The sequence below is a fragment of the Onychomys torridus genome, chromosome 17 (genome assembly GCF_903995425.1).
Source record: "Onychomys torridus chromosome 17, mOncTor1.1, whole genome shotgun sequence".
Classification (NCBI taxonomy): domain Eukaryota; kingdom Metazoa; phylum Chordata; class Mammalia; order Rodentia; family Cricetidae; genus Onychomys; species Onychomys torridus.
This window is the reverse complement of record NC_050459.1, coordinates 6,309,654-6,381,742: the sequence shown is the minus strand read 5'-3', so window position 1 is coordinate 6,381,742 and position 72,089 is coordinate 6,309,654. Positions and strand designations below refer to the sequence as shown.

The 72,089-nt window shown below is 42.9% G+C and overlaps 1 protein-coding gene across 2 annotated transcripts; it reads left to right on the top strand.

Moving 5' to 3' along the window:
* Positions 1–38,754: 38,754 nt before the first annotated feature.
* On the top strand, positions 38,755–67,228 carry LOC118568930 (transmembrane protein FAM155A-like). 2 transcript variants are annotated; one of them, XM_036166496.1, is made up of 3 exons: positions 38,756–38,948; positions 65,047–65,092; positions 66,625–67,228. In XM_036166496.1, the coding sequence occupies exons 1-3, from the start codon at positions 38,904–38,906 to the stop codon at positions 66,912–66,914; spliced, it is 381 nt and encodes a 126-aa protein (XP_036022389.1). In that variant the 5' UTR covers positions 38,756–38,903; the 3' UTR covers positions 66,915–67,228. The 2 variants fall into 2 exon arrangements, 1 of the variants encoding a protein (XP_036022389.1); XR_004943003.1 differs by lacking the exon at positions 65,047–65,092 and having other exon boundaries at positions 38,755–38,948.
* Positions 67,229–72,089: the final 4,861 nt, after the last annotated feature.

Genomic DNA, 72,089 nt, shown 5'->3' with positions numbered 1-72,089 from the left:
CTGAGCCCAGTACAGACTACTGATTATCGGTGTTGTTCAATAAGTGTAATTTGGCTGGAAAGAAAAAACATACTGTCAAATACTGTTAGTTTTCATGGCTTGTACAGACATCAGGTCTCTCTAACTTTCTGACATTGTTTCTATGTTCTGAGGTGCTGGCCAGTGGAAAAAACTCCACCCCTTTGTTGAGGGCAGTGAAGAAAAGTGGTTAGAGAGAAGCTTCCGTGAAAACAAAGCTGGAAAGCCCCAGCTCTGTCGTTTATTAGGTGTGTTGAAACACGGGAGTGCTCCCAATGGTTTCAAATTATAGATTGTGATAGCATCAGATGGCGCTGTAAGCATTAAATGAGGCACTGTGTGGAGATGTTTGTGTCTGCCTCAGCTGAGGACTTGATGAATGCTAAAATTTGTAAATTTTTGATGAATCTTCTCCACATGCTCATAGATCCATTGAGTTTTCTGTGTATGAACTGGAAGGAACGGGCTGCATGTCAACTTGGCTCTGCTTCCTCTACTGCACCCCCCATTCTACAGTAGAATCTGCAGTCTTCAAGACCTCTGCCCTTTTTCTTCTTCAACATAAGGATTTTAGGTCTGTGAACAAAATGGCTATACACTTCTCAGGAACTACCTACTATTTCTTCCCATGAGGCAGAGCATAGGAAAAAGTGTTATGGATGTTTCTATGATTAAGAAAATGAAGATAAGCTGGGTGGTGGTAGCACATGCCTTTAATCCCAGCACCTTGGAGGTAGAGACAGATGGATCTCTGTGAGTTTGAGGCCAGCATGGGCTACAGAGTGAGTTCCAGGAAAGGCTCAAAGCTACACAGAGAAACCCTATCTCGAAAAACAAAACAAAACAAAACAAAAAAAAAAAAAAATGAAGATAAAATACACTGAATACATTTTGAGTTCAATCTTACATTATTTCAATAATTTTGAAAAGGAATCATGATAAAATTGTGACTTTCTGTATGTCAAATAATATTTATCACCCACCATGGTGAGTCAAGATAATGAGACTGAACATTTTTTTGCTATAAGCCAATAAGCTAATAATGATTGTAATTACAGTATCAGCTTGGGTTACAATGTTTCTCTCAACTCTAGGTTCATTGACAGGATAAAATCAGGAATAATGGAGGTGCTGGGAGGGTGCCAACCGGAAACAGCAGGTGAAGTCCTCTTATGTAGGTTGTGCTGACACCTCTTTAGTATTTTCTCTGTGTTGGCTCAGGTTAGCACACAGGAGGTCACCTCTCTGTAAGCAGCAGTGAGCCTTGCCATTGTATGAGTAACCATAGAAGTCACTACTCCCAACTGTTAATAATAAATTTTATGCTCTGGTGCTGCATATTTTCATTGTGCCTTTTGCATATTTTTCTGCACCGTGTCCATCCACCCCTTTCTCCATCTTATAATGTGGAAAGTTTCTATGACTTCTCATTCTAACATTCAAGAGCCAGTTTGAGTGTTCGACCAAACCAGATGTTTTCCAGTACACTATAGAGAAGCCCATGTGAATCCAGATGTTGGTTCTGTTCCATCTATCTGTGCCACCTCGATAGCTTCATGTTTTCTATCTCTGGCCCACAAAATAAGGATGGCAGTGACATCCTGCGTGCAAGACCACTGTGAACTTGAAGTGGGATGACTAGTAGTTCCTATCGGTAGAGTTGACCCTTGGTAGTTATTAGTTTGTTTGACCATCATCATGCCTTTGTGTGTTACTTGTTGCTTGAACACTTGGCACAAGTGGAGCCCAATGGCCTTTCTAATCCTGTCACTCACATTTGCAGCCGGAGACACTTGTAGGAGTAAAGACATGGATGTGGTGATCTGTCTGTCTGAGAGAGATCCTGTGTGGCTCTGAGGGAAAACCCCTCTGAACGATGCCCTTTAGCCAAGTTCAATGAAATCACAAGCTCTGAGAAATGGGGGGGGAGGGTCTGTGCAAAAATGGGGGGTGGTCCTTGCAGAAGCTTTGAATCAAGAAGGAGCTGGATCTGTTCAAAACCATTCCAGTGCCCCCCCATGCCTGCAGAGGACTATCCATAAAGAAAGCATCGGGGGACTGAGGCAGAGCAAGGGCTGGAGGCAAGCTGACATGCCTGTGTCTAAGCATGTGCAGGCCCACTGGAGAGAGAGCTGCTGTTGTAGGATGAAATAACCTAGATTACCACAGATGCCAGCGTGCCTCAGAAATGCTGAGCAGCTGAGCAGAAAGGGACTGAGGAGGTTGTACTGGTCCTGGGGGCTCTTTGGGACCTTACTAGAGAGAGCAGGGTGAGAATCTGGGGGAATAGCCCCAGGACACAAAGGCATCTAAAAACCACTCCAGTGTTGCCTGCAAGCAAGAACTATGGTCCGTCACACAGTGTCACTTTTGATTTATGGGCAGATCGATTTGGAAAGAGCCTGCTGGTTGTCTGACTAAGTAGCTGTGCTTCAGTGCCCCCAAACTGAAGCTGCCCCTGGGTAAAGGGAAGTCAGAAAACTCAAGTTCTGAGGGGAAAAATGAATAAGGAGAGAAGGGGCAGGAAAAGAAAAACAAGACTTGTTTTGAAGGTTTTTATAGGTATAAACCAACTCAACTAATTTTAAAAGTTGAGGGAGTTTAAGTTTGCAGTTCATGATGCCCTTCCAAAGAATATTTCTGTTCATAAATATAAAACTAAAAAGAAGTTTAAAAAAAATCAAGGTAGTCTATTGAGGTCACTAGAGATAATGAATGGAGCAAAAAAATTCCCCATGTATAGCTGCAAGGAAGGGAAGATCTGATGATGTCATTCTTCCTTGCATGGCAGGTGGCCAATGTGCTTCCAGCTGCAAACATAGGCTTGAGGACTCAGATTAGTATGAACCGATGTGTCCTCTCTAAGAAGCGCATGCCTGCACTACTGATGCTAGGTCACACTATTCCCGACGGTGGCCATCCTGGCACTCATGGCCCCCGGAATGTGAGCCATCCTTACAGGACACACAATGCCACTGTGGAGACTGGCTGACAAAGCACCGGATTCCACCTTCCTCCATCTCCCCACTTCCTGCTTCCCCTCTTCTCACTCTTCCATCCTACCCTCTCTCTGTTATCCCTCTTTCTGCTATCACCATCGCCGGGAGAAGCCCACCAGGCTGTGGGCTGCTGCATGAGGAAGCCCTGTGACAAGTCAATAGCTCACAGGAACTGAAGCCCTTTCTCTACCCAGCTCTTGTGAGGAACTGACCCCTGCCACAACCACATTATGTGACCAGTGTGGGGAGACCGTGTGTCTCACACCCTCATCAGTTCCCAATACCCAGAGGGGCAGATGGCAGCTTCACTCCTCCCTGGACCCCTCCAGGAGCAAGATGCCTTTCCTCCACCCAGCCAAGTTCTTCTCCAGCTTAGGCCTTGCTCAGGGCTCTTAATGCATCAGCAGAGGAGATCAAACTGTAACATCCAAAGCACCATTCTTTGGGGGAGCATACGTAGTCTCTTTTCTCTCAAAGTCTGTATGTGAAGCTCCCAAACAAACATGGATGAAAGCTTTCCTCTTGTGTCTCCCTACAAGTGACTCAAACTGCACTAGTGCTCTGTCCACTTGCCTCTCTTTTTTCTTTCTTTCTTTTTTCTTTCTTTCTTTTTTTTTGTTTTTGAGACAGGGTTTCTTTGTGTAGCTTTGCGCCTCTCCTGGATCTTGCTCTGTAGACCAGGCTGGCCTCGAACTCACAAAGATCCACCTGCTTCTGCTTCCCGAGTGCTGGGATTAAAGGCGTGTGCCACCACCGCCTGGCCCACATGCCTCTTACATCTCTGTGATACTGTGTGATAAACTTGATGTTCCTTTCCCTTCCAGCTGAAGATCTCTTTACAGCCTCATTAAAGTTTCTCACTTTTTATTCCAGGTCAGGTCCCTTGGCAGCCATCTGCTAGAAGTAGTTTTAGGTAGAAACTGATGTCATTAGTTTCTACCTTTGGTGAAGGTTTTAGTCCTCCTGTAGTTCACAGAAGCAAAATCTGTTAACTTGACTAAAGTCATTGCCGAAGTAGCAGGGAAGACTGGGTCTGATCCCAACCCTCATGGCACATCCTACTCACTAATACACCTGGAACAAAAGGCCAGTGTCCCAATCCAACCTTCAGTGAATCTTCCCAGTTGTACTCATTGGGAGGCATTGCATCATCTTGAACATCTGCTCAAGGAATTCTCACAAACATGTAGGGTTAAGAAAAGGCCATTAGGGGCTGGAGAGATGGCTCAGAGTTTAAGAGCACTGACTGCTCTTTCAGAGGTCCTGAGTTCAATTCCCAGCAACCACATGGTGGCCCACAACCATCTGTAATGAGATCTGGTGCCCTCTTCTGTGTACATAATAAATAAATAAATAAATAAATCTTTAAAAAAAAAAAAAGAAAAAGAAAAAGAAAGGGCGATTAACATCAACTGACCTGGTGTCTTTGAAAAGAACCATGTTTATAGCACGATTGATTGTCTGTCCACATGAAAATGAAACGTGCTATGAGTAATTAGCAAACATAATTTAGTTAGACTCTGAATGTCTTTGACTCCACAAAGCTGTTCTGTTCATTAACAGCAAATTCCCCACTGTCTTATTACGCATTTGGGTTGGCCAGAGTTGAGAGGCCATTTGGAGCATGACTTCTAAGATAACAGTTTTTTTCCTCTAGATCAGTTCTTTCATAAAAGAATCAGATTCTTGATAAACCCTATCTAATATATATTTTCTTAGCATGGGTCTCACATAACTACTTCCTACAAGCCTGTGACAGAATGGAACGACCTCTGTTATATCTTTGTCCTTATGACCTCTCTGTTATACCTTTGTTCTTAAAATAAAAACTGAAGAAAACAGAGGTCATGAGTTACATGAGGAGTTGGAGAACATAGGAGGAACTTTATGGGGAAGAGGATGGGTGGAAATGTAAAAACATGACTCATATGAAATTCTCAAAAAAGCAAACAAAACATTTAAATGGAAAGCATTTAAAAATTGCTTTGGTAACAACTTGAATAAAAATTTTTGCCACCTTAACTGACAGTTTTAAACAGCACAGAAATACTGTCATCTCTGTATAGGCAGTAAATAAAAGTCTTGGGCTAGGAAGTGTTCTGAAGTCTCTGCTCGCAACCTGTAGTGCTATATAAATAAACATGCATTAGTGTGAAATAAATATATGCCTATGCATTATCATTGGCATCCTAACTTAGCCTTTCAGAACTTTAAATTGTGTGCAGAATCCCCGTTATACCAGGCTCTTTCATTAAACTGGGCCAGCAAAGTCTTTGGAATGCTCTAGGGGTTGGTAACCTTGCACACCTGTGTTGACCAATTGGTAATAGAGAACTTGCAGCAGGGCTGGTATAACTGAGGACTTAGATTCTCACTCTACAGCAGTCTAAGTTTGCACATGGGTAGGTACCATCTGGGATGGGAGGCAGCTCCAGAAAAAAAAAAAGGAAGGAAGGAAGCAAGAGAGGGAGGGAGAAGGAAGGGAGGGAGGGAGGGAGGAAGGAAGGAAGGAAGGAAGGAAGGAAGGAAGGAAGGAAGGAAGGAAGGAAGGAAGGAAAAGGAAAAGTTAGGAAAGACAGAACTTTTATTAACTAAGAAGTTCTCTGGTTCACACATCCTGAGACCACATGGAGTTTTGAGTCTTGACTTGCTTGTGAATATGTAACTTTCAGGAGCTGCCTGCAATCCCTGAGTAAGCCCTAATCATTTGAACAACTAAGCCAGTGAGTGCTCCATGGAAATGATGGCTTGTGGCCTGAATTTGGTGCCTGCTATTCTCGCCTCAGACAGCGCCTGGGTATTACACAGTAAAAGCACCCATGAAACATTTTCATCCTATTTTCCCTGAACACTTGGGTCGTTTCCCACTCTGTAGTTAGAGATTTTTTGGTCCTGCCTGGCACACAGCTGGGACAAATCTCTGACCCTCCAGTCCCATAGTCACTCAGACCCAACCAAGTAAACATCCAGAGACTTATATTACTTATAAACTGTATGGCCGTGGCAGGCTTCTTGTTAACTCTTTTTATATCTTAAATTAACCCATTTTTATTAATCTGTAAGTTGTCACGTGGCTCGTGACTTACCGGTATCTTAACATGTTGTTTCTCATCATGGCAGCTGGCAGTGTCTCTCTATCTTAGCCTTTTACTTTTTAGAATTCTCCTCTCTCCTGGTCCCGCCTGTACTTTCTGCCTGGCTACTGGCCAATCAGTGTTTTATTTATCAATGAATCAGAGCCGCACATTTGACACACAGAACATCCCACAGCACCACTCTTCTGTTCTCTGACAGTCCCGCCACCCCTTTGAAGAGTGGCATTTTCCTTCCTCCTGCCTCTTTTCACTTTACCTGTGTCCCACTCACGGCGGCTGCAAAAGGTTGGCAAGGGCAGCCGCCATCTCAAATTATGCATACAGGAAGCACGTGTGCCCCAGGGGTGTGCACAGCCCTCCTGTCAAGGGATCCTCAAGATGCTTGATACCAGTGGTCCTCTGTTACCCTTTCCTCTCGAAGCCTGTCTCACGCACAGATGAGAAGCCAGCAGTCCTTACATGATGCATCTCTCGTCTCACAAAATGCAGCTCAGCATTTGTCTAGACTTCAGAGAGACAGAGGTAGGGGGCGGGGGTGGAATCTGTTGTTTCTTGCTCCTGCCTCTGTGCATCCAAAGCCCCAACGTCGTTTCTTAATATCTGTGCCCCCTTACTCTATTCTAATCTCATTCCATGATCATTACCTTTTGTTTCCTACATTGAATTAATTAAATTCCCTCTCAGTCCAGATAACAGATATCCCCCAAGTACCCCCAGAGACCAGAAAGCTCCCTCACATGTGTGTGAGCCCAGTGCGCATTTAACTCATGTATAACAGTCTTTTCCCTAGTATTTGAGACAGCGTTTTCATTTTTTTTTCTTATGTTAAACATCATTTTATCAAGGATTTTCCGAAGGTGTGCTTTCTATATTATAGCTCTGTGTGTGTGTGTGTGTGTGTGTGTGTGTGTGTGTGTGTGTGTGTGTGTGTGTGTGTGTGTGTGTGTGTATGTGTGTGTGTGTGTGTGTGTATGTGTAAGGAGAGAGGGTTCGGGGGGGGGGGGGGGGTGAACCAGGGGCCCAACACACAAGGAGCAAAAGCTCCACCGAGCCACACTGCTGGTCCCTCAGGTTTGGGTTTAAGTCATTTTCTTATGTTATAGTGCTGCTGGCTTCCATGCAGATTAATCTCACATGGGGGTATTTCATCAAGACCGCAGATTATCCATAGTGAACAAGATAAAGCACTAAACAGATTTTGTCTCATTCTGTTCCAGGAATTATATATATATCACACACACACACACACACACACACACACACACACACTCACTGGTGTTTTGCCTACATGTGTGACTGGGCAAAGTGTCAAGTGCTGGAACTGGAGTTAAACACAGGTGTGAGCTGCCGTGTGGGTGCTAGGAATTGAAATATTTTTAAGGTAAATAGAATTTACCATTTTGTCCTTAAAATTTGTCTCTGTTGATATCAAATAAGAGAGGACAGCCATGTTTCTAATGACTCATATACTATTTTACCATCACTGTCAACCAATAGATGATGAATTAGTCAATTAACTGATTACTTGGTCATGCCATCTTGGGAATTGAACCCAGGGCATCTTGTATTCAATGCAAGTGCTCTACCCATGAACTGCATTCTGAGTAATAAACAGATTTTTTTTTCTGCTAGCATTTCCAGTTATTTCCCTTTTTCCCTCTTTTATGTTAATCCAAGCAGATAAAAAGGCCAAACTAATTAAAAATTAAATTAAGTGAGGAGATGTTATTCCCCTGGCTAGAAAATATTCAGTTGTAACTCTGAGTAAATTATTAGAAATGAGAAATAAACCCTTTGCCAATGGCTGTAGAATACTGGAGTTTCTGGAGTTAGAGTTCTCTTCTGGAGACTCCTCAGTGCATGAAAGGATGTGTTTCTAAGGCTGTTTGGTACCATTTAATTAAAGTTTCATTATACTGGGGACAAAGTTCATGGGAAGGAGAAATCCTCATTTCAATTTCTGCATCCAAATATGACTTCATGTCATTTATCATCTCGAATAGTGTCTAGTGTGACAACTTTCTTTGTAAGCAGATATAAACTATGTATTTTTAGTTAACTAGTCACATATCCTTCTGTGTCATCAGCAGCAAAAGACTCTGGGGAAATCACCTGGATGCCTTTAGATTGATTAGTCATGGTCTTCAGCTGGCCCATGAGGAGGGCTTGGACTCTAACCAGAAGCTGGACAAGCCATTGAGAGGCACAGTTTTCATTTGGGGTCAGTTCCATGTAACTTTACACCCTGCTCTCAAAAAGGGGGGGGCAGTCTTAATTATTTTGATCTTCAAATTGAATAGTAAAAAAAAAAAAAAAAAAAAAGATGGAGTAGAAATGCTTGCATTCCTCCATCTGCCTTGATATCACTTAATAATAAGAAATCTTATGTGTAATAAAACCAGAGCCTAGGACATAGTTTTATGGCACTGTCCAGGTAAAGCAGGGTATCTATTGCACTGTAAGGAAGATTTGCAAGATGGTAGTTTATATCACTCACTAGACATATAAGAACTATGTAAAAAGCTCCCAGCATGCTCTTGGTTCCAGACACACTCTATACTGCCTCTGCAGGAGAATGGTATAACCAGGGCGAGATGGTTTGAAGAGGAGGTGGTCCATCTGCCTTTGCTTTGTTGAGTTTAAGTTCCAGGCCATGCTTGCTCAGCCAGGAAGATCTGTGTATCCAGATGGGTAGGCGGAGCAGACCTCAAGGGACAGATGTGGGATGGAGGGTGTTGTCCACACAGGAGGGACATATCTCCAAACGGCAGAGGTGGTTTCAAATGTGCTCCACGTCAAAGACAGAAATCTCCTATCTGAAAACTGGTGAGGGGGGTTATTTTCCGAGAAGTTATTTTCTAGAAAGACTTCTTCCTGCAGGAGTGATTGCCAGGCAGCACTCACCACCACCTATTAGATATGTTTGACTTCAAAATAAAGACACAATGGAAAAAAAGAAAAAGAAACAGCATGTGAATACCAGCACAGTTTGTAAAACAACATTTTTAGAACTTACTTTATGGAAAGAATATATTTTATACAAAATCATTATTAAAATGAAACGCTGTGGAAATCAGTTACTCATGGTGTAAACCGTGTCTAAATGTAGACAAAATGATAATGTATGGGCACTAGAACTTCTTTTATATTTATTTTTTACAATGTAATGAAATAAAACTTTAATCTGTATTTTTTTTACTGTCAACTAAAATCACAGTGAAAAGGAATCTTTAAGATGTTGGTGGTTTGTATTTTGCCCCTGCTCCACATGAAAACCCTGTTTTGCTTTACATAACCCACTTAGGTGAAAATATGTTTTGTTTTGTTTTTTTTAATTTAACAAGTGCTTTCTAAAAGCATGCTAAACTTTAGAAATAGAGTCTTCAAGTTTCAAAGCTATATCATGGAGAAAAATGACTACACATTGGCATTCCAATGCAGATTTTTTTTTTATTTTGGTACCTCAAAATTAATTAGCCTACCTCTAGCTGTTATAGAGTATACTTCATAAATAAAAATAGTGTTAAATTGAAAAATGGCAATGTTTCGCATAAAAAAAACATTAACCGCTGTTTTTTAGGTAAGACATTATATCTTATTAAATAAGGAATGGGAAAAACATACCTATGTGTCTGCTACCTGCTGTTTGCAAATTAAAACCAGATGTAACTCCTAGTACATACTGAAACTAAATAAAACTAGTAGGCAAATTTTGAAGATGCCCTTATTTTTTTATTAACTTCTGGGGGAAAGCTGGCAGGCATCATCTGTGATCAACACGTTGGTTCTTCTACGGAATTGGGATTTGTCAGACTAAAGGAGGATAGGCAGGGTTGGCGGGGGTCAACAGTGGAAACCAGACCATGCAACTTCAAAAGCCATGGCTCTGGCTGCCATGGAAAATCCTTGTTAGAGGAATAAAGACATTGTAGCAATTTGAATGAGATTGTCCTCTACAGGCTCAGAGAGCTGAGCACCTGGTCCCCACTAGGTGGTGCTGTTTGGAGAGTTTGGAGACCGTGGTCTTTATAGAGAAGTATGTCATTGGTACTGAGTTTGGAAAAAAGGAAAATGCCTCACCTACTTCCAGCTTGCTCACTCCATTTCATGCCTGTGGTAAAGTCTGTGAACTCTCAGCACCCTGTCCTATGGCCACGCCTGCTTCTTGCTACCATCCTTTCCGAACCATAAGTCTTATCCCTCTGGAACAGTAAGCTCAAATAAACTGTTTCTTCCATAAGTTGCCTTGGTCATGGTGTTTTGTCAGAGCAACAGAAAAGTAATTAACATTTAGCTTACATACAGAAAACTAACATCTACTAACATACAGAAAACGAATCGCTTACCTTAAGACTGAAATTCATTTCCTGTATTTCAAATGAAAATCAAGCCTCTGGTAATGTGCTTGGTCGTTGTGATAAAGCCCGTGCTGCACTGGATTGAGAAATAAATAGATCTGGCATATCTGACAACCCTAAAATCCTACTGTGTCAATTGTATGCATCTTTGATTGTAGGACAGTCATAACTTGCAAAGAAAATACTCCTTTTTCAGCAAATTACCAGATGATTAATACTTCTTTTCTAAGTCTCTTAACTGTGTTCAGGGCCAGGGTTTTTGCAATGCCACTGAATAGTCACTAAGAGTAGTGGAAAAATTTATTCCAGAATTTGAAATCCTTTCCAGTTGTGGGGAAATTACATAGCTAATTTTGACAGATAACGCCAAACAGATGGTTTTAAGGGCCTTGATATGCCTTTTGGTTGATAAGTTCAATCGAAAAGGCAACTTTCATATGGACCCTGAGACTGAGCTCGTTTTGTTACTTTGGAAGCATTAACACTGCTTCATTCATGGTTTTCCTTCAGGAATTCTTGAAGGGAGACACAGGAGGAAAGGTACAAGTAAGAAATGCTCTCTCCAGCCACAAAGCAGCTCTTTAGCAAAAATGGAGGCGGGGCTCTGAACACAAGTCATGGGATCCAGTGAGGCCCTCAGTTCTCCGCTTTCTGCCTCCTTCATATTATAATCCCCGATCATCTTCCACAACTTATCCATAGCACACTTCCCATGTCTCCCGGTTATAGACAAGACAAAAACTAATAAGAACTAGAGGAGGAGATAGGACGGGGGTATCTAAAAGCTCCCATCCACCTCTAGGCTCCTGTAGGAATGTCTGTTTCATTCCTTTTAAGCTTGTTTCCTTTATCCAGTGTTTGTTGAGTTTCTACCAAGTGCCACCACTGGGATTCAGTGTTGAGCCGTAGACAAGAGAGATAGAGCCTTGACTTAGACGTGGGTCTTATATATTTAGAGTTGCAGTAGAAATCATGAGGAGTCAAACACAAGACCTCAATGGCACCTAGTACGGTTAGTTCCACTAAGCAAAGCAAGGGGGCCTATGGTGGGGACAAGGAGACTATGCACAGGCTGAAGCCAACTTTCCAGTCTAGGAACAGTGGGCTCTCTCTGAGGTGTTGACCTTTATGTAAATGTATGAATAAGGAGATGCATGGGAGGGGGATGGGCTGCTGGTGTTCTAACATACACAATGTGTATGATGAAGAAAAGTATCTGCCTGTTTAAAGCATGGACCACAGAGAGAAGGAGACACTAGGGAGGAAGATCACATGGGAATACAGAGGGCAGCCATTGGACAAAAGTCTGCACCAGCGAGGGAAGAGGCAGTGAGGGGTTTGACAGAGACGGTGATGCCATTTGGGCCATACTATCGTCTGCTGTAAAATTGGCTGCTTGGGGTCCAGAAAGAGAGAAAAGTGGCTGAGAGCACCCACGAACTGACCTACATCTACATGTGGTGGTCCATGGAAGGACCCTGGTGGTGTGTTTTATGTCTTCTGAGATATGATTGCCAGGTAGCCGTGTTGGTCCATTTGCTCAAGAGACCACACATGTAGCACATTGTGGTAGAAAAACCCAGACAATTCACACGACCTTGGTACTGTCCTGCCAAAAGAGAGGCAGGGGCTGTAAACAAATTCTTCCTACCATGATCTTGTTTCTACTTACCAGGCCACCCTGCAGAATAGATCTTTGGGTAAACAGGGAGCCACAGATAATGTGCCCACAGTTATCACTGTGCATTGGTTATGAATTCTGTGTTAATTAATGTTACTCAGCTAATTAAAATAGATTTAAATTAATTCAAAACATATCATTCATGATTTGTTCAAATATTATGTAAGTAAAGAAATTTACCACAAGAATGCGTCAATGGGTTTCTTCATTCTCTAACATGAGAAAATTAAAACCCTGTCCCCAAATGCCTCACTGTTCTGCCCTGCCTCTGGTTTGTTCCTCCAGGTTGTCACAATCTGATGGCACCTGCTGGTGCTCACCTGGTGTAGGGCACAGATGAGGGTGAGGGAGTGACCTTCCCAGCAAGGGGTCACCCCTCTGCTGTGCCTGTGTGGCCCTGCTGAGGACACTGGCCGCTTACAGGAGAAAGTGGAGGTGGAGAGGAGGCTGGAGGAAGAGGTAAGGGAGAGACTTGCAGGCACTCATGGCTCAGAATCACAGAAGATGTCTTGGAAGGAATGTTTATGTGCTTTTCTGCACAGCAAACCAAAGATAGGAGATGGGCTCTGAACTGTTTTGAGTGATTGTTAAAAGTAAGGGTGAGTGGACACACCATTTTCATGGTTTGTTCACCTGAAGGTATAAAAATTTGGAGGCTTCTTGTTGTTGCCTTTCACAGTGGGAAAGAGCTAACAGGAAAGTAATTCTCACCTTCTTCTAACGTCAGCGGGCCCTTCCCTCCCTGAGCCAAATGCTCCTCTCCCCATGGGCTTTGCTGCTCTCCAGGATGGGAAGCCTTCCATGTCTGATGTGTCTCCCAGGAGGAAGGGAACCTCTCCACCAAATCCCTGTCGGCCACTCACCATGATCTCACAGAGGGGAAAAGGACAATGTGCCTTGATAGGCGCTTTCAGAGCCACAACGATACAGACAGCTAACGTGTTTCGGGTACTGTTGTGAGGACCTGGCCTGTATTAACAAGTAGATCTTCACAACCACAATGGGCATCACACCACAAGTTGCCTGTTTTTATATGTTGGATAAACTGAGGCACAGAAGGCTAACCACGCAGCACATCTGCAGTTACTCAGCTCACAGTGGCTGTGTGGGAGTCAAGATACTCCAGATTATTATTGTTATGGCTTTACAAAAGCTTCCAAAGAATCGCCTAGAATCAAGATAAAGTCTTCCAGAGTCTTCTCTATGTACTGCACTCTACCGAAGAACTGAATGGTGATTGGTGAGGATAGTGTGGGCTTTTGCAATCTTTTCAAAGATGTTGACTACTGTGGGTTTTATCATGTATTTGCCTGAGGCACCCTTCAGAAATCCATAGAGAGAGTAGGAAGGCTGCCTGGGCAGTAGGAGAAATACTGAGTTTATGTTTGGAGCAGCAGAGTCTAAGCGGATGAGGTAATGCCTTTAGTCTTGAAGGGAGAATAAAATAAAGGTCAGAGACCACAACCTGTGGATAGAAACCCAGATTCCTGACCTGGCTCTTGTGTAATGGCACATCCCTCCCAGCTCTAGTTGCTTGTGAGTCTGTGCCCCACACAGGAAAAAGCCAACAATGAAATCAGATTTAGAAAAATAACCATGATCAAATGGAGGAAAAATGACTTGAAGTAGAGTTAGAATCTAATTCAACTGAGGAAGTCAGGTTGGCATCATCAGAATACACTGAAATCTCTTTAACTATGTATGTTGACTTTTTTAGCCTCAAGGTAAAGGCATATTTCTATCCTTTTTTTTCTCTGCAACGACTAAATTCTTCTATGTGGTTTGTGTCTTTTCTTCCTCGGTTCCTAACAAACCTATCACTCAGGAACAAATCTTCAAGCTAGGTCTGTTAGAAATGTCTCTATTCCTTGCCTAGACCATGAAAACCCACAGCTCCATCCTGAGTTTATAATAGATTATACTAATTGAATACATTTAAATAGTGGTTTTAATAGCTGGTAATATAAAGGTCCCACTGCAAAACTTCGTGTACTAAAGAGAAGTGATGAACAGGGCAATGTGGGCAGGTGGGGAAGGAAAAGGGAGCATGAGACACAAGAGTCCAGAGCCCACAGAAATGTTTCACTTGGGGGGAAAAACAGACCCCTGCCAGTCATAAGCAGAAAGGTCTAAGAAAGTTAGGAAATCTGTTGTGGTTTAAATGCAAAATGCCCCACAGGGACTTGCATGTCTGGACATGTGGTCCTCAGCTGGAATCACAATTGGGTGCCTTCTCATTCCAAGCTGCAATATTTTCTTATAATAAATGACACTAACCTATTTAAATTAGGAATCTGTTGAAGTGTATTTCCCCAAAGATGTGCCACAGCCCACGACGGCCTTGGAGTCTGTGATGCAATCTTATTTAGACATAGGATCTTTGAACTTGTAATCAAATTAGGGTGATGGCCCCCAGGGTGGACCTAATTCTGCTGACAGGTGTGTTTACAGGAAGAAGAGCCCATGAAGACAAAGACACACAGAGAAAGCCATCAGTGACATGGCACAGAGGCCGACAGGAGCCAGAGCTACAGCCTGAGAGTCACAGAGGCTTGCCCTTCAGGGCTAAGGAGAAGGCCAGGGCAGTCTCTCCTACTCTGCAAGAGTGTGTCCACACTTGGCATTTTGGCTTTGGATCTCTGGCTTCAGGAACCCAGAGAATGAACCCCTTTTCTTTTAAGGCACCCAGTTTTTAGAAATTTGCTCTGCCAGCCCTACAAAGGGGATTACAGTGTTCTAGGCAATAGCCTCTATTTTGTCTTCTGCATCCTATCAGCCCCCCTTTCTGTGTTTGTTTACCTTATGTAAATATTCAGGCCCCTCATCCCTCCCCATCTCCAATGCTTCCAGCCTCATACAGGCCTTCATCTCTCTCTGTAGGAACACTGAGTGTTATTTCTCTCTCTCTCTTTCTCCATAATCGTGCAACATTAAAATCCATCCCCCACACAGCTGTTCAAGTCATCTAACTAAAATATCTCTGAATAAGGTCCCCCCTTCGCAGCATGCTGTATCTTTCTGTGATTCCTATTTAAATATGGAAGAAAGTCTGTGTTTCTTAGGGGGAATCATTAGGCCATTTCCACCAAACAATAGGTGCTATTAGCAAACCTGATTTTCACCCTGGTTCTCTCCAAGATGGCTGTACAAAGTGCCTGTGTCCGAGATGCTTTTCTGTTGCTCTTTTACTGTCTGGCTAAAAGGTTCCTTCTCTCCCAGTTCCCGGGTCAAACCCTTGGTTGTCCTTAGTTTGGTCCTAGAGCTGAACTACATGAGGCACTCTGAACGAATCCACCATTAGCCACACAAGCTGCAGACAGACACTGTTCCTTGTCTTGCACTGAAGTCATTTTTTCCTTGTCTCTCTCCCTGGTGCCTGAGAGCTCCTTAAGGCAGGGGCCACCCTTCACAGCTGAGCCTGGCAAAGTCTATGCTGCTCAAGGCACTCTGTATTTCTGAACTGACTGGCACCTGAGCAGTTTCAAGCCCCCTGCCTTAGAAAGCAGCCATGCATTACCATTTTTTTCTGTCCTGTGCAAGTCCATAGTGCTGAGCAACGTGCTCTCCCTGGGAGGAAGAGGGGGCACTCAGGAGTTAAGTGACTGTCATATGGCAGCCAGTAGTGACTTCACACCCTGACTCTATTACAATCGAACTATGTTGACTTCGTGTTTCTTAACTTTGACCTTAACAACAGGAATATCTACCTAATGTATAGAAACTCTCTTGAACATAATCCAGAACATTCTGGAAAAGGAGCCTTTTCTTGTGCCATTAACCCACACATTCCACAATCCTCTTGATTAGAGATAACAAATCTGTGCATCACAGTTTATAGTTGAGGGCAGGAATTTACACACACACATAATCACCTACTATATACATCTAGTGCATAGCTTTACAGATCCCAGATTATCTTAAACCTGAACCTATAGTTTATATTGTTCATGAGTTTCCCTCTTGTGTGTGTGTCTCTTCAGGATGTAATTTAAGTAATTATAATACAGTTGAGAATTTAGGGTGTTGAGCACTTTTAAGACGTTTCTATTTTCCTTCAGGCTTAGTTGGTTAACATAGTTTAGACTCACTAGTCACAGAGCTAAGCTTTCTTATCCAGTTCTATCCAGTTCTGCCTCCAGCCACCTAATCAAATGCTCACACTTCTATCATTGCAAAGAGTTAACCTGACAATTAATGTTCCTTATAATTTCTATATTTAGAATTTTGATTGTTTATAATAACAACCTGCATAAAAACAAAAAGTAGAAAAATAACAGAGAAGAGAAATATAAGGTGTATATGAATATTGTTTTTATCACAGAAATAGAACTGATTATCTGGTCAGACATGGCTAAACTGAGTGGAGAGAGGGTTTTTCAGTTGGCCTGCTCCTTTGATGTGTATTGATGAGAAACATGTCCCTTTAAGCCTGGCTTCTAACTTTCAAAATGCAGGTATCTTTCCAGAATTTTGGCTATTTCTGCCAAGGAAGGGAAGCATATTGCTGTCGACCTTTTACCCTCAAGGGCCTTCAAAGGTGTCAAAAAGACTGGCTTTTGGCCAAGGCATCTCCCTGGGGCATTTTAAGGTTAACCCTCAGCAGAGCAAAGGCCTCACAGTTCGTAGTCTAGGAAAGACTGCATGGCATCTATCCCCCAGCCCCACCAACATCCCTTCTCCACATGACAGGGTACTGTGACCTACACAGATGGAGAGTGGCCTTCATCAGGCCATGGGGACGTCTGTCTGCTCACACTAACCTTCCTTGCTATCCTGGCCAGACAGGAAAGGGACAATCAGAGAACTAGCAGATGGGTACCTAGCCACTACAAACCGTACCCAGCCAACTTGATCAGGGGTAGGCCGTCTGGGCCCTGTGTTGTTCTTTTGTGTGTTTTCTTTGGAAGGTGACTTCATCTTCCATAACAGTATAGGAAGTTCCTGAACATGGCTACAAAACACAGAAGCAGAAAGACAAGAAGACAAGAAGGAGCCCTTGTCTTTTGTGAACCAAATCTGCACCCGGTAATCGAACAGCTCGGTGCATCGTTCTAAGCCACTCTGAGTGTATGTAATTGTCAGGGCTTTGTGAAACCACTTGATTGGAAGTACTCAAGCAAATGTTTTTCTGCATCACAAAAGCAAGCGTTACACGACGTGGTAGGCATTCAGTCTTGAAACAGAAGTTGGTGTTTGCAAATCTGAATTATTTTATTCGGGCTCAGGAGATTCCAATTGGGTGAACTTGTTAACAAAATAATTAACAAAGTGCTTTGAGGAAACATTTGACTAACAGGAAGAGTGCATCCTGACCACAGATGTTACTTGTTTTACTGATTTCTTCAGAGAGTTCTAATAAGTTATGTATTAACTAGTGGCTTAGTCCATTGGTCAATTAAACTATTCAGCAAAGCTATACAGAAAGATTATAAGAACCAAATGGCAGATGCAGTGGATATTCTCAGGCTGCACAGTAAGAGGAAGGGCTCAGTGGGGATTAACTTGCAATGGGGATCATTGGCAAGGAAGTGGAGAGGAAGAGGGTATAGAAGCCTTACCGTAGCTTGTTAGCATTCAAGCAAGCAGAGCACACGGATTTTCTTGTCAGCTTGCCTGTCTGAAATGCAAGGACTGGATTCTGACTGTCAGTCAGTCAAACTGTAATTACCAAAAATAGCGAAGTCAGAGGCCAGTTCTCTGGAAACACCTCGTCAGGAACTGAGGAGCTCAACATGGCCTTACCTGTTCAGCTTATGGCCAAACACTGTGCAAAGGTCCAGGGGAGACCACTTACAGTGGCTGTTTGCAGAGTCTTGTGACTCTTAGTCAAGGACAGAGACATCTTGGGGACATTGATTATTCTACTTTGCACCTGACCCTGTGTGTGTCTCAGCACAGGACCAGCGGGGATGGTTGGGCTGTGCAGAACCTTGAGGCCTGCCTACTGGGGCTGGCTGTCCAGCTTGTCTTTGATGTTTATAAAAACAGCATCCTCATTAACACAGAGAACACAGAATCCTGCCACCTCAAGGACACGTGCCACCTTGTGAAAGGATAATCAGGTCACTGTTTCTCACAGACTCCCTGGACTTGCTCTTCGCCCCGACCATGCAGACCGTCTAGGGCCCTTCCTTGGAAAGGGGACTTGCCAAAGCTCTTGCTCCAACTCTGAGCTCAGCACAGTGGACATTGGGCCACTTTTAAAGGGGAAGAGGAAAGAAAGAGACAGTAGCTGGAAGAAAATGTCGATCTCTCACTCTCAAAAACAGAAGGACAGATAGAACCCTCCCTGCCCCGTCCCTGTTCTGGCTCCATTTAAGACACAGTAGTGGCTTCTACTTTAAATTTCTCATTTGAACCTCGAAATGCCGAAAAGCATAGTAACGACTTTTCAGCATTGTATCCCCTTCCTATGGCTTTTCCATTTCTTGTATAATTTGTATAATAATGTGATTATTCCTGTAATAACGTAATAAGAGCTAGGCGGTAACAGAATAAGTCCATGTGGTAAAAACCAGTAATAAGATTATATAATCTGCATGCTCTCTGTTCCAATTTCTGCAAAGACTGGGGAATTAATGATTGCCCACTTTTTCATTCTATCTGAAGACTAATAATGAGTTTTAACTGGTGTAAACTAGTTAAGTTTTATACATCTGTTTTGCAGTTTTACAATGTACTCATAATTGAACACGGCTCAATGCTGCGTTTTAAATTTCCTGTCTCCTGAATTTCCTTTAAGAATGATGTGTATTCTTAAATGTCAATTTTTAGACAAAGAATTTTAGAGAAGAAAGTGTACAAGGGACTCAGGGTCTGCACTGGGTAGAAGATGTGACAGAAAAATAGTTCTTAAAATTAAGTCTGATTCCGTATTTCCATTTCAATGGTAGTATACGGGTTTTTAATATAAAGGGATAAAGTTATTGCTGATTTTGTTATTTGGTAATTAAAGTAGGAAGTAATGAGCCTTCTGTCTGTTTTTAACCCCACCCCCCCCCCCTCCTACTTCATGGCCTTGGGTGATAGCTGTAGCTGTAGCTGCTCTGAATTCAATTTAGCTGCTATCGATCCTGCCCTGTTCTTCCTGCCTAAGATCTGCTTATGTAACGGGCGGCACAGCCAGACAGAAATAAACCTTTGGAACTCTGTAAGCAAACTGCTTACACATATTTTTGTCTTTTCTCGTTTCCCCCAAATCTTAGCGGTAATGATCTGTGAGGGTGTTTCCACCTCAGAGTTCTATTTTAGTACCCGAAGAGTATTTGGCTCAAGATTTTGTGGAGATTAAAAGACTGGGGATCAGTGGGCCCACACTTTGGAATGTGATACCTACATACTTTTTGTTAAAGGAGCTAGTTCATCATTTCCCACGGAGCAAATCACAAATTTCTTTTCTTCTAACTTACAGTCTTCCGTGGCTATCTGCTAGTGACTGAACCATGCACAGGTGGCATCTCAGTTGGGCTCTGTTGCTCAAAGTGTGTTCTCCCTTCCTCTGTGTCTAGATTCCCATATTCTTGCTGGTTTGTGCAACCTTCATGATAGAGAAATGACGATCTAGGAAACAGCACTGCTCTCACATAGGTACTTGTTCAAAAATCAGGATACAAGTAAATCCCTGTTAGCTTAACTACTTTAGTTGTTTTCTGCCGATTCCTTAATGCATGGATCAAAAAATAAAGTTTCCCTTTGGAGTTAGCGAAAAGAAACAGTGTGAAAAGTATAGAGTCACAGGGGACTTGAAGACAGCCTCTGTGCTTCAATCTTGCTCTAAGGTTCCCAGCCTGCATGCTTAAGGATCTGAGGGAGGATGTGTGAGGGGACAAAGATATACTGGAGGAATTAGCCCAGAAGCTTAGAACCAGCCAACACCTCTGGGGTCACATTTTCACTCCCCTGCTCTCCGTCACTGAGATCTCTAGTACTTTCTGTGGCCTCCGAGATAGGCTCTGGTGACCGGGCTCGCTGCTCCCAGAAACAAGCTGGCTAGGTAGCCTCACCGATTAGTTCCATATGCCCCTGGCTTCGAGCTGCCTGGCCAAGTACTCTAATGCCATGCCAGGACCCCTGGCAGGAGAGATCAGCATGCCCTTCATTACCTTGGCTTTGTTTCCCCCATGCTTACGTCATGGTGACCACAGAGGAGGAAATTGCTGTGATTTTGCAGGGTTGACACAGTTCAGGTCTCCACTCTCCCCAGACTTTCTTTGCAAGAGTTTCAATTTAGAGTTCATCGGGGTTTGCTTATTATGTGAGACCTAACTTTTCTAATAGTTTTAACACATTTCTTTGACATCCAGCCATCCTGACATCTATTAGAAAATGAAAATTAAGAAGTACTTAAAAAATCTTAGAGTGTTTCATGAGATAAAACATGGAAGCCCATGGGGGCTGGTGAGGACTGCTGCTCAGCCACCCCTGGGGTGGGATCTGACAGATCCTGAAGGCCATCTGGACCTTTCATGTTCCACCCTTGGACCTCATGTTTTCAGGTCCTTAGTCTCCAATACACTAATCAGATTCCAGAAAAACCATCGAGGCTCCCTCTAGAGTAGAGATAGCATCCTTTGCTTGCCTTTTGTATATTACAGTCAGAAGGCCTTCAGAAGGGGCCTCGGTGCACACCGGGTGTGGGCTTAGAGACAAGAAGAAGCAGGACCTGGAGAACATGGAACACGGCTTTGTCTAGTGACATTCTCCATATTGTGACATGTTTTATTTGTTCTAGGAGGGAGAAAGCATCACTGACATGACATTAACAGTGACAACCACCTGGTGGTTTGACTTTGCTATGTGTTTCCCATGTAATATTTAAATACAAAATAAAAAGAAATCAGAAATGAAACAAATACAAAAACAACTGAGAAATGTGCAGCTTTTTATGGGAAGATGCATGTATCTTGACATGCAGGCAGACGGTTTTAGACCACGTGTTCTCTCTTCCGTTCCCTCGATTAGCCCAAACAGAGTCAAATCATTTATAAAATTTGCCTTGTCAATGTTTCTTGTCAAAATCAATGCTCTTTAAGTTTCCCTGCGAGGCCTGGACCCAGTCCTCCACAGCTCCTGCTGCATGCCCAGTGTCTGCATTAGAAGAAGCAGGGAGACTTCTCTCTCTCTCTCTTTGGTACTCTGCCAATTTTCTTGGTTGTATCTTCTTTGTGTTCCTCCCAGTCTTTCCTAGGCAAGCAATAAATATTTATTATCTTGAATTTTGTAATTTTCCTGAATAATTCTGCTGCTTTATATATGTTGAAAGTAAAAAAAGGATGAAGATGCATATGGACAAATAGAATGTGGGTATGTACGGTGTATTCACATACACAAAAGACTTGCACATTTTTGCTCTATCAGCTTCACAGAGATAAAACTGGTGAACTTATGTTACACTTCTTGCTCCCGGGCATGTGGAATTGCTTTTTGGAGTTTGAGGGACTGCGGAAAGAAGGAGAGAAGAAAAAAGATTCCCCGTATTTTCTAAGGAGATTATATTTTTATTTTGCATTTTAAAATGAGAATTTCTTGAGTTTATTATATTGAATCATATGAACTCCCCATTTGTTTAGCCAAAAAGGGTTGAATATCAGAAACATCATTGGATTCCATCTAATAAGATTAATAGACACCAATGTTACCTCAGAAGTGCCCCATGTGTGACGTAGATGGCGGTGCCTCCGACAGAGGCGACTGCAGAACTTGACAGGAGCTCACACATTGTTTCTCCACAGTTCTGTCATCTCTCTTCTCAAGGGCAAACACAGATGAGAAAGGACAGCTTTCCTTTCACTTGCCAAGACTTCCATTCGGGCACAAAGAGTTCCTTTACCGTTGGTCCTCATAGTCGTTGGAAGCTTCCTTTGGAATCTGCTCAAAAACAAATGCAAAAAAAAAAAAAAAAAAAAAAAAAAAGCCATAGTTTTACAGAGACAGCGATGGGGAGAGATGTGAACCCAGAAACCCTACCTGGTGGATGTGCTTTCTTGTACCCAGAGAGACCTTAATTAATGTTAATGGAGAAACCTCCTTCAGAACCCAATTAAGCACTTATCCAGCTTCTTAATGACCCCTGCTCTGAGCCAGGGTGTGGAGAGGGATTGATTTAACACCAGGGATGAGACTATGAAGGTTCCATGGGCACGGTGTGCAGCCTTCTCTCAGTAAACAAGCTTTCCTTCACATTCCTCATCCACTTGGCATCGCCTGTGGACACCTCGCTCACACTCTTGAACTCTGCTATGAGAAGGTTAGCAGCTGAGCCAAAGGCGTCCCCCAGTGCACAATAACAGTTATATAAAGCATTTTAAAGTATACACAGATTTTGAGTACCTAATTATACTGCAGGTGTTGCACAACCCCCAGTGTGAGAAAGGTTCTAGAATTTTCTCTTTATCACAGACTGACATAATGAAAACTCCCCAGTGCTCAGGAGACGGTGTCTGCCCCAGAACACTTCTCCCTAGGCATGGGACCCCCATCATCATGATTGGTGTTGATTTTACATCAGCATACAAAGTATTCCCTCATTTAAATGTTTTAAATGAAACTCAAAATAAACAGGCTCACTTACGCCTCTTATTATTTCAAAATTTTTGGTTGTGTGTGTCTAAAGTACAGCTTGTATTTTATCTGAGCTCTTCCTGGTTTGGATACTATTCTATTGGAAACCCAAGGCAAAGCAAGGATAGGAAATTCTACACAACAATCCAAAAACGTGACTTCTATGAAGAAGCTGGCTGTTTGAGCCACTGAAGATAATCAGTGTTCAGGAACAACCTTAATATCTGAAATTGGGTGGGATGGGCTCGGCATGCAGGCAGGAGCATCACCAACTCTTTGGCTAGCTTAAATGGTTGACATTTGGTCAAGTAATGACCCAAATAGCTCCAAGTGACTGAAGGGATGTTTTTGACATGCTAGAGATAGTCGTGACAAGAGAGCACACTTCATGTAGAGTGAGCAGAGCTACCCGTGGAACTTCCCCACCTCAGCCTGCTCTGTAACGGGACTTCCTTTCCTCCCTTCCTCTCTCTTACTCCCCCACTTCCCTAGGGCTTGAGCTTTTTCTAGCTCTTTGATACACAGGGTACACTACAAGAGATGTCTGGCAGTCTCCTGTCACTGAGCTAGAGGAGACCATTGCTGAGAAATGGTCGGAACCACCTGCATAAATTCCAGGCTCAAATGTTCCTTTTATTATGCTTTTAGCTTGTTTTCCAGATAGGTTGCATTAGATGGTAGTTGTCATTACCCCTGTTGAGACCAACCCACACTGTCCAGTTTCTCTAAATTTATCTATAGATTTCTATTCAGTGGTAATCAATAAGTGGTGCCAGTCCTATTAACTGACATATCTGGCTTATGTTCTTCTCGTGGCACATACTCCCTAACTCTGGCTGAAGCCAATACGGTAATTAAGAGGATTGATTTCATTAGTTATCCTGAGAAGTGCCATACACAAAGAAGGGCTTTGCCAGCACCTAACATCAGCAAAATCTCGTTACACTTGATTATAGCTCGTGTTTGCTGGCAAGTAGATGGTTATTTTGTCCATACAAAAATGTGAGTTTCCTATTGCCAACTGAATCTCAAATAACACAAGTACACACACTCCTGCAACATAGACGGGAATAAATACCAGGGCTTCCTTACTTGAAGGCATTATCTCTTCAGCTTGTATTCTTTTCCATTTTGCTGTCAGTCTTACCATATAAAAAGCAGCATACACTGGGGGAAGCACTGATTCCTTTTCAAAGTGCCTACTTTATTGTGTATTAAGACAAGAAAATCACCAGTCCTGAATAGGCTGGAGTTATCGACAGGATGTTTCAGAAAAACACATGGCTAAAATTATAGCGATGAGATTATCAAGATTATTTGAAAAGATGACCTAAATTCATAGGAGACCATTACTCTGTTGCTTTAAAATCATTTCTACAAACATGGTTTTCCAAGCATGTTCCTTACGACTCATGCACACCTTGTTGCTTAAACACTGGCAGCTTGTGGTTTTCAGACCCAGTCAAGACACAGTGCTGGACATGGAGGGCTCTGTAGAAGTCTGCATACCCGGCAGGCTGAAAACATGGCTCTGCACATCCATTATCAAAGAGGAGCTGAGACAATCAAAGCACAGGGGTCATTGGTGGTACAGGATTCAGCCAATCACCGCAAGTCTTGAGGGCATCAGTACTATGTGCCTTACCAAGATGGCTTCAGTATTCCTTATGAAAAAAAGGTATTGAGAAAAACATTACACATGAGCTGCAATCTAATTGAAAATACCCATTACCTACGCTCTGTAGGAAGGAAGTGGAGAGGGATCTGAGCTCCAACTAGAGCAGAGGTATCCACAGTGACCTCAGAGAACTTCCTACACTTTTCTGATATTGTTGTTACCTGTTCCTTTCTTGTCATCTATTTTGTCACAGCATACCACTAGAATGCCCGTATACAGTATGTGTGTATGCCCACAAGAGACACATGAGGTTGAGTGGGTGTAATACTTTTTGTGTTACTTGGAAAGGCACATTTTTTTTTTTTTTTTTTTGTGATTGCAGAGTCCAACAGTGACAGATGTCTTTAGGCCGTATGTCTGGCCAGGAAATTGAATTCTGGCTTCTTGGCTTTGTATGGTCTCTTGAGTCTCTTCCTTTACACATGCTAATAGATAGATATTGAGCAATTATTTTATTCACATTGGAAAATACAAAAGGTTTTTGTGACTCATGATGATTTTAAATAATAACAAGGTTCTTAAAGTCATGGGAACATAACCCAACTGTGTTTCCACCATTACTGATTCCTTCCCATTATAATGTCATATGCACACTCCCTCTGTGGCTCTGCAGCAGCTCCCTTCCTGTGAAATCTACAGTCTGATGCTCTGCTGCAGAGTGAGGGTGTGAGCTAAAACTCCAGGCAGTCACCACTATGGATCATTTGATGGACAGGCCAGTGACACAGAGCATCCTTGAGGAAGAGGTCATACTTCACCCACGACAGAGAGTTAGGATTGTTCTTGCGTGGAGCAAGTAGTGAGCTTTGTTTGTTGTTCCAATTCATGTGTGAGGAAAACAAGCAGAAGGTGCTTTGTAATAAGACAATGGAAATAGAATCTGGCCAAATGTGGCGAGGGAGAGAGGAGGAGGTGCAGAGAGAAAGAGAGAGGGAGAACAAAACTATGTTGTATCAAGGTGGGTTGCGACCAGAATTCAAGGAAAAGGCAGATTTTTGAATTGTGTTCACTGTATCTTTAGCAATGAGAAGATTAAATGATAAGCCTACTGTGGTGGTATTGTGTTCCCTGAAATACTGTGCATGCTAATAAACTTATCTGAGGTCAGACAACAGGCAGGCCACAATATTAAACCTAGAGGTTAGGCAGTGGTAGCACACACCTTTAATCCCAGCACTTGGGAGGCAGAGCCTGGCGAATCTCTGTGAGTTCGAGGTCACATTGTAAATAGCCAGGTATAGTGAGACTCACACCTTTAATCCCAGAAAGTGAGCCTTTAATCCCAGGGAGTGATGGCAGAAACCAGAAAGATATATAAGGCGTGAAGACCAGAAACTGGAAGCATTTGGCTGGTTAAGCATTCAGACTTTCGAGCAGCAGTTCAGCTGAGATCCATTTGGATAAGGACTCAGAGGCTTCCAGTCTGAGGAAACAGGATCAGCTGAGGAACTGGCGAGGTGAGGAAACTGTGGCTTATTCTGTATCTCTGATCTTCCAGCATTCACCCCAATAACTGGCTCTGAGTTTGATCTTATTAATAAGACTCCTTAAGATTCCTGCTACAGGGTTGGAGAGATGGCTCAGTGGTTTAGAGCACTGACTGCTCTTCCAGAGGTCCTGAGTTCAATTCCCAGCAACCACATGGTGGCTTACAACCACCTGTAATGGGATCTGGTGCCCTCTTGTGGCCTTCAGGGACACATGCAGGCAGAGTGCTGTATACATAATAAATTTTTTTTTAAAAATTCCTGCTACAGTCCATTTTTTTGTTTGTATTGTTGAATGGGTATTTTAAATCTCTTCCAAGGCCATGACTGGTGACCCACAGCTGTCATTGTAGGAGCTGAGGAAGGATGATCGAGAGTTCAAGGCTAGCCTGGTTCATAAGGGGGACCCTATCTTAAAAATAGATAGATAGATAGATAGATAGATAGATAGATAGATAGATAGATAGATAGGTAAATATAATAAATCTTTCAGTTTTGCTCTTGATTGCCCCTCCCCAATCAGCTGATCGAGATTTGACTTTATATGTTGTCCGAATCTGCTTATTTTAATGGGAAACGATGTTTGCTTAATCCTGTCCTTTTCCTCCCTTCTTTTGTAGGGAAACATGAGGGAAAATGCCTCCATTGTTATGGATGTTGCCTTGTTTACAAGGGTTGGTCTTCACTGGCGACAGTTTTCTCTGATTTTCGGCCCATTTTCCGTTTCCGATCCTCAATTACGAGACAGTTCTCACCACTATCAGCATGTGCCACAGCTCTTCACCCTGCTGCTGTTACAGTTGCTCTACATCTTGATGTGATTTGTAATTGAATAGAATTTATTAATGTGCTTATTTCAAGAACCCTGACAGCAGAGCGAAGAGAAATGTAGTACGCAAGGGCAACATGCTAGTTTCACATTTTAACATATTGTATGGACATGTTTTTCAGGTTTGGGGTCGGTTGAAAGGATTTGGGCCACAAACACACATCTGATAGCCAAAACCAAGAATGTTCTTCATCTGTGCAGTGACCTATTTTATCATGGATATGAATATTCATTTCCAAAACAGATGATTCTTAGAGTTAAATGTCCAGATTTTCTGATGTAACTTGTACAAGCTGTGGAAGTCCTTTCTGGGTTTAACTGAGTCTTATTTCAGTGCCTTGTGCACTTTCGGTGGGGATTTCCTCTGAGAATGAAGCTGGATACAGCCTTGTCCTTCCGAACCTGTGCTTTTGTCTCTGAAGCAGCTGAAATCTGTAGTTACAGTTTCACACTGCAGTCTGCCAGGACCCTTGTTAGCACGGACCATGGATCCCGTCCGTCAGAACCGCCAGTAATTATGCACGATAGTTATGATGGTTCTCCATCATCAGCACGATTTGTTGTTAAAATATGTAGCTGAGGGATATCTGGTTCTGGAGAGGACAGAAGAGGGCAGTAGGAATGATCTGTTTTCTGCTCCTGCAGGAGCAGAGCAAACTGCCTGCCCTCTGGTGGCTGCTTCTTGGCTTGTTTAGAGCACAGGCCCAAGGCCAGAGGGTGTCTCTATCTATGTTAACTCTGAAAAATACCATCCTCACTTTTCTCAGATAGTGTGCACTTGGAGAACAGGAAATGTCCTTATCTTACTGACTTTCCAGGGATGAGGTTGAAAAGGAGAAATGAGAAACAAGAAATAACCAGTTGAGACCCATTGTCAGAAATATTTTAGGAAGAATTAGAATGTCCCATCTATCACCTTAATTTGTATAACTTTAATTTTACCTAAAACACATATCTGATTTTTTTCTTTCCTGATTTCCTGGGTAGTCACAAGGTTTAAGCTGCTGAAAACATCCATTTTCTAAATATCATCATTTATGAAGAAATACAGTAACGTGACCCCTTCCCTTTGCTGCCCAAAGTTGAGGAAGCAGGTGGGACACAGTGAATGAATTATTAACTGTGTTTTATTGAATCCAGAGAACTATGTGAATATGTGAACTTAGGATTGTGCATGCACGACTGGATGGTTATGGAAATTGCTGAGTCATACCTGCGGGAACAGGGGAGTGGTGTGAATGCCTGTCATCACCAAGCAAAGCAGCATCCTCACACTTTATTCAGAACTGTGCAGCTTAGCCTAATTTGGTTGCCTTGAAAAGCAAGCAGGGCAAAAAAGGACACAGAGCCTGTTCCTTTCTAGATTAAAATAGCCATGTCTAAGACTGGCCAAGAAGACTGGATCTCCCTGCCTACAATAGGAAGTATAAACTTAGCCTGTGTAAGTCACGGACATTTGCGTTCACCTGTGTCAGGACATACATGGTTTCATTCACTCACTCATTTGGGAACAGTGGCTGAGTCTCATCCAAGGTCCCTGTATAATTCCATCATTGAGTTATCAGACACGGCTCTTTTCTTTGGGGGTGCTGGGGGTGGGGAAGAGGGGGGATTGTTTTGTATGGTCATTTAGATAAAATTCATTAAAACTGGCTTATATAATTTAAGCAAGTTCTCAGTCTTACATATTTACGCAACAGAATCCGACAATTTACATGATTTATCTCGTAACTTAAGAAGCTAAAATCCCAGCTCAACTGAGCCGGGCTTCTCATAAGTGCCTGGACTGACGCATCGCAGTTAACATCACACCATCTTGGGAAGTCCTTGTGTTTCTATCATGCTTTACAGTGAACACACTCATAAGTCTTATGTATATCTTACTAATTTGTATTTATGTAAGGAACATATTCTAAAAAATTTAAATGTGTAGAATGCATACTAAAGATGTTTGGCAAATCCTGTTTAAAATGTATATAACCGATTCTACAAGCATGTCATTTAATAACTGAATACATATCCATTTGGAGAAAAGGCAGGGAGGTAGGGTGAGGGAGAGAGAAAATGCACACTAGAGAATCAGAGCCAGAAAGATACACTCCTTAATTGGAGGTGGTTGTTAATTTGGGTAATAGACAATTCCAGGTACATCCCTGGCTCCTTCCTCATTAGCTAAATCATTATTCATGTCAGCGACTCACAGGGTTTGAAGCTTGTGTCAAAAACTCTTGAATGCTGTGAGCCTCTGCCATGCTCATTTGAGTCTTTCTCTGTGGGGTCGGGGGTAGGCAGTGCATGTACCCTTCACAGAAAGACCTTGCTGAGCTATGGCAGACATCAGAACGTATTTCTATATCCAAAGTTCAGCCCTAGAAGACGCATCTTCTCCTTCTTTTTCCTCCTTTGTTTTGGTAATGGGGCCTCACTACGTAAGCTCCTCATCACTGCCTTGCATCCCTGGCCCATTTTTATGTCTGTTCCTTTGTTCATTAGTTTTTTTTTTTTACCTCGAGTCACACTAAGTTGTCCAGGTTGGCCTTGAACTGGTTATATAGCACATGCAGGTCTGAATTTGTGATTCTAATTCTCCTGCCTCAGCCTTTGGAATCCTAAGGATTACAGGCCTGCACCATCCAGTCCCAGTTTGGAAGAGGTACTTCCTACAACTTCCAAACACCAGTCATAGAGTAACACAAGCTGATGCTGACTTTCGCTTGACAGTGGTGCAGACTGTGACGTATTTGGTTGTATGGAGCGGGGCTTCAAGTAAAACTGCCCAAAAAGTCCTCTTGGTTGTTGTGTCTGCTGTGGGGTCCTGTCCAAATTGTGTGACTTCTCTGAGCTTGGTTTATATATGTGGAGGTTTGGGATGGGGGCGTTTGCATGGTGTGTATGTGGAAAAGGCCCAACAACAACTGTTAACAGTCTTTACTCCACCACCCCAGCTCTCCGCCCTTGTCTTCTCTTCTCTACCCTCGTTGCTCTTATCTACCCTGACCCCTTTGCCAGACCCAGCACAGAACATCCTTTTCTTCTTGTTGGTCTCCTGTTTCACATGAAACTAGCAATGCATCTGATACATCTTACATTGCCCACGTTTATTTGATTAGTCCTACTTTTGATGACAAAAAGAAGTTTGTTTGTTTGTTTTTTATATAAAAAATAGTCTCAAATCTCTCCCTCCTTTTCCTCTCCCAAGTTGGTGTATGTGTGCACATGCCAGTGACAGGATGTGAAGATCACAGCCTCAGGGGGCAGTTTTTTGCCTTCTACCTTGTTTTAGACAGTATCTCTTGGTCACTGTGGCACATGCCAGGCTGGCTTGCCTGGAAACTTCCAGGGCTTCTCCTGTCCCTGCCTCTGATACCACAGCTGGCAGTATTGGTGAATGCTTCTATAAATGGCTTTTCTTGTATCCTGGGGATCCCAACTCAAGTCCTCATACTTCTGGGACAAGCATGCTACCCACCGAGCCATCTACCTATCCATGCCTTATGAGGAAACTTCCACTCTGAAAGACACTCCTGCTGCATGAGTCTGTCTGCTCTCAGTGACAACTCGTGGATCAACAGCTAAACTGAACGTTACCTAGAAAGTCAGCACTGGTGAGAAACTTCTTTTGTCTCAGGGTCTCAAGCCTTTACTCTGTGTTCTCACTAGACTATGGAAGGGCTCATAGCTTTTAAAGCTGTGAATCTGGTAGTACCAGTGACTTTTCTTTTATGATAAGAGACCAGCTGCAGAAAGCACTGTGTTTAAGGAGTCAAGTTTCTCAGTACTGCCCCATGTCTGAAATGCAGTGGACTTTCCTTCCCTCCTCCACCTCTAGGGATTGAGTCACTACAATGAGGTAACAACACTGGCAACTTGTCCTGATCTGTCATGATGACAAACAAGCCATGCCCCTGGCCCTGAGAACCATGAAGACCCCACAGTCTAGAGCAGTACCTTCCCTGAGCACAGGCAGGACCCCGTTCCCACAGTAGCTCCTGTGAGTCTGATGTTGGTAACTCAGGCGGTGGCCACATGATCTTGGTCCAAAAGGACTGTGGGAATGAAGGGTATGTATCTCCAGAAGCAACGTCTAAGTTCTACAAGGCATAACAATGTATTATGGTCAGGCTGAGAGAGAAATGGACTGTATCAGGGCAAAGCTCCATGTGGAGTCTGGCAAACTTACACATTAATTATTCTTTGATTTCCCTCTGGATGAGGTGGTTAACGTACCCCATCGTGTCCACATGTAGAAAACCCATGAAGAAGGTGCCTGTTCAAATGAATTTCCGGCTGCTCATGACAGCTCCACAGAGGACATTGGTATTTGGAATTCACTTTTGAACCTGGAATTTCAGTCTCGTGCATTTATCTAATGCCAACTGTTCCAGCAGGCATCGCACAGGTCTTTCAGATTGAAGTCTGATGGCGCACCCCCACCCCATAGGTGACTACACCCCTCCTCACCTGCTGTCAGCTCCTACTTATTTCAGGCTTTTCCATTTTCTCTTCTTCACAAGATTGATTTTTGCCCCACTTTCCAGCATTCTCAATTCACTGGAGATGGGGGACCCCCAAAGGAGCATGTGTGAAAGTGTCTCCATATCTTTTCAAGCCTACAAATGCCAGGAGAGTTCTCTGCCCTTTCAGGCCACTTAAACCAGACCCAGTTCAGATGATCCCCAGAACAGCCATCAGTGTGGTACTCAACAGACATTGCTGCACATAATACATTGTTATGTGCCTTGTAGAATTTATCTTAGACGTTGCTTATGGAGATAACATACCCTTCATTTCCATAGTCCTTTTGGACCAAGATCATGTGGCCACCGCCTGAGTTACCAACATCAGACTCACAGGAGCTACTGTGGGAACGGGATCCTGCCTGTGCTCAGGGAAGGTACTGCTCTAGACTGTGGGGTCTTCATGGTTCTCAGGGCCTGGGTGGCTGCCATGTATGTGTTCTTGTCTCATCTCAACTTCCAAAAGGACTATTGAGAAACACCACCCATCTTTGAACAAGGTGCCACGCAGCCCCCATGAAAAGGACATCTGTCCCCTCAGAAGCCCACAATAGACCTCCCTTCACCTTGTCATCACCATGACAGTCACATGAAGTATCTTGTTAGATGCTTGTATTTCTCTCTGGAGGAAATGGATGGATGCTGGGTTCCGTGTGAGCATCACGATGCAGGTATCATTTCTGATGTGTGATTGAACTACTTCCAGAAGTATTGTCTCTTCCACCCTGCCACACACCCAACACACGACATTGCTGTGCCCACCTGAAGGATGTATGGCAAACTCCCAAGAGAATTCCATGAAAGGTAAATAAAGGACCAGAGACCTCCTATGAGCACAAAAGTGTCCCCAGCTTTGACCAGGGGACCCAGTGCAAAAAGGGACTCAGAAAGGAAGCCAGTGAGGCCATTGGATCCTTGCATTTGAAGAATGCATGTCAGGTCCTTGGGCAGGAGTCAGGAGGGTTATAGAGAAGTCTCTCAGAGCCATGAGACCTAATCAGGCCAGGGGCATGTGAGCCAAGAGCAGAAGGACTATGGGACATAGGCTACTGAATCAGTTAGTCCAGGTGCCTCACCATCAGTGTCTAAGTGGGAGTGGAAGGAGATGTGGCCCAGGGATCCACAGGCCAAGGCTGTGAATCTCTAAGTCTATACAGTTTTCTGCTTTTCCCTCAGAACCTGGCTGATAAAATGGAGTAGTGAGATCTGTCAACCCAGGATTGATTCCTCTAACCACGGCATGGAGGAGGAGGTCACTCAGGTGGGGTCCACTGTGTATGTGAGAGGAAGAACCTCAGGAACAAAGCTAGTGTTAAGTTGAGAAATCATAGATTTGTGGGCAGGAGACCCATGGGGGGATAAAGCCTGGCACTGTGCTAGAGTGTTAAAAGGGCAAGAGGGTTATAGATCCTCTGAAAGGAACAGACTGACTTCCATTGTGAATTCTGTAGGATCCAGGGTGTTTAAGAGGGGTGAGACAAAGGTTTTAGATACCTCCGTACATGAGAGAGAGGGAGAGAGAAAGAAAATAAATAAAGATTTGGGCTTCATCACCATAAGAACAATTGAATCATAAAAGTAGACAGTTAAACCGTATGGATAATAACTTTTGGAGACCAGCAAGGGGCATATATAGACGTTGTTGTTGGGTTTTACTCTGTTTTGGGGGCCTGCCATCCAGCTTCCAAATAAATTCCCAAATAAAGCCTTATTATTACTTATGAATGCCTGGCCTTAGTAGCTTGGCCTAGTTTCTAGCCAGCTTTCCTTATCTTAAATTATCCTGTCTACCTTTTGCCTCTGAGCTTTTCCCACTCTCTTACTTCTGTGAATCTTACTCTAACTCCATGGTTTGCTGGCTGTGTTGCTGTGTTGCTGCTGGGTGGCTGGCCCCTGAAGCCCTCCTCCTTCTCTGGCTCCTTCTAGATCTCTCCTTCCATATTTCTCCTTCTATTAATTCTTTATGCCTGCAAGCCCTGAATATCCTTTCTCCCGCCTTGCTATTGGCCATTCAGCTCTTTATTAGACCATCAGGTGTTTTAGACAGGCACAGTAACCCAGCTTCACAGAGTTAAACAAATGCAACACAAACACCTTAAAATAATCTTCACACCTTAAAATAATCTTCAACTGCAGACACTGTCAACAAGGATGGACAAAGAAGGACTAAGAAGGAGGCCCCAGGCCAGGAGGGCTGAGAAGAGCAAGTCTCGCATCAGGATGCTCTCATTTGGGAAGATATTTACCTGTCCTTGAACCCTGGCCAGTGAGGGGTCCAATAAGACACTTGTGACTCCTGGGTCTGGATGTGACAGCAGAGGGACAAAATGGCCTGTAGTGGACAAGGCCAGTGGTGGGGCCACCTCACAGGAGAGAAAGAGTGAGGCAAGGTAAACCAAGGACAACATGGAACAGAAGGGATGCTCTCTCAATAGGGAAGAATAGTAATAAATGGCTTCCAGTCAAAATTAGGGCCTTGTTTTGTTTTGTTTTGTTTTTTTTCCTGAACGGTCCTAGAGACAGACTGAAAGACGCTTCTTGGATCCCTTCATCTCCTAAGCACACAGACTACCCTGAGACCTTTGCTACCCAGGCATGCACAGTTGGGAGACTCATTCTGTGTCTGCCCTGTAGTCACATACTGGTGACTCCAACACTATCACACCTGGAGTAGCAGGCTGGTGTAGGGTGGCCCCACAGCTCTGAGGGCAATTCTGTCCCTGAATGAGTCAATCCTGTTACCCATCTTGTCACTGGGACTGGATTGGATTGGATTGGGTGGGCTTGGGGATGAGGGCTAACTCCAGACAGCATGGGAAATTCTGAAGGACAAGGCTGGCCCCACCAGAATAGACAATCCAAAGATGTGGGCCAGTAACAGCTATCTGCATTATTGTTCAGGAATCGTCCAGCCACCCACTCTGCTAGTGTGTGTGTGTGTGTGTGTGTGTGTGTGTGTGTGTGTGTGTACTGCCCCAGTGAATGAGCCAGCACAGATGGACTCTATATTTCCTCTCTCAGCTCTCTCAGACTCCGCTCAGCCTTAGGAAGCATCAATTTTCTTTGCCTCTTGCTCAGAGTAGACCACGCCTCCCCATTTTTGCGTGCAGACAGTGCTCTCCAGATAGAACGGACTGTCCGTATGAAGATACACAGACTCCAGCTTTGACTCTTGGGTCTGTGACCCACTTTAAACTGTACAATATGTACTCAGCCAAAAAATGCAGTAGCTACAGGCAGCTGGCCTTGCAGACCAGCACTTAACAATGCCAGTTGTCCTGTCCCCACTCACTGCAGACTCAGGCCCTAAAGCCTTCATCCGTATAGACGTGGATTTAACAAAACACATCAGCAATGTGATGGAAGTCTAGGAAGTCTTTACTAGAGTGAGGGGAACAGGGGAAACCATATTTTCCCTGTTGTGGGAAATGTGGACATGTGTGTATATGGTACACATAGAGGTCAGAAGTATCATGTTGTATGTGTGTATATATGTATGTGTGTTTGTGTGCATATGTGTGTATATGGTATACAGAGAGGTCAGAAGTATCATGTTGTATGCATGTATGCATGTGTGCATATGTGTGTTTATGGTACCCATAGAGGTCAGAAGTATGTTGTGTGTATGTATGAATGTATGTTTGTGTGCATATGTGTGTATATGGTACACATAGAGGTCAGAAGTATCATATGTATGTATGTATGTGTATGTATATATGCATGTGTGCATATGTGTGTATATGGTACACACAGAGGTCAGAAGTATCATGTTGTATGTATGTATGTATGCATGTGTACATGTCTGCATATGTGTGTATATGGTACACACAGAGGTCAGAAGTATCATGTTGTATGTGTAAATGTATGTATGTATGTTTGTGTGCATATGTGTGTATATGGTACCCAGAGAGGCCAGAAGTGTCTTCCTCAACTGAAGACTGCCTTATGTGAAAGAATGATTCTCCCACTGAACCTGGGGTTTGCTGATAGGCTGTCTGGCTAGCCTGCTCCAGGAAGCTGCCTGTCTTCACCTCCCTAGTGTGGGATAACAGGCCTATGCTGTTGTGCTGGGGCTTGTGGGGGGCTGGATTCTCCACTCACGTATTAATGCTTCACAGCGAGCACTTGACAGGCAGAGCTATCTCTCCAGCCCCCCAACATTTTCTTAAATATCTGACTTCCTTTAAAATCTATATTACATTTATTCTCTCTCTCTCTCTCTCTCTCTCTCTCTCTCTCTCTCTCTCTCTCTGTGTGTGTAGGGTTGTGCTCCAGAGTATGTGTGCCACATTCTTCACAAGGAGGCCAGCTTGCAGGGGTCAGCTCTCACCTTCCACTACGTGGGTATTCTCTATGGTTCATGACTTTTTCAGCCACAGGCGGTGGGCTGGGTTTGCAGTGCCAGTCATGAGTTCCCGCATAATGAGTGAGCTTGGAGCATAATTAATTGGTTATTCCCGGATGTAAGAGCCATGATTGCACCTCTCAGGATGCCTTGCCATCCTGACCCCACCTTGAAGATGGTGAACAAATAAATAAAGGCTTTGTCGTGGTCACACAGCACACGGCAGCCCTCTAAGAGGGGGAGAGTTGCCGGCACCACCCGTTATATACTTCACTTGATGGTATATTCCCAGGCATTAGTCCACTCTTCCTAGCATACCATTTAGATTTTTGCAAGCACGTTTGGTTTTTAACTTTTCAAGTCATTTTTTTTTTTTTGCAAGAGTACAGAATTGCCTTTCTCCCAAGCAAATCTTTTCCAGTTAATGCTGGAATATTCCAGCAAATGTTCTTTGTGCCTGTGTTGCCTCTTTTATCACAAACATGTCTGCACGGGGGAAAAGATAATTCCTTCGTTATATAAAAATTGTTCCTCTGCCTTAATCTCTCAAGTGATGATAAAATATTTCTGCGCTGTCCTCACTGTTTTGTTCATGTGGTTCCCTCTGAATGATTTCCAGTAGATGCCTCAGATCTGAAATGTTTTTCTCAAGTGGGAGCCTTCTATGGCATATGCAAACATTCAGGTCCATCACAGCACTGAAGGGCAGGGTAGCTGGCTGCAGGTGAGTTAGCTCTCTGTAGTAAGCAGAGCTCTTCTGTCTGCAGAATTCCTGCCCAATGATGAGAAAACTGCTCTGGTAACTCGCTTGCTTCTTTAAGCAGAAACAAAAATCTTCAGTGGAAATACGATCAAGTAAGAATAAAAGTGGGTCTGTCTCAACGAGGTGATGCCAAAGGAAAGGATGGATGACAGGACATGTCCATATCTCAGAAGATATCATTAAATGCCACCGCTTTGTCTGTGGGTGAAGAGGGGACAGACACAGGTCATAATTTGGCACTCAAACACATTAATATGAAAGAGCATAAAGCTGCCTAGCGATGTAGCTCAGTTGTAGGGTGCTTGCCTAACATGCACATGGCCCTGGGTCCCATCTCCAGCACAGCCTAAACCCTGTGTGGTGGCACACACTTAAATCACAGCACTTGAGGGTTGGGGACAGGAGGGTCATCCTTGACTACACCGTGATTTCAAAGCCAGCTGGAACTCCGTCTAAAAATCAAAAGACAAAAACAAAAAAAGTCAGCCAGTGGGGCAGGATTGGGAACAGAGTGTACAGTGGGTCCCATGGACATACCTTGAGTTTTCTAGAATGTGCAGGAATATTACTTAAAGCAGACCACGGCAGGCCTTAGAGTCCCACAGATGTGCAGTGAGGCGTTCCTTAGCTTTTGGTTTTTTTGTTAGCCTGTGCAGACAACCACGCCCACTTGCCCCTAGCACCTAGCAAAGGTAGTTAAAGCCAGGAATAACAAAGCACACAGACCCCAGACCACGGCTCCACTGACAACCATATATGCTGCATCTCCTGTCACACTTGGTCACACAAGTATAGCCTGGTAAGAAGGCATGTACAAGCCCTGCTTTACCCCAGAGCGAGGCTTAGACAACACTTCCTTTGGGCACCCATGGGACACCTGGGCTTCCCGGCAGCCTTTTCTGTTGCTGTTGCATTGGGGTCCATTCAAACCCCCATGCAAATGGGCATAAAGTGACTGTTGACTGTGGGCATAAAAGTCACTTTGGCCAGCTGTAATTATGTGTGAATTTCACATTTGCTTTCCTCCTCCTCTAGAAACCTTTTCTTCAAAGAATAAAACTTTATTTTTAAGGAACTAACAAGAAGTTATGAGACAATCTCCAATCAGCTCATAATACATGGACTCAAGTCAGGTTGTTTACAGTCATCTGAAAACCCTGTTACGGCCTCATCCAGTCTTGAAAACATTTTCCGACTGAGCACAGCATCACCACTAAAAACAAAAGTTTGGAAAGCTATAGATTTAGGCTTCAAATTCTGAAATTTTCCACTCATTCACATGCTTATTATTCTTGAGGAAAAAAATGATGTGACCAGTCAACATATTCTAAATGTATGCTGAGAATCAGAGAAAAAAAAAAATGTAACTTGCTTAGAAAATACATAATTTGTTACATACTTGTCATTTTTATCCTGTTTTATGATGTATTAATGTACATTTAATGCTAAGCCATGTATTTTTCAAGGTAGACTATAATGGATAAAACGCTACCTAAATAGTATTATTTACCCCTGGAAACAAACAGAATCATTCACTGTTGCTAAAGATCTGGAAAGAAACAGAATTTCGTTGATCTATGCTACTTCATTTAAATTTAGACTTATTTTATTTCATGGTTTAAAAAAAATGAATTTTCAATGCTTATTTCCCCCAGTAGCCACCACATAGAAAGAGATAAATGGAGCCACATGGTAGTGAATTACATAAATACTTAGCAAACGTAGATTACACTGGGTGAAAGGTCAGGCTCTGGTGAAGGAACCCTCTGTCTCCCAGCCAAATGGAACATATTACGTCTGATCTTTGCTGAGTGTTTCCGCTTTGGGTGAGGTTTTCGGTGCCGCTGGTGTGAGTCACAAATGCAAATGCCCATCTATATGTTGTTGTTGTTGTTGTTGTTGTTGTTGTTGTTGTTGTTGTTGTTGTTGTTGTTGTTGTTGTTGTTGTGTGCAGTGGGGAAGGCAGGCTGGAACCAGCCCACAAGCGTCTGCACCCGCTGTGGGTCGTCCTCGCAAAGGGCCTAGCGCCATCTAGTGTCCAACCGAGGTATGAGGCGAGGAAAAGCTGGGGAAGCAACTGGATTTCTCTGCACACTGCAATGAGTTAGCGCCGTTTCCAGCGGGGTTATTGCGTTCTTTACCTTATATGCCACTGGATCCTGAAAACGTTAGCTTCTGCTCAAATCCACTATTTTCCAAGAGTGCTTCAAACTAAATACTGTTCATCCTTATTGGACAGTGTCCAATGCCGTTAGCGCTCACTGCAGATACTCAGAGCCGCGTTCTTCCCGTGTAAAACTGCCAGTGTGTAAACCCTGCTTCCTCTGAATTGTCTCCTGACCTGAGTGAAACCAAAGCAAGCTCTCCCAGCCCAGCTCTTCCCTTACAAGAGGCGTGTGTGCACCATTCCCTTCACGTCTCTGACTCTTCTCTCCTTGCTTTTCAGATTGTCTACAAAGCCTGGCTCTGCTCCCAGTATTTTGAAGTCACACAGTTTAACTGCAGAAAGACAATCCCGTGCAAGCAATATTGTTTGGAGGTGCAGACCAGGTGTCCGTTCATATTGCCCGACAATGACGAAGTCATCTATGGAGGCCTCTCCAGCTTCATCTGCACAGGTACGGCTGGGTGGGGGCTTCCTTTGCTCTCCATGCAAGTGTTGCTTCCTTTGGCTCACGTGACCTTGAGCCTGCAAAAAAGGTATTTTCACATAGCCCTCTTCTAGAAGCACTGAGAAGCCTCCCAGACTGACCTAAACAAGAGTCAACCTCTCTACCACATGTCTACATTCCAACTGTGGCTCTCTGCGAATGTCCCATTAGGATAATTGCAGGGGGAAATGTTTAAGATGGTTCCTGTGTTTATAATGAATTTCATCCCTTTATCCTAATCCGTATTGAGAACAAAAAGAAATGTCGGTCTCAGTCACGTGTGTGCATATTGGTGCGTAAAATCCCCAGAAAGGTGATTTCTATATTTTCTGCATTATATATTTCTACTTCTTTTGGAAACAAACAGACAAACAAACTCATATTGGGCAGTATGTCAACACTAACACCTGTCTCCAGAAACCCATGAGCATTATGTAGTTTAGGCAAGCATAGACTCCAAGGTCAAAGCTAAGAGCAGTCTCATGCTGAAACAGGTTGTTGGTGAGAACAAGACCCTGACTAGAACACTGTCCTCACCCAAGTTCTTCATAGTGTCTTAGAAGAGGAGAGAAAACCCATTAAAAAAAATACTTGACTTGATTCATAGCATGTTTAACGTTTGAGTTTTAATCATAAAAATAAGTCTGGGACAATCAGAAAGATCTCTTTGTATATTGGGCTTTCAAATGGTCCATTGTGCAAAGGAAGGACAAGAAAGAGAGGCAGGTGTGTGCAGGACCTGATGCCCGTCCTGACTACCTGAAGTTCAGTCACTGGGGCGAAAACAGCAGGAGAGAAGCCACTCTCCAAGCTGTCCTCTGACCTCGTACATGCAGGCACATGCACAAAATTAACTTAAAAATAGGCAATTATATTTAAAAGGGGGAGTGGCTAGAGAAAAGGCTCAGAGGTTAAGGGTGCTTGTTCTTGCAGGAGACAGACGTGGGGTTGGCTCCCTGGACCCACATGGTGAGTCACAACCCTCTGTAACTCCAGAACCAGGAGATCCCACATCCCCTCCTGACCTCTGCAGGTATCAGGCATGCATATAGTACACAGACACGCATGTAGGCAAAACACGAATATACATAAAACAAAACAAATAAATCTCACAATCAATCAATAAAATAAAACAGTGACAAGTTGAAGCGCTCACTGTGCCAGTGTATCAGGTGGTTTCTAGGTCACTCCTGTTCATTGTGACAAAACACCAAGATACATCAGTGCCCTGAGAGCCGCCCTGGCTGGCAGCAGGGCACTTATCCCATCACACAATCTGGCTTGTCGCTGGTAAACCACAGTAACTATCCCCAGCCCAGGCCTCGGCACGTGCTAAGAGGGTGTGGGTGAGGGAGACAGACAGCCTTAGCAGTAACAGACAGGACGAGAGAGGGGGTTCAAGCAAAGGAGGTGAGGATGAAGAAGAAGAAAGGAGGAAGGAGAAGAGAAGAATGTGGATCAAGAGAGGAGGCAGAGGAGAGAAGAGAGAAAAAGAAGATGGGGAGGAAGAGAGAAAGGAGGGAGAGAGGAAGACAGGAAATGAAGGAGGGGCGGAAAGGAAAGGGGGACAAGGAAACATTCACCAGAAACAGGCTTTAATTTGTGTTGACTTTCTCATAGAGCTTTGCATAAGTAACCACTAAAAAAAAAAAAAAAAAATGAAAGCCTGCCTTCTAAAATCCTGTCCACAAGATGCTTGTGGCCTCCGGCCTTCTGTGAAGGTCTGCTGGTCTTAGTTCCTTCCCTCGCGGCACACAGTCCTCTCCCGGGATGCTCAGGGTATCCCAACAAAAGCCCACAGGAAGGTTTGAGGTCCACGAGACGCCCTTCTATCATCTCCTGGCCTTGATTGCGTTTGCGGAGCTCTTTCCTCTGGACGCCTTCAGGCTACTGGGATGCAGAGGCAGTCACCGATATCTTCTGCACCAAAAAGGCTCCTGTACCGCTTGCATTTTTAGGTGTTTGGGGTTTTGTCAAATCTGCCGGTTTGTAGCTATGGTGACATCTCTAAGGAAAGGTGACACAAAGAGAAATCTGTCACTGGCCTAGAAGATAATGCCAGGTCCTCGGAGGCCCTCGGAGGCCTCTCTGCCGTCGGATCTCTGCCGGCTTCGTGTCCCTGTTACTGAGCTTGGAATGCTCTGATTAGTCTTGCACTCTGAAATTCTGTGAACTCCCACAACAGAAAGGACCATAGCTCCTTTCTGGGATGGGACAAGGCTTTGGTGGCCACTCTGTGTCCAGGGTGATCCCTGGCAACTGTCTGCTCTGCCTGAGGTTACAGAGTCCCTGTTGAGTTGACTGACTACAAGACCTTACACCAAGGCCGTGTTTGCTCCTCCTTGCTGCCTGCCTGGCCGTGAGAGTAGAGTTCCAGGCATGACCCAAACCAGACTCTGTCTCTGGAAAAGCAAGAAAGGCAGGTAGACCTCTGCTGAAGCTAGCTCACAGCGCCCAGGCTGCACTTGCTTCTGGAAGAGGGGGACCTGTTGGAGTTCAGCACTCGCATCGTAAAGGCTTTCTGAAGCTCCTTGTTGAAGATACACACAGATTCGCACATCACCTTGGAGTGGACATCAACCAGCCACATTCCTCTGCGTGTAGTGAATGAAAGGTCTTCTAAGCTCAGGAGGGAACGGGTTCAAAAGAGAAATCATGTGTGACCTTTTTACCGTGGCTACTGGTGAGCCAAGGCCATCTGGTTTGCTCCTCACAGTAGGCATATAGGCAGACACACAGCACAGAGCCCACCACTAGCTCTAAACATGGTCTATAAAAGAAAAAGAGAAGAAAAACCCACCATCTAAGTCCGAACTGTTGCTCTTTCACCCTGGCTTGTGAAAATGAAGCAGTAAATAAGGTTATTTCCACAGCAGGTGCCAGAAACTATAGTCATTTATCATTAAGTTTTGAAATAATCTGAGGCAGTGGTTCACAGTCTGTGGGTTGTGAGCCGTTCAGGGGTCACATATCAGATGTTTACATTACAATTCATAACTGCAGCAAAGTCGCAGTTATGAAGTAGCAAAGAAAATAATGTTATGGTCCAGGGTCACCACAGTGTGAGGAACTGCTTTAAGGTGTCGCAGTGTTAGGGAGGTTGAGAACCACTGCTCTAAGGTCTGTCCACAAGATGGTGCTCAAAGCTGGCACGGCTGTTAAGCAAAGAACCTGAGGCTAGACAGGTCACAGACCCTGGGGAGAACGAGGACTATCACTCTGATTAATAGATGTGTATTAAACTGAGTCCTCATGAATTACCCACATGGCCAAGGATGAGTGCCTCTCTCAACCCTCACCAGAGAAGCTTCTGTTTGCAGTAGACAGTGACTAACACAGAGACCTACAACCAGTCAAGGCACCAAGAATCAGAGACTGTGGGGAGACCTCAACCCTACATGTGACATCTGTGTCCCATCCCCTTCTCCCAGGGCTCAGGGATTTATTGCAGAAGAGGCAGAAAAATTTTAAGAGCCCGAGTCAGCATACGACTATGGAGAAAGAGGTTTTTTTTGGAGGGGGGGCATAGAATGGAAATTGTATGTATTAATTCACACTTGTCCCATGCACAGGAACCATGCCTGCTCAAACCAAGCAAAATCAGAGTCTGCAGAAGCAGGTGGGCACGAAGTCCCATCCCAGGGTGTGTAACTATTGGTGGCTGGTAGCTGCTGGGATCAGGAGGGCCAGTTTTCTTTAATGTGTGTCCCTGGCTAGTCGACCACACTCCAGTGGAAAGCCATCCACTAAAGAATCTATGGGCACCAGCTGGGTGGGTAGGGAGGGGAAATACTTGGGAGGAGCTAGTGGAGGGGGATGGTGTGATCAGAATACACTGGTAAAATTCTCAAATAACTAAAAAGAAAGTGAAAAAGAAAGAAAAGGGAAAAGAGAGGGGGAAAAGGAATCCTGGGATTTCTTGAAGTTCAACACATTTAAGGGGGGCAGGATTTCCGTGGTTTCTACAAGGGTGGAGGGTGGAGAACTCCTCCACAACACTGAGAACTACTGGGATTCAGTGAGCACTTAACTACATGTGGCCCTTGCTGGGTGCTGCACAGGGCCTGGTTCTGTCCAGAGGTGTGGTGACCCACACCTTGGTGGGACCCTTCAGCTCGCTTAGCCGTGGCTGGCTGCTGCTGACTCTGTTAGCTACAACCATGGCTCAGCTCAGGCCAGGGCCAGTAAAACTTTGGTAGTTTCAAAACGTAATTTTCTCAAAACAACTATGAAGTTGAATTCATCATGGAATTAATTTAGAATTTAATTCAACATTACAGCACATCACTTCTTTCGGTTTTGTTTTTAAGGTATGGTCTCATGTAGCCCAAGCTAGCTTTGGGCTCCTTATGCAACTGAGGGTGAAATTGGATGCCCAGTCCTCCTGCCTCCATCTCCTGAGTACTGAAATGACAGTAATTCAACACTATGCCTGATTTACAAAGCACTGGGGATCAAACACACACAGAGCCCAGAACATTAGAGACCACCCGAGCCTGGTCCCCAGCCCTGGTGCATTGTGGTTTGTTTGTTTGTTTGTTTGTTCATGGTGCTTACAAAACTTAGCCATGTCCTCTCAAATGTAATGTTATGACCATCAACAGGACAACCTGACCCTTGTTAAGCCAGAGATTTATTAAAGAGCGGAGGAGCAAGCCCGGCCGTCCATTGTGGTAAAGCATCTGCCTGGGGGCGCTGTGCTCATGCCCCAATGTTCTGGTCAGGGATCTAGACGGCCAAGGGGCTTCTGCCTGTGCTTAACTCTGCTGTAGGAGAAAGGGGGGCGATGAGCCCAGACGTCTCTTGGTTTTCCCGTTGAAGAACGGAACTGACAAGACGGGAGGAGCCTTTGAGAGGTAATTAGGGAGAAATTCCAGGGTGTTGTCAGGGCAGACTGTCAGTCAGTGCTGGGGTGGTGGAGGCGCAGTTTCTCATGGTGAATTCTGCTGAGCCCCCACCCACCCACCCTCCCCCGCACACGCTGCCCTGTTAGGGTGACCGAGGTCTCACTACCCAGCCTCCACTGTAGTAATTACGGTGTTTCCCTCCCCGCCCTCCCTCACCGGGTCGGGCCGGGGCTCCCGGAGCAATCCTTGATTGCTTACCGGTAATAGGGAGCTGAGATTAAGGAGACAGAAGCAGTAGAGTACCACAGCTGTGGGTGCTATGGTAACAAACATGGGAAATTACCCTTTGATTGATGGATAAAGTGGGCCTGATGTCATTTGCTGCTCCAGATTCGCTAGAACGAAAGTAGAAGTTGGTCCGTTGGGGGTTCCTGACAACGAAGATAAAACATATTTTGAGAATTCCGTATAAATTCTGCATCCCATTCTTTTAGCTGTGACAAGGATAGGGTTATGTTTCTGCCTCTGGGGAAAACACCGTAGGATGGGCTTGTTCTTTTCTTGCCAGGTGGATTAGCTGAGCGGTGGATGCCGCCGCCTCGCGGCAAGTCAGCGCTACTGCAGGGCATCTGAACCGTTAAAGCAGGCAGGAAAAGCCAATCTTTTCTCTGTCTGTGTGTGTGTGTGTGTGTGTGTGTGTGTGTGTGTGTGTGTGTGTGTGTGTGTGTGTGTGTGTGTGTGTGTGTGTGTGTGTGTGTGTGTGTGTGTGTGTGTGTGTCTGTCTGTCTGTCTGTCTGTCTGTCTGCTGTCTGTCTCTCTCTCTCTCTCTCTCTCTCTCTCTCTCTCTCTCTCTCACACACACACACACACACAAATACAAATGTGATCCAGATCACAAAAGAGTCTTTCAAAATTTCTAATGTGTTCTCATTACAGTACTGCAGTAGAAAATATGCTTTATATATATTAGTGTCGATGTCTCAGCCACTTTCTATTTCCACATTTAAACTGTATTTATGTTTAAGTATTTTTCCAAATTCAATTCGGGGTGGGGTGGGGTGGGGGAAAGCTCAATTATTTAAAACAGGAAAAAGAAACTCAGTAAGATTATGAACCTTGAAGTCAAAAGACAAATTTAAAGAGATAAGACATTGCCAGAATAAAATCCAAAGAAAATATAACAGGCCACCAAATTAAATGTGTAGAATGCAAGACCACCGTGTGGCTGTTGTGGCTCCTTTCTGTGGAACCTGGTACTTACAGGTGTCCAATAATCCAAGTTCAGATCCTTCCTACGTTCAACAGTTTTGTCTTCTACCTCCAAATGTCTGCCTTTGGCAAAGGCTCACATCATGGGGAACAAAATTTAAGATGTCTAGATTCTTCCAGAAGCTATGGAGATACATGCCTACTGCAAGACTCTCTTCTTCGTACAGTCAGAGAATGTCACCAAGCCCATGGAATGAGCACCCAGACATAAGAATTTCCCCTCAGACAGACACCCCCCCCCCCCCCCCCCCCCCCCCAACCTCCCCCAACCCTCCCCCCGCCAAGTCCAGTCTGATGGTTGCAGGGAGATGGCTGAACTGCAGTGGAGGCTGGGAATTTCCCACTTACCTGGGTGAAGAGCAGAGAGTATGGACTGAGGTACATCATGTGCACTGACAGAGTTTGTGGGCACACTCACATAGCTCCAGATTTGTAGGTGGCAGTGTGCTACCCTCCACAAGCCTGCTGCTCTCCACAGCTTTGGGGAAATTCTGACACGTCTCCAGTGAACCTTCTGTTTTACATCCTACAGCTTGCATGATCGGAGAGGAGAAATTAAACAGCATAGACCCGGAGAGTTGAGGAATCTGAGCCTGAAATTCTGGTAGGGACCGGAATTGAGCTAATCCCAAGAGGAATTCAAGCTGAATCACAGGGATCCAGGGGTCACTGCTCCAAATCATCAAGGCTGTGTCCAGAGCAATGCAGGGGCATGTGTGGAGAACACTGGTTGATGCCCTTAAGGAGGCTTTCCTGACATCAGGCCTCAGCTGTCCTTGAACCTGGCAAGGAACTCACATTCTCTGTTTCTGGCAGCCATATGCACTCGTGTGGGGACTCCAGGAGGAGCTAGCTCTGTCAGGCTGGTCTGTTGAAAATGTAGAATTTCAGATTAGGTAAGGAAACTTAGCGAAGCCAGGTTTATCAGAGCGGGAGGAAGGCATTCCTTGACCCATCTGTTCCACGTGCACTTGAGATGTCTCTGTGAAGTATCAACCCCAACTCTGCAGCTGCTGCCAGCTGAACTTGCTTGACCACAGCTGTTATCCCACACAGTTATAGAACAAGTCTGACCACCCCACCACTCCTTAAACCGTGGGATGCAATGCCCAGTTCAGGATAGTGAAAAATCAGTAACAGTGAAAGGTTTCTGACTGCATTCACCCAAAAATAACTCAAAAGCAAGTGTGAAATGAATTCTTGGTATTTCTGTCAGGGCTCCCCGATTTGTGTTGTAACTTCAATGAACACACAGTAGGGGTACATTCTCCACTGTGTAGCATTCACAAACCCAGGCTCACATTAGAGACTATCCTATGCTGAGGATGTTGGTGTTCTTATTGCATGAAGTTTTCTGCAATTATGGGGCCAAGATGGCTTAGTTACAGAAAGGAAAGACTTTAAATATTTTTTTTTACCATCATGTCTCAACACACCAATTCTAATTTATGTATATTAGGGTTGTCTTGTTTTAGAACACTTGATTGTATAAATCACTGTGAGTTATCAGCTTCAGTTTCACAAAAATTACCAAAAGAATTTTGGCTTCAGATTAGGACAGAATTTTCATCAGTTTCTGAAATGGTCTTAAACATGGTTCTGTTACTTTGTACTAAAGATTTATGCAAAGTGACATTTTTAGCATTATGACTGTCGAATCAAAATATTGATCAGCTCTGGAAAATGTCGAAGATGCTGCATCCTGCAGTATGAAAATGTCTACCCAAGATTCAGTTCTTTATGCAAAAATAAATAAGCACACCCATCTCATTAGTGTGCCCTTTGGCTTTCATCTTTTATGAATAAGCAAAATTCAGTGTTTACTAAAGAAGAATCGTAAAACAAATTTCTTTATGACTTATTATCAATGATGTTAATAATGTTAAAATGTCTAGAATGAAAGGGGATCACAAATGGAAAAAGTGTAAGAATCCTTGTCTAGTCAGATATTGCTTTTCCAAGTCTGTTATTGCAAAAGCAAGAATAATTCCACACTTCACAGCTATTGGTCCAGCATTCATGTCAGAAGTGGGACAGGAGCTGCCAATCAGCTACCCTGAAACTAGCTCGTGAGAAATGTCTCTGTTGTTTGCCAGGGCACAGAAAGTCCTTCCATGAGCTCACAGAACTGAAAGCCCATGGCTTCCACCTCTTCCTTGGAGGTTGACATCATTCACAAACACTCCCTGGCTCCTCACACCGCACATCACATTAAAAAAAAAAAGGATGCTACAAGTATTTCACAACATGGACCTTTTTTCTTCTTTCTGTCTATCTTTGCTTTTTTTTTTCTTTTTTCCTTTTCCTTAGGTTAAATAAAGACCAAGACTGTCTAGCTCTCTGTTCCTGGAAAAGCTTGTGGTCAGATGGCCAGTTCTGCCAGCCAGATGGAAAGTGAGATTTTTTTCAGATCCCACCCTCTGTCTCTTGAACACTTGCTGGCTCTTGGTCTTATTCCCCCTACTCCCAGACAGACAGACAGTCACACACACACACACACACACACACACACACACACACAGGAGAGCATAGAGATATATCCCTGTCATCAAAAGACAGTCAAAATTTCTGATGTGTATCACTACACATGGCTATGATTCTAACTGACATTGTTCTATGCATTATAGCTCTCATATAAGATATAATAATTATAATATAGCAACATATAACTAATGTATTTATAAAATTCTAGATTTTAAAATTAACTTTAAATCTCAGTCCATGAGTTAGAATTTCAACATGAGAAAAACAACTATATTTGTGTGTGTGTGTGTGTAGTGTGTGTGTGTGTGTGTGTGTGTGTGTGTCTCCCCTGAGCTAAGGAGACTCATAAAATCAGATACAGGAAAAGGTGTGAATTCAGTATAGGTGATAGCCATACTTGAGGCATTAGAAGTGAGCGCTTCAGCGTGTGAGTCTTAGCAGGCACTGTTCAGAACTTAGGTATGTATTTGAAAGGGAAAGGTGTGCACCTATATGCTCATGGCGTAAAAATAGTGTGAAGATGACTTACAGAGGAGATAGCCTGTGATACGACAAGATCAAAGATCCGAGGCCTCGAGGAATGATTCTCACAACAGTCTCCTTGCACTCCAGCCCCAGATGAGACACAGCAGTCTCCTCTTCTTCAAGTCAGAAGATGGGGACATCCGAAGCTTCTGTGTCTACAGTGCCTGTGATAGCAGCCTCCACTGATTAGTGCAGTGAGTAACGGCTTGCGAGTTTGAAATAGAACAGGTACTCATCACAGCTCACTCTAGAATAAATTCTACCTTTTACATGAGAAAAAAAAATTGTAGGCTTTAAAAATTCACCCAGATTAGAGGGCATGGAGTGACAGTGAGATTTTAGAATCGAGGAGATCTGAGCCCTGGGGCAGGGACAAGGACAATGAGACCAGAGTGAGCCATATTGCTGACCACAAGGCGTGGACGTTACAGTTCTTTTTAATAGAATGATCTCTAAAATTTCATGAGCATCTTTTTTGATAGAATTTAACACCACAGTAAATCTGCAGTGTGCTGTGTGTGTGGTATCCAGAGCCCCCCTTGTCAACCATTAGAATATTTGGCGCAGAGTCTGGGAACCCTTCAGTGCAGGGTGAGACCATAGCGGACATTCTTCAAACAGCCCAGCTACTCTGAGCATTACGCTGAGAATCGCTCAGAACCAAAACTGCTCCAAGTAACAAAGCTTTTCTGAAAGAACAGTTGGAAAGAAAAGAAAGAAAGTGAGAAGAAAATCTAGCTAAGTAGATTATGTTTTAATTTATTCTGTGAGAATTTGATACATGTATGCAATGAAATAGGGTCATATCCATCCCTCCTATTTTCCCTCCAAGATCACCCAGAATTGCTCTCTTCCCATATCTGTATCTCCTTCTCCTCCGCTCCTCTTTCCTTGAATGACCCATCCACTAAGTTTGATTAGAGATCTCTTTATGCATGAGTGTGGGGCACCATGGGAACCTACCAGTTCTTACCTCTAGAACACTTTGTCTTCCATTTGGAAATGTTTCTCCTGTCATTTTTAGACTGATTTCATAGGCTTCTCCAATAGTTTTGAAAGGAATTATAGTTTGACAGTTTTGTAGAGTGTGTTATTTTTATTTCACTTTCCCTAAACCCATTCTACTATTTCCAGGTATTTTCATTATTTTTTCAGAACTTTGTGTATTATATATATATATATAGTGTGTGTGTGTGTGTGTGTGTATAAAATTTACATCCCTTCTTCTACTTCTGTGCCTTTACCCTCACTATTTTGTTTTATGTATATATACACACCCACAGAGAGAGATATTTATGTGTTTGTGTGTGTGTGTATGTGTGTGTGTGCGCACACTCGCGTGCGCACGCTGCTGAGTCAATTCAGTATTACTCATATGTACATTTAGTGCTGACCATCTGGGATTGGACAACCTACTGGGGCATTCATCCCTGGAGAAGGTAATTATTTGTCAGCTCATCACCTAGGGGTGGGGCCTTGTGAGATTCCCCCATCCGTGTTGGCTTGTCAGTTGGTGGTGTCGTTGTTCAGGTCTTGTTTAGGTGGCCATATTGTTAGGATTTCTTGGGTGCCACTTTCTGTCATATAAAGAAGACACAATCTCTCACCTGACAACCTACTCCTCTGGGACTTAAAAAGCAAACACTCTAGCTATAGCGACACCCCCAACTCCAGCCCTCAGATCCTCAGTCCTGATTCTTATCAAGGTGATAATTTCTACTTCTGTTCATTCCAATTGTCCTAAGAATAGAGGAAATTCTACCAATGAAGGAGTCACATTTATTTAAAATCAAAAGTTTCATCAGTTAACCCAAACAGAAACAAGGGTGATTGACCCCATAATGAGAGTAACCAAGAGTTTCAGCACTGGCAGGCCATTGGTTGCCTATACTGTAGGAAATCAGGGTTTCTTGGATGGGATAGACTCACTGAGGGTAATTCTGCAAAAGAGAAATGTCTGCCTTGAGGGAACAGGGGCTCAGTGGCTTTTTTGACTTTTTACTCCACCATGGTGGCATAGGCATTAAGTTCAGCAAACAAGAAAACTGAATAATAAAATTAACTTGCTTTTTCAAGCTCATCAGAAAGCCAGCTGTAGATTTCACAAGTCTTAGGCTATGTTGGCAGTCTCTCTTTGCTCTTTGGTGCCTTCGTTTCCATAGGAACATGGCTTTGTAACTAGAGTACCTGACATCCTTTCAATTAGCTACTGGTTTGACTCCAGAGGGTCATGAACCATCTTCCTGCTTTGATAATGAAATGCTTGCTGTATGTAGTTGGAAGCAATCTTTACAAACAAATGTGTCAACACTCTTTCCTTTCTTCATCATGATACTTTTTTTCTGGTTTTGAAGTGTACCTTGTATCTTTGCTCCTGGATTTTCACATATTCTATAAAATTTGCTGAAAATGCCTAGTATTAGAGTACCATAAGGCTTTGTAGCTCAGAAGTGTGGTCAGACTTTTTCATAGGGACCATTGGCTCCCCAATAATGACACAGAGACTTATTATTAATTATGAAAGCTCAGCCTTAACCCATCTTTTAATCTACATGTTCTTTTACATGGCCTGGGTTCTTTTACTTTGAAATGACCATGCTGTTTGCTCTGCATCCCCAGGCATCTCTGCCTTCTTCTTACAAGCATCTTTTGCTCCATAAATCCTGCCTGGCTTATTGGCCATTAAGCTCCTTATTAAACATATTTGAGTGACACATCATCTTCACAGTGTACAAAAAGATTATTCCACAACATAGAAGCCTAACAAAGATATTCCCTGGATAAAAATCAAAGAGTGTGCACCTGGGTTTCTAGGAGCATCTAGGAGAGTTTCCCATTCTTTTGTTTGTCTGTGTGTATCTCTGGCTGTCCTGGAACTGGCTCTGTAGACCAGACTGGCCTCAGAGATCCCACTGCCTCTGCACACACACCCCTCCCTCTGCCCCAAGTGCTGGGATTAAAGGCATGTGCCACCACTGCCCAGTGAGTTTTCCAATAACACAGTCAGCAGAATTCAGTTCCTCTGTGTGTGTGTGTGTGTGTGTAGATGCACATATATGTGTATATATGGCTGCCTCAGGGACTAGCCTCTAAGGCAGCACTCAGGGTTGGAAAGGAAAACCCATAACATTGACATATACTAGACTTTTTTATCTGAAGGGGTTAGGAAAAAGATACTCACACATTCTCTTGATTGTTTCCTTTATTCATCAGCCTCTTCTGACTGATCAGCTGGGCTGGATTCTGCTGGCTTCCCTACAGCCATACAGAAGGATACTTATCAATTGTTACATAAAGTATTTCCTCATACCAAGGTCGCTAACCTTAATTTACATGTCTTACTGAAGGGGAGCATCACATGCCTCCATGGCCCTAGCCCTTCACTATGCATTGTGTGTGATACACAATAACACAAGAGCCTCAGGTTTGCCTAAGGTGTCCTGTGACCAAGGTCATGGGATGGCCACAAGGCCCCCCTCAGTGAAACAATTATTATTTTCCACAAGGATTCTTTAAGGCCAAAGTACTTCTAAAAATCATCTTCATTCTAATCTCTGTCCCATGCAGTGATTTTGCTAAATTCCTAGAGAGTACAGATAACATATTTTTCATCTCCCTTACATGATTAAAAATAAAGTCACCCCAATATTCCATGTACATTTACATCTAAGTAACTTATTGCTGATCAACAGAGCATAAGCAGACAGAAAGCATCTTTTCACAGACAGCTCCCTTGCTGGCAGGGTATATTCTGGGGTACCAAGAAAGAATCACTCATTCTATTGTCTGTCAACAAAGTTAATCTTACAAGGAATCCTAAAGGAATCACAAACCTAAATGATGCACATAAAAGACAATCAGTTGGCTGTGCTTTAGATCCTCTGGGTGTATACCCATATATCACAAGTTTCTTATATCAAGGGAATGGTACAAAGAGTTAATCATCACCTTTGATCCACAATCAGCCTTCATAGTTGGGCTGCTTTGTATTTCTTAACCTTAGCTATGTGTCTTCATGGACATTAGATTGTTCTCTGTGGTTTTTTTTTTATCTTAAAGTTATTGTTAAACCATCTGATCTAACCCGAAATTATTACAAGGCTTGTTTCAGCCAAATGATGCACACCGAGATCTGTGCCTGTATCTGTTTAGCATTACGAGAGTTAGGGACAGTCTGGCTTCCAGAAAATTTAATTGTTCTCCTTAGTCCTTAATCTGAGCTGTGATCTAAAGCAGTTCTTTAGGTGGAACTCAAAGGTCTAGCTGTGAAACAATCCTTGTATATACTTTTATTCATCAAAGCTCTGTATAAGCTAACACGATTATCATCAATTAGATGGTAAAGCTTAGGGAGAGTCATCTTCATGATTCACAGGTAAAACTGCCCAGTAGAATGGGAAGTTTCAATAAGATAAACACATTACCTTACAAGCAGTGGGAAATTTCCCCACACCCAATTCAACCATGCCAGATATCAGAGATAGCAGCGGCAAGCATGCAAAGGTACAGCAGAAGCAAAAGACATTCTGGGTCCTGGGGTCTTGGAGGGCCTTGCCTAGCAGAGACATATCCATCAGGGTATTTCCTCCTGGTGGTTCAACACCCTGAACCTCAATCCCCACCTGTTGCTCCTCTGATATGGCCTCTGGCATGTACAGGCATGCCTGTGGAGGCCAGAGGACAATCCCAAGTGTCATGCCCCAGGTGCTAGCCATCTTGCATGTTTGAGAAAGACCTGCTCTTGGCCTGAGTTTCAGCAGTGGACTAAATGTCTGGCCAGGGATCCTCAGGTATCCTCCCATTACCATTTCCCAAGTTTTTGGTTACAGAGTCTGTGACCACACATGGCTTTTTACATAGGTTCTGGGGATCAAAACTCGAATTGTCCTGTTTGTAAGGAAAGCACTTTATCAACTGAACCTTGGTCCAGCCCTGGAATTCAGCTCCTCACTGGTGAGTGAAAAATAGACAAAACCATGTTAAACCACTGTGCTTGTCAGGATATTGCTTCTGTTGCTGTGATAAAACACCATGACCTAAAACAAGTTGAGGAGGAAAGGGATTATTTGGCTTACACTTCCACTTCTTAGTCCATGACTGAAAGAACTCAGGACAGGAACTCAAATAGGCAGGAAGCTGGAGGCAGAAGCTGATGCAGAGCCCATGGAGGGGTGCCGCTTTCTGGCTTGTTCTTCAGGGCTTGCTCAGCCTGCTTTCTTATAGAGCCTGAGACCACTAGCCCTGGGATGGCTCTACCCACAATGGGTTGGGCCCTCCCCCATCAATCACTAATTAAGAAAATGCCCTACAGCTGGATCTCCATTTTCTCAATTGAAGTTCCCTCCTTTCAGATGATTTCTAGCTTGTGCCAAGTTGACACAAAACTAGCCAGCACAACTGATCCTTGTCAATTTGACACACAAACATATCACTGTTAAGTCATAACCTTGCCTTTCTTGTTCATCCCCAACATCACACATTAACATCAGTATTACAATACGAAACATTTTTCAAACTTCAAAATCTCACTGTCTTTGCAATTTCAAACACTTTAAAAAATTCCATCTCTTTTTAAATCCAAGGTGTCTCTTAAAACCTAAAAATCTCTTTATAAATTCAGCCTCTCAACTATGGGCTCCTATAAAATAAAAAATAAATTAGTATTTCCTTTTAGAGAGAACCATGGCACATTTTCGAACTGAACAAAGCAAAACCAAACTCCAAAAGTATAAATAGCTCAATGTTCAATGTCTGGGATCCACTCAGGATCTTCTCGGCTCCTCCAAAGGGCTTGGGTCACTTCTCCAGCTCCACCCTCCGCAGCACACACAGCTTGTCTTCTAGGTGCCAGATGGTTCCACACCATTGCCACTGCTATTCTTGGTGGTCATCTCATGGTACTGGGCATCTCCAAAAATGCAACTGGACTACATTTTCATCAAGTAGTCTCTCCTGGACTCTCTTCAGGGATTCTAGTCCAGTTACACAGAACAAACTTCTGCTTCTCTCCATGACGCCTTCATGCCCACAAAACCAGCACCATCTGAGTGGCTCTTAACACTATCAAGGTCAGCTCCCAGTATGGTGCAGCTTGGCTGTTTCTGGAATACAGTTTCTGTGTGCTGACCCTGAGAAAACACTTCCTAGAAGACTTTACCTCAGCGATGCTGGTCTCTCTCTTCCTACCACAGCTGATTCTTCAGCCCTGGCTTACCAGCATCCATTGTCCCAGCAAATAAAGGTTTTCTTTAGTGGGTCTAGTTTCTTGTTAATCACAGCTGATTCTTCAGATCCACTTGATCTGACACCACAGATTCTTCACACAAATGGCCTGGTAGAGTCGTTGCTTCCCTCTGACTTCACAAGCCAGACCTCCATCATCCACACTGCTCTCAACAGTCTTACCTTCCAAGTTCCCACAGAATAGCCCACTGAGCCTTCAACACTCTGTGGCTTTTCTAGCCCAAATTTCTAGTTAGGGTTTCTACTGGTGTAATGAAACACCATGACCAAAAGAAATTTGGAGAGGAAAGGGTTTATTTGGCTCACACTTCCACATCTTAGTCCACGATTGAAGGCAGTCTGGACAGGAACTAAAACAGGGCAGGAACCTGGAGGCAGGAGCTGATGCAGAAGCCACGGAGGAGTGCTGCTTACTGACTTGCTCCCCCTGGCTTGCTCAGCCTGCCTTCTTATATAGCACCCAGGACCACCAGCTCAGGGATGGCACCACCCACAATGGGCTGGGCCCTCCTCCACCAATCACTAATTAAGAAAATGTCATACAGGCTTTGAAGACATTTTTCAATTGAGTTTCTGCCCTCCCCAGGTGACTCTAGCTTGTGTCAAGTTGAAATAGAGCCAACCAGGACAACCACCAAAAGGAAGACAGTATTTTATGGCATGTGTAGTTAATGTGCCACTGTAGGTCACATCTGAATCTCTAAATGCGATTCCATAGCCAAATTTAATGTGTGTGTAAAGATGCAGCAGACAGGGGCTGGAGAGATGGCTCAGAGGTTAAGAGCACTGGCTGTTCTTCCACAGGTCCTGAGTTCAATTCCCAGCAGCCACATGGTACCTCACAACCATCTGTAATGAGGTCTGGTGCCCTCTTCTGTCATGCAGGCAGAACACTGTATACATAATAAACAAATAAATATTTTTTTAAAAAATAAATAAAGTAAAATAAAAGGACACAGCAGACATAGGCACAGCTCACGTCTTTTCACTTCCAATTCTTACACTATGTAAAAGGCTTCTGTGAATATGGGTGAATACTTACATCTAGATGCTTATCTCCTTAACACAAATCTTTTGAATTGGAGAAGGACCAAAGCATGAAAAATCTTCAACTCCTTGATTGTTGTTCGCAGGAACTCAGAAAGCCTACGATTCCTTCTACCTCAAAAGCAGCTTCCTCCCATGCGGACTTGAGCTTATAGCCGGCATTTCACAGTCATAAAGCAGCATCCCCATCCTACTGCTTTTTTTTTTTTTCCAGGTTCTTAAATATGAGCTTTTTACATGGTTCTTTTTTATTTTTCACATTACTTCTTGATGCCTAATTCTTACATACACACACACACACACACACACACACACACACACACACACACACACCTCATTTTCTTTAAACAGGGACTTACTATGTAATCCAGATCATTCTTAAACTGTTGGGAATACTCCCGCCTTAGCCTCTTGGTACTGGAGTTACAGACATGTGCCACCATGCCTGGCCTTAGTGTCTGATTCTTAATTCAAAGAGTAAGCATTTCTGTACTGCTCTGTCCCCTGCCCCCTCTCTCTGTCTCTCTCCATCATCACCTAGGCGCATCTGCCAGTTTTATAGAACTTCCAGAATTTTCTGGCTTATTGTTCATTTCTTTCTTTCCTTGTTTGTTTGTTTCGGGGTGGTTTGTTTGTTTGTTTTTTGTTGTTGTTTTGGTGGGGAGCATTCTGGAGAAAGACAATTATTGAAACTATTTCAGGAATGGTTTGATTTGTTGTTTTAAAGGACAGATAATCTGGTTCTCAATTAAGAGTTGTAATGGGGGCCAGGGGTGGTCACGGCAGCGGCAGCATGCCTTTAATCCCAGCACTCAGGAGGCAGAAGCAGGAGGATCTCTGTGAGTTCGAGGACAGCCTGGGCTACAAAGTGAGTTCCAGGACAGACAGAGCTACACAGAGAAACACAGAAACACTGTCTCGAAAAACCAAAAAACCAAAGGGGAAAAAAATTGTAATGGGATAGTGAATACTAATTTTTAAAAATAACCATTTCCTGACTATTTAAAAATAATCATCTCCTGATACTGAACGACCGCTTTAATTTCAGCCCTTGGGCAATTAGTGAACGTTTCCCAACTCCTCTGTGCTAAAGCTTTGAAGAGGCTTGTGTCTTCTGTAGTTCTCGGAGGCAAGGCCTTAAAGGAAGGAACTGGACACCAAACAGGGCAGGGACGCAAGATGCCTGTGGATACAGTGCATCACTGACGCCAGCGCACTGTAGCTAAGGGAATGAGAATTAATATTCCTGCTGAGATGTTCCATGTGAATACTGTCCTGCATGGATCTAAAATAAATATCTCCAGTTCCTCAGTGGAAAATGTGTGACTCTGAGAGAGCAATTTTAGTTTCCAGTGAAGAATATATGAGTGAGATCCTTTTCCGAGAAATCAGCCCTCCATCCCAGCACACCCTCCCCGCTCCTTACAAATATGCAACACTTCCAATGGTTTTTTTTGTTGTTGTTGTTTTGTTTTGTTTTTAATTCCTCTCTGGGAATTACTATCTGATTTTATGACATTTTCACTTGAAAGCACCACTGTAAGTGTTAAAAGTACTGGATGTCAGACTGATGAGAGATGGCTCATCAGTTAAGAGCATGGGCTGCTCCTCCAAAGTACCTGAGTTCAATTCCCAGTATCCACATGGTGGCTCACAACCATGTCTGGAACTCCATTTCAGGGGAGATCCAATGCCCCGGCTTACAATAGCATCAGGAACACACAGGATCTCAAAGATGTACAAGCAGGCAAAACACTCATATACATCAAGATAAATAAGCAAATAAATGAATAAGTGGGAAAAACACTACTGGATGTTAATTCAGTTTACAACTGAAACAAGGTAGCTAATTACTTTAGAGGTTTTTTTGTTTGTTTGTTTGTTTTGTTTTGTTTTGTTTTGTTTTGTTTTGTTGGTTTTGTCATTGTTGTTTGGTTAAATTATACATTGACTTGGTTTTCTTCTTTGGTTTTGGTGGCACTGGGATCAAACCCAGGACTTTCTACATGCTGAACTAGAGTTCTGTCATTGTGCTACAACATTAGTTCTGAATAGTACTGACATATTGACACTGATAATTTTTTTGGCCTGGCCTATAGACTACTATAATGTATTTTATTTTAATAGACCACTAATGGAATATTTTTTCCAAGTTTCAGTCTAACCAACTTAAGTTTTAGCATTTGTTTCTTAAAATCTCAACTGTTTGTTTAAACATTTAACATTTCAAAAACTGAAATAAATTATGAAAATAATTTCTCTTACTCAATAAAGCAAATGTCTGAAACCCAAGCCCATTTACAAGGTATTTGAATGCCATGGAACTATGACTGTGTGTCAGTGTGTGGCTGAGTATGTACAGACCTGGAGGAGGTTTGGGTGTGTTCTGTGATTACACGGAGAGTCTGGTTTTCTTTCAAAAACCAAGGCAGGAAATGTTGCCTGTGCAGTAAATACAGGGATGGATCAAAGCATTAGCAAAACTGTCTCTCCCATGACAGCTCACCATTTGAGACACAGCAGCTGCAGAATTATTCGTACAGTTTCCTGTTTTCAAGAATATTTCCTTCACAGAGTACTAGTTATGGGGAAATTCCAGTTTAAAAAGCATTGTGGGCCAAACTGATTTACAATATGTGATTCGTGCCATTCCCCAGAGAAAATGAAAGAAAATAAATAGAAACAGAAAGCAGCAGACAATGTTCTCAGCAAGGAGTAACTGCTCCCTTCCCTTGTGCTGCTTTTGAGTAATGGACGATGGGAATAGCCACCTCAGGGTCCAGAACTCTCAGCGTGAAGACACATAAACATCCTCAGACAAATCCAAGGTCTTCCAGTCCTCCTGGAATGTGTGAGAGAAAGGCAGCCCGAAAGCAAAGCTTTCTGCAAGAACCTTCAGTCATAATCGTGGAAGAGGAAGGAAATGCCATCCCCCCACTTGGTAACTCTCAATGTCTCTGGTAGGGCCTCTGGTCAAGGGGTAGATGGTCACTTAACAGAGCAGGGAAAGACAGGAGCCATTCCAGGTGACCCATGTGACTCCTAGGTTTAGTAAAAAATGCTCACTTCTTCAGGAACCTTTGTGGTTTTCCCATACATAACAATCCCATATCATCAAGCAGTCCTAGGACAGCCCACCAAGGAGTCATTATGGGTGGGGTGAAGAAATAAATGATACATTTGGTGAGTGTACATTCTCTTGGTCCAATATTTTTTTCTGTTTTCTCAGATGCATTTTTCACAATTAAAAAGCATCAGTGTGACGACTCTGAGGAAAATAACAATGTGAAATGTGATATTTTACAGCACACATTGGTTTCTGTTTAGACTGTACCTCTCTGACTGCATATTGTCTTTGTTCTGGTAAAATACTGGAAAACCTGAGAACATTGGTTGAGAAAATTCTCTGCTTAGCTTCAAGATGACGTTTCAAATGCCCAGTTTATTCTTGAACTTAGCTATGGTCTTAATGAATGAGTAAACTCTCCGTATAACTTTTCTGGCTTTATAATGTGGATCTTTGATTTTAATTTCATTGCGTACCATTTACAGTTTAGAAGCAATCTATAGTCTAATGTGCACTGAGCATTCAGCTCTCTGTGGCCTTGGCATAATCTGGTCTGTGTGGCGCTTTCTTGAGAGTGTGTGTCATATTTCTTCCTGATAGAAGTTCCGTCTCATTCCACACAGGGATAAGGTCTAGGACTCCCACCAAAATATCTGATTGCTCAAGTCCTATGTGGAACTTGAGGGTGATACCTTCCCATGCATCCTATGCTTATCCTGCCCTGTAACTGAAATAATCTTCAGAGAAGTTATCATGCCTAATGTGATATAAAGGTTATATATAAAGAGGTGCCATGCTGTGTTGTTTGGGGGAATGATATTGGGGAAGGTTTGTACACTTTCAATACAGATGATGTAGTTTTCAAATATTTCCATCTGTGGCCAGTGGAGTCCATGGGTGTGGAGGTTGTGAGTGCAAAAGGCTGGCTGTGCTTGCATTTTCTTTTATTATCAGGCTATGCCTAAGTACTTTCTGATTCAAGGAATTCAATCATCAAAGCTTGCCTTGGTTCCTTCTCTCACTAAAGAACTATCTACTTTTCCTTTGTAGACAATTTTACCTGCTTAGAATACTAAGGCAGAAGGGAATGGTAGCAAGCATTCTCCATACTGCCAACTAGAGGAAACTAACCCTGTTGATTTAGCTGTGTGTGGTGATACTGCTTTTTCTCAGCATTCTAGAACTGATGCATCTGCCCTTGTCTCCCTCTCCTGAAACTGCCCACTTTCAATTGCATAACTTCATTACTACAATTTGACCTTGCTTATAAAGATATGATTAAAAATGATAAACATTTAAATATACAAAATCTGATATTTCTTCAAATGGCCAATACAGTTAAAATGAAACTCATGTTATATTGTTTACTTTCTCATTTATAAAATAACCCCTGAAAACCAGCAAATTCTCTATAGATTTTATTTTTTACTTTTTGTAAGAAAAAAACATATAATTTGAATACTTGGATAGTTTAAGAGAAACTGGTGACATTCATGTAGGTAACTATTGTAGTAAATATGAAATTAAGCAGGTATTAAAGTCAAATGTGCATTTTCAAAACCATTTTCTGAAACACTAAGTTAGGGTTTTCATAATGGCAAAAAAAAACTGTCTCAGTAAAGAGTGAGTCACTACATTTGAATGTTAGTGTGACTCCTGGCTCAAACTAGTGAGCTGGGGCCAACGTTTTACCCTCCGTCTGTCTCTAAGTTTGATTGAATCTAAAGTAAAGACTTAAAGATGTGTTGCATTCATAGAAGTAGCCAAGTCTGAAAAGTGGTTCATTATTAAAATTGAAACTTTTAAAAGCAGTGTGTGAAAGAAAAGGGCGGATGCCATAGTCCAGGGGTTCAAAGTGAAAACTACAGAGAAGCCCAGGGCTGTCTCCAGGAGACCTCCTGGGTAAGGTCTGGCGTGTCTGTGTGCTTACGATGCCTCTGCTGATCTTTAGTCCACCCAGGTCATCTCCAAGTCAAGAATGAAAGAGAAGTTGTGGCATACAAGGGGAGCATGAGTGCCATTAAAATCACTCAAAGAGTGCTCATAAAATGTCAATAATTGGGAATAAATAGATTTGAAACACGGAAGTACTAGTCAAAGGAAGTAAAATTTCATTGTGGTGGGCTTGCCCTCAACTGTCATCCCACCGGGCAAGCTGAGGCAAGAGAGTCTTAGCATCCAGGTCAGTCTGGGCTGTATGGTAGTAGAATATCTCATAATAAGAGGAATCCTCATTAATTATTGTTCCCTTTAATTCATCAATTCAAGACAAAGGTCTGATATAATAACAGTATGAATTTATAAAATTCTGAAAAAAAATTGTCCTTAAATATGTTCATACAGTAATGATTAATAAAGTAGTAAAATGTTTAGAAGTCTACTACATGATGATGAGAGAACAGAGCTCTGCAGATCAAAGTTCTTCAGTCAGTGTGAAACTCTGAGGTATAGAACACAATGCAAAGAGAGTATAAAAACATTAAATAAAACACAAAAGCAGATCTTCTGAGTGTTATAGAAGAAATATTCACAGTAAACAACATGCACTCAAAGCCACAGCAGGAATCACAAGACAAAAACCTCAACAAAGGAAACACAATTGTACAGTTAAAGTATCAATCATTTTGTTAGTAATAAATGTCCCAAAACATAAATGTTGATGAATATTTGTATTGGTTACAAAATAGGAAAATATATAGGAATCAATATATTAAAATGTTTATAAATGCATATGCATGCATAAAATATATAGAGAAAACTAATTAGGAGCATCTATATGTTACACTTTCCTCAGATGATAGTATTCTGACCAGACAAAAAATTTACCAAAACAGATACTACTTATGACTATAGAATGCTAACACTTGAAAAAGCAATTAAATAACAAGACACACACAAAACATGTGAAGACCAGACTTCATCAGGAAAAACCACTGCACTTAATACAAATAAAATTTTAAATGAATAATAATTGTATTTTTTAAATATATCAAACAAATTAAAGCAACAAAAATACAGAAATTAATGCATTAGCAAAAGGAATAACACATGATAAAGTTCAGAATGCATCTTTAATAATACAATGAAAATTAAGGAAACATTTCAAATCTCACCAAGGACAACACAGAAAAACGTAAGTAACACGTTAACAACAAAGAGGCAATGTGGAAAAATTAAGAGTTTGAAATCTATAAATATAAAACTTTCTACAACATGAGCCATTTTAAAATATTAACTATCCAAACAACAGAACACCACCTTGACATACCAATAATCAAAAAATAAAATAGAAATATAACTACCTTTAAGAAATTATACTCAGGGCTGGAAAGATGACTCAGTGGTTAAGGGCACTGACTGCTCTCCCAAAGGACCCGGGTTCAAATCCCAGCACCCATATGGCAGCTAACAACTATCTGTAACTCAAAGATCTGACCTGCAGGCGAAACACCAATGCACATAAAATTTTTAAAAAGTAAATTAAAAAAAAGAAAGAAATTATACTCATGCCGGGCAGTGGTGGCACACACCTTTAATCCCAGCACTCAGGAGACAGAGCCAGGCAGATCTCTGTGAGTTCGAGGCTAGCCTGGTCTACCAAGTGAGTTCCAGGAAAGGCGCAAAGCTACACAGGGAAACCCTGTCTCGAAAAACAAAAAACAAAAACAAAAACAAAAAAACAAAAACAAAAACAAAAAAACAAAAAAAATTATACTCACGAAGTTTAGAAATTCTGCCTTTTGCTTTTCTTTTTAAATTTTTCTTGTTTGAGAATTTCCTGCTTGAATATAGTGTATTTTGATTTGTTATAATTTGATTAAATCTACCCCAACTACCTCTCCTCTTGTTTTCCCCTTATCCCTGAACCACTCACTCCCTGACAACTTCGTGTGATGTTTTTGTAAACCCAGTGAGTTCAGTCAATGCTGCCTGTAGGCACATGGGCATGGTACCATTCACTGGAGATCCACTGGAGAATGGGCAGCCTCTTACAGGCTGTATTGCTGAGCCCAGCAGCTCAACTGTCAATTGCTCCTCAGATAGAGTGGGACTCCACCAGCCCCACACCACCTGTGCTGGGATGTAGACTGGCTTCCTGCTAGGGGCCCACCTTGCATCAGCTGTTTCCCTGCAGACATCCACTACCATTATAGCATAAAGCCTTGAAACTTGATGCTCCTAAAACTACATATTATCAGACACAATCTGTGGACTCCTACTGGTAATAAACATGCAACACATAAAACAGAAACTAGCAAATCAAATGCAGAAGAAAAATATAAGGCATAATCTCATTTAAATGTTTTATATATGAAATCTACAAGTTAAATTTATTCTATATGTGTGTGTAACTTGATAAAAAATGTAAATTGTTCGGTATTGTCTTTTTCTCCTTTTATGATGGCGATGATGATGATGATGTGATAATGATGTCATGATGATAATATGAGGATGGTAATGTGATGAGGATGATGAAGATGTGATATGATGATGATGATGATGATGATGTGATGAGGAAGAGGAGGATATAATGATGATGATGTGATGATGATGATGATGATGATGATGGTTATGATGATGTGATGGTGATGATGATGTGATGATGATGATGATGGTTATGATGATGTGATGGTGATGATGATATGATGGTGATGATGATGATGATGATGATGTGATGATGATGATGTGATGATGATGTGATGGTGATGATGATGTGATGGTGATGATGATGTGATGATGGTGATGATGTGATGGTGATGATGATGGTGATGATGATGTGATGATGATGATGTGATGATGATGTGATGGTGATGATGTGATGATGATGATGATGATGTGATGATGATGTGATGATGATGATGTGATGGTGATGATGTGATGGTGATGATGATGTGATGGTGATGATGATGTGATGGTGATGATGATGATGGTGATGATGATGGTGATGATGATGTGATGGTGATGATGATGTGATGGTGATGATGATGTGATGATGATGATGATATGATGATGATGATGTGATGATGATGATGATGATGATGGTTATGATGATGATGATGATGGTTATGATGATGTTATGATGATGATGATGACCATAATGATGATAATGATGTGATGATGATATGATGGTGGTGGTGGTGGAGTCAGATTTGGTTGATTTCACATTGTTTCTCTTTATAGTATTATTTTTTAAACTTTTACTATTAGAATTTTCAACAACCATTTTAAAGTCTTTAAAACTATTTAAAAATTTAACTCTCTCCCTAGATGCAAATATCTCAAATGGTAGGTGTCAGAAATAATGGAGGATAACCTCACATGTTTAAAGGTTTCATCTATGTATCTGGCCTTCTTGTATTGAGATAATAAACTTAAATGACCACATAGTAAGGTTTATGTTCTTTGGGGGATAATTGTTGGGGCTCAGACTCAAAGTCTCAGACATGCTGAGCATGCATCCTACCATCCAACACAACTCCCAGTTCCTAAGAGTAAGTATTTGGAAATTGTAAAGCTTTTCTGTTAGCCAAAGTGTCATCACACTCATACATCCACTGAATCACTGCTCACAACAGAGCAAATGTCCAACTGAGGAGCTGGTATGACATTGTATAGTGCAGTGGCTACCAATTAACAACAAGCTGCAAGAAAGGGTTTTTAATATTTTCCCATAAAGAAATGATAAATGACCTAATCTAAGCCTGGTACAACACATACATATATTGAAACACTGCTTGGTACCCCATAAAAACACACAATTATTATTCTTTTTTATTATAATTATTATTATTATTGCATTTATTAATTAAATGTATTGTGAACACATGTATTTTCTTCTAAAATGAACAGCAAGAGAACGTTGCTTTTATTTTCCAAGTGTTGTTAAGTCACAGGCATAGGAACCTCCAGGACAATCAGTGGAGATCCAATGGCTTCTTGGCCAGGATGGGCTGGTGGCACATCTGCTGTAGAAGAAGCTGTGTTTCTGGAGCTGATCCAGGGGCGTGGGTGTTAGAGAAACAATAGGTCTGGGGAAAGCAGAGAGCTGTAGGAGCAAAGGCTTGGAGTCCACTGTTCCTTTCTGAGCTGGGTCTGAAAAAGGTCCCAATGTTGCCCCTAAGAAGGAAGCACTTGGCATTTATGCTTTGGGAATTTTCTCCTCCCTTTCTAAAGTGCCCGGTGGAATGATCTGAACTTTAACGTGTACATGGCTCCCAGTGATACTCTCAAGATAAAGAGGGAAAAAAGAGAAAGGTAGGAGCTGTGGCAGTCCCAAACAAGGGCCTGCTGGTCCACACTAATTGTATTATTCTGTCTGAGTAACGTTGGGAGGCCATCTTATTTTGTGACCTTGTGAAAAAAAAATTTTCAGTTCTTAACATTTTAAAGTGCTGATCAAACAATCTTCCGGGTCTTGTTTATGTTGCTCTCTATAACCACATTTCGTTGTAGATTACAGTACTGTAAATGACTACTCGATAAATGACTGGTCTATTGCCGAGATATATGAAAGAAAATATACGATAAAATTGTCGGAGCTGCAGATCTCATTAATTCAGTCTTTTTTCCATATTCTTCCTAGGCGAAGGTGAAGTTTACCTTTGAATGCCTAAGAAGAAATGACTATTGTAAGCATCACTATAAACATATTGAAGCATATTCTATTGAAAGCTTCTTTGTGGTTAATTGAGTAGATGTGCTTGGTTTCTCATACAATACGTGCTCATTCGCTATTTATTTGTCTAGGCATTCTGATCTGTATTGGGAATGTAATGGTGAAACTGTTCAGTTCATGCTTTCAAGTTGATAGTTGGGTGTGGGAATTGACATAAAAATGGGCAACTGTGATTGAAGTGGGGGGAGATACTGTGTTGAAGAGTAACCACTGGCAGTGTGACCTCACACAGGAATTTCCTCTCATCCACTCCTGAGGGATGAGTGAGATGAGGATACACTGGAAATCCGTGGGGGAAGGGCAGCCTGGCTCACACCAAGTGCTCCCGAGACTGTAGGGCATTGAGCTGTGGGAGGGTGGGAAAGAGGCTTGGATTTCATGAGGTGGGTGCAAGCAGTGAAATGCCATGGCTAATCACTATTGTGAACATTATCCAAAATTATCAATATATTTGTTAGTCACTGAGCCAAGCACTGTACAGGGGGAAATGTCACTTAATTCTTGCAACACCCCTCTTGTCTCTCTTTAAGATTTTCAGACACGGGGATGATGTGATGAATGTTCATTCTAAGACCCATGAGAAAAGTCATTAGATAAAGATGAAAACAGCAGCATTAGCTGCCAGGCGGCTTATACAGCTACTTACGGGATTATACAAACCACAGCAAGACGCAAAACAGAAATAATAATAATAATTATAATTTGTTTTAGTCATCACTTTGACAGTTTCAAAGTACACATTCATCAATTTTAAAATACAAAAAAAAATTGTTTTTGGAGGAAAGAACAGGATTTGCCTAGAAGAAAAAAGGAGAGCAGAGAAAGAGGCGAGAAAGAGAGAGAGACAGACAGAGAGACAGAGACAGAGACAGATCAGAGAAGTTGGCTGGAAGTTGCAGGATACATCGGAATTACCAGTGAAAGAGCCGGAAGATTCAGAGTGCGGAGGGTCCACACCAACTTATTAAAACGTCAGTCCCTGGGGTCACAGAGAGTGTATCAAATGGGGACCCGCTTCCCGAGATGCGGAGATGCCTCTCTTGTTCTCTCAGCGTCACAGACAGAATGAGGGTCACCGAAAAACTGTGGGCAAACAGGACTTCCGGTGCTTGACATCTGATCCGTTGGCCCTTTCTCTAGGCCGGACTCCTTGGTGATGGTGGATGGATTAGGTTAGTGACCGCATTCCTGTTAAGGATTGAATGGTGGCCGAGTAAACTCGGTCTCCATGTCCATCTGGAACCAGAAGCTCTGATTGTCAGTCTAGGAATGTTCTGTACACTTACAATGCCCAGCACTCCTTGTTCCCACGTGGGAATCCAAAGCATACTTCACCACACTTTGGGAGCACGGCCTGCTGGCAGCACAGTCCTGAAGGCTGAAGGACAGCTGGCATGAGGATGTTCCCTGCAAACCTCCCCCCCAACTCTTGAGCCCCTTCCTCTGCATCCTTGGCCTCTAACCTCCCTGCTCTTCTTCCCCTAGGGCTCTACGAAACCTTCCTAACCAATGATGAACCCGAATGCTGTGACATCAGGAGCGAGGAGCAATCCGCATCCCCACCCAAAGGGACCGTGGACAGAAGAGACTCCTGTACCAGGAAGTCGCTCACAGTGTCCTCGGCCACGAGACTGTGCCCCGCCAGGCTGAAGCTGTGTGTACTCGTCCTCATCCTCCTTCACACAGTGCTCACGGCCTCCGCGGCGCAGAACTCCACCGGGCTGGGCCTGGGCGGCCTCCCCACGCTCGAGGACAACTCCACCCGGGAGGACTGAGCTCCGCAGCCGGGCGCGTGCGCATGGGCGCAGGGCTGGGCAGGTGCACGCTCCTGCGCGCAGAGCATTGGCGACCCACCCGGGATGCGCACCTGCTGCTGCCCGGGGAACTGAAACCCACCCGGGTGCTTTACCCTCGGACTTCCCACAAGACCTGTGGGTAACATTCAACAAGATGGGCCCGATTCCCAAGGACACAGCCGCAGCTTTTTACCGACTTAGAGGCTGCAAGCGACTCACTTTCTCACACCATTTTATACACTGTGTTTTAACGTTTGGAGGGTTTTTGGTGTTGGTGTTGGTGTTGGTGTTTTGGTTTTTTGGTTTGGGTTTTTTTGTTTGTTTGCTTTCGGTTCGGTTTGGGTTTATTTTCTGTTTAGTTTATTTCACTTCATTTTTCTGCACTTGAAATGCAGGATTTCTTTGTGGGTGAACTTAAGTCTCTCCACTGTCTAACTATCTATTTCTAGTCATTGTGTGTCCATCAGATACTTCTGTCTACGTCCAGTCAGTTTCTAATAGAGGAATGACCGCTATAACCTCACGGTGTAGCAAAAAAAACAAAAAAAACCAAAAAAACATAAAACAAAAAACAACAACAAAAAAAGAAAAAAAACAAAAAAGGAAAAAAAAAAAAAAGAAAAGAAAATATAAAAATAAAAAAATTCCCTAAGCCTCCTTCCAACCCATGGACGCCACGCCCTGCAGGCCCTGCTGGCCCTCGCCTTCTGTCCCCAAGCAGACAACATCCGCTTGCTTCTGTCTGTGTCTCGCATGGTGGGTGTGTGTCCTGCACAAGCCCAAGCAGAGGGAGCCAGGGCCTAGCGGTTCCTCTGGATGGTCCGACAGTGCGCTCAGAGGGTCAGGCAGCGCACAGGTTTTATGTGGGGGGAAAAAACCACACACAATAAAAGAGTGAAACACGCTCCCGTGAACCGAGTCGCTCCAGTGCCCATCCCCAGTTCTTTGGTCCTGGCCAGGCAGACAGGAGCGGCCCACAGCCCAGGGCCAGCGAGCAGCCCCTTTTGAACACTGGGAGCTTGCCTCCAAGTGATGGGAGCAGAGACCAAGAACACAGATCCAGACTTCTGTTCCTCCCTTATCGTGGTGGAAGGGATTCTAGTATCCAGAATATGTACCATTTTATCCCAGTATTGTCCCAGCCTAGGGTTCCAGTTTCTTCCAGGTATAAAATGTATACAGCTCTGCATTATCACAGAGGAACTCTCCTTTTGAAAACAATCCGCGAATCAGCCATTTTTACTGCAGTGCGAAGCGTCCTCACTCCAGCAAGCTCTAGGTGGCTGAGAAAAATATGTCCAATCACTGATGGCGTTTTTCTTTCCTTTGTGGGAACATTTCACCTCTGAGTGTATATGAATTTGCTTTCTAAAAAGGCTTTTTTGGGTTTACAGTAGAGGCCAGTGGAAGGAAAGTCAATAAGGGCTGTTTTTACAAAACAAACAAATCAAATAATTTTAAAAAGACACTTCACATTCCTTCCTATTCTCTAACTACACTTGGGAAGTGCACTTCGGGTAAGTTTGCTGTGTGGCTGAGAGATGAAGGAAACCATAGACAAGGTCCTCTTAGTGAACAAAATTTAGTTGTTAACTTTAGAGCTATTAAACACCCCCAGGGCATTTGTTTTCATTCAGAAAGATTCTATCCTCTGCATCATGCTTAACCCTGCGACATGCGTACAGTATGCATATTTTGTTTCGAATAAAACGTTTTGTTCCAGTCTGTTAAGAATATTAAAAAATAATAAAGGTATTGCTTAATAAAATTGCTAGAATTGTTTAGCAGTACACGCACAAATATTTTACTAGATTCTTTGTTTTACTAGTGTTTTGTTGAAAACTGAAAACCTAAAATGATCTGCATAAATACAAAAAGAAAAAAAAAACACCAAAAAAAATGCAAAACTCTCCAGTTCTTTTTCCTTTTCTTTAAAAAGAATCCTTCCCTCCCCCCTTACAAATGGAGATTTATTTACAGGTGTGTACACACACACACACACACACACACACACACACACACACACGTAGACACAGATACTACATTTTAATTTGTAAGAACACAGTGCTCTTTGGGGGTGTCAAAGTTGGCACCCGTGGCTTCCGGAGGACATGCTAGCCACATGAGGTAAAAGAAGGACGGTTCCAGGAAAAAGACTCCCTGGAGAGCTGTGTTCAAAGGATGTAGGGTCAGAGACTGAATTCTGGGAATGCTGCCTGCCCCTCAGTGGGAAAGCCACTCCCAAACCTGATCTCTTCAACACCCACCCCTCCAACCCATTCCATTTGTGTAACCATTTCCATTCTTGAAGAAAACATCATGTCAATACGGAAAAAAAATGCTACCCCTGTTGGCTGTTATGCAGAGAAGCTGTTGTTCTAAATATAGAACAGCATAATAGTAATTATACACTAGAACCCTGAATGGACTGTGGAGGGGATATGCTTTCATTTTCTCTTAATATTCTTTGCAATCCATTAATGATGTCTTCTCCCCAAATGTAAGAGATGGGTAGTTTGGTTCCTGGGAGACAAGCACCCACAAAAGACAACCTTAGGTGCTAGCTGAAATAATATACTGCTAAGTGTTAACTCAAAACCATGACTTAGATGAGAAGAGGCGAGAGGGCTGAAAGGGAGAAAACACACACACACACACACACACACACACACACACACACACACACACGCACACACGCACACGCACACACACATATACACACGCACGCGCACACACACATATACACACGCACGCGCACACACACATATACACACGCACGCGCACACACACACACACACACACACACCAATCATTGCAGAGATCACTGGGATAATCTGTAACTCCCAAAAGATATTTCCCTTGTTGTCTTCAATGCCTCCGGTTCATCATTAAGGCAGGTGTCCCCTCTGCACAGCTCCACCTGAAGCAAAGGGAAGCGGAGACGGGATCCAGTCAATGTGGCTTTGAACAGGCAAAGAACAACCCACAGTGCAGCTGCTTCCGCAGGTCTCCCTGCACATACCCAGTATGTTTAACGTTGTGCACATGTTAATTCTGGCAGAATAAATTCCAGTCCTGCTCCTCTGGAATCATCTCATGCTGTTTTCCTTGTAGCCAGTGTCCCCCTCATACTGAACAATGAACTACAATATTAAAACAACTACCTCTTCAGGCACGTAGAAAATCAACAAAATTATACCTGCACCATCAAAGATTTATGGAACAAGCGCCCCTGAGTTCATTATTGTCTCTTTTTTGGCAGTAGGGAATTCCAGTTTGTGAACCACATCGGTCCTGCTAAGCAAAACACCTTATAATGCTGTAGGGGTTGTTCCCTCTGCTATTTACATTTTGCTAATTCATTGTATTAGATCTTCTTTCATTACAAAGGTTGCATCATTCCCCTATACCACAATGTATTAAGGAGAAGTGTGATATCACTACCAACAGCATTGGTCCCTAATTCACTAATGAATTCATGCCTTTTATGAAATTGACCCCATGCTCTTAAGTGAAAGAAGGCAGAAAGAAAAGAAAGACAAGACAGGAAGAAGGAAGGTTGGGGGGAAAATTAGCTTTGAAGTGCATGAATAATAAGCATCTTCTACTGGGGGAGGGAAGTAAATGAGAGATGTAATTAGATATCAGAGCCCCGTGCAAAAGATACCGGTTATAAGATGATATTTGATATCTGAGGAACATTCAAACATTAATCTTTCTGAGTCTTGATTTTCATCCTCTTTAGGTAAATGAGTGAGCTGGGGCTTTTGGCAGCATTAAATGCACACAGAAATGAAAGGTGTTTCTTGTTTTTCCTGGAACTGAAGCCATGTATTTGATTTCACATACACACATGTGTATATAGAAAAGGAATAGATTATATATACTATGGCACAGACTTACAGAGACATAAATATATATCACATATGCGTAAACATCACAAGTAAAACCTTAACTGCATAATTACTCCATCCACAACAACACATGCATAGCATTATGATTTTTTGGTCTACAAACCTTTGAACAGTGTGCTTGTCTGATATGGAAAACAGACTCTCAAAATGTCTCCATCAGTAAAGACAAACCAGTTTTGAAATAACCAGAATCTCTTCCATCTTCCAAGCTTTAATGATGTTTAGAACAGACTGGATATGGCTTGCAGGTATTGGGCTATGCTGGATAACAATACTGGAAATGGAACAGAGGAAAAGGAAAAGTCCTGAGTACTGTTCACAGAAATCTCTACCACTCGCTGATACAAACAATCAAACCTAACTAGAAAGTCTCCTTATAATAATAAAGTGAACGGCTGTTCCTCTCACCCATGGAATACAACTCAAGGCAAAGATCGAAATATGAGATACATACTTTTCCTTGAGGCACTTCAAGGCTATTTTCACCTGCTACGAGATATTCAAAGGAGAGTTGAAATAACAACCCCTGCTTCTTCTTTCCCAGGTCACCCAGGTGGGTGGGACAAAGGCATGCAGGAACTTCAGATTCTACCTGAGCTTGCTCTGGAGTGTGACAGGCACTTAAATCGTTGGGGGATTGAGTATGTTCTCTCTGTATTCTAAACTATCTTTTTTTTTTTTTTAAATTACTTAAACAAATTCAACATCTGCAGGATCTAGCACTCACATGAAATGTTGCTTCATCCCTCTTTACTCTATTGTCTTTTTATTCTGAAGTCGCAGAGAGAGTCTCCAGTAAAATCTTGTTGTCATACCTTGCTAGGAAGTAGTACACAAAGCAGAGGCCCAGAGCCATAACCGAGGTGCAACTATGGCCCTTCTTCTCCTGTGGAGCAGAGAACTGGAAGCCTTGAAGGTGAAAACATTTCCTGAAATGTTGAGGGGCTCTAACAAAATGAATAATGAGACACACTTAGATGCCATAGATGCCTAATAGACTTCATGAGTTCCTTCAGAACCCACAGTGATCAGCTCACATGCATTAACAGGGCCAGGAAGTCTTTCTGTTTCCGAATTGTAGTAGTCTACCATTATATTACACATATTTAGAAATAACTGACATCTTTAATCTAGTAAACTGACCATGGCCATATTTTCAAGATAGTTTGAAAGATTTTATGTTACAGAATTAAAATGAGCTCAGTAGATTTTCTCAAAACTGAGGATGATCCAAGTTGAA

Coding starts and splice junctions, on each gene's coding strand:
- LOC118568930 (XM_036166496.1), top strand. CDS start 38,904: ATGACGAAGTCATCTATGGAGGCCTCTCCAGCTTCATCTGCACAG. Junction 38,949..65,046: donor CTCCAGCTTCATCTGCACAG/GTACGGCTGGGT, acceptor TATTCTTCCTAG/GCGAAGGTGAAGTTTACCTT. Junction 65,093..66,624: donor CCTAAGAAGAAATGACTATT/GTAAGCATCACT, acceptor TTCTTCCCCTAG/GGCTCTACGAAACCTTCCTA.